This window comes from Meles meles, chromosome 18, assembly GCF_922984935.1.
Source record: "Meles meles chromosome 18, mMelMel3.1 paternal haplotype, whole genome shotgun sequence".
Lineage (NCBI taxonomy): Eukaryota > Metazoa > Chordata > Mammalia > Carnivora > Mustelidae > Meles > Meles meles.
The window spans coordinates 43387496-43458456 of record NC_060083.1 but is presented as its reverse complement, the minus strand read 5'-3'; the positions used below and the strand labels follow the sequence as shown (position 1 = coordinate 43458456).

Below are 70961 nucleotides of genomic sequence, written 5' to 3'. Positions count from 1 at the left end.
ATCAATGAAATAGAAACCAAAAAAACAATAGAACTAATCAAAGAAACTCGGAGTTTGTTCTTTGAAAGAATTAATAAGAATGTTAAACCCCTGGCCAGACTTATCAAAAAGAAAAGAGAAAGGATCCAAATAAATAAAATCACGAATGAAAGAGGAGAGATCACAACTAACACCACAGACATACAGACAATTATAAGAACATACTATGAGCAACTCTACGCCAACAAATTTGACAATCTGGAAGAAATGGATGCATTCCTAGAGACATATAAGCTACCACAACTGAACCAGGAAGAAATAGAAAACCTGAACAGGCCCCTAACCAGTAAGGAGATTGAAAGAGTCATCAAAAATCTCCAAACAAACAAAAGCCCAGGGCCGGACGGCTTCCCAGGGGAATTCTACCAAACATTTAAAGAGGAACTAATTCCTATTCTCCTGAAACTGTTCCAAAAAAATAGAAATGGAAGGAAAACTTCCAAACTCATTTTATGAGGCCAGCATCACCTTGATCCCAAAACCAGACAAGGATCCCATCAAAAAAAGAGAACTACATCCCCAGAAAAACTAAATTTGATATATAAGACAGAGAAATGCAAATGTGTATGATGAAAATTAAATGTGAAGGAAACTGCTTACTTGGAGAGACCACGGGTGACCCAGAAAGGATGTGCCGCTGTTGCCAAGCAGAGGGAGGGCAGTGGGTGCCTGCTGACGGGAGGGAAGGGGTCCTTCCGGGTGATGGGAATATTCTGAAATCAGACAGTGGTGATGGCCATGTGGCTCTGTGAGTCTGCTGGAACCCAGTGAATTGTGTGCTTTAAGATGCTTAAAATGGTGAATTTGATGTTATGTGAATTTTACCTCAATTAAAAAACAACAACAGGGAAAAAAAAAAAAAGAACTACAGACCAATATCCTTGATGAACACAGATGCAAAAATTCTCACCAAAATACTAGCAAATAGGATTCAGCAGTACATTAAAAGGATTATTCACCACGATCAAGTGGGATTTATTCCAGGGCTGCAAGGTTGGTTCAACATCTGCAAATCAATCAATGTGATAGAACACATTAATAAAAGAAAGAACAAGAACCATATTATACTCTCAATAGATGCTGAAAAAGCATTTGACAAAGTACAGCATCCCTTTCTGATCAAAACTCTTCAAAGTGTAGGGAAAGAGGGCACATAACTCAATATTATCAAAGCCATCTATGAAAAACCCACCACAAATATCATTCTCAATGGAGAAAAACTGAAAGCTTTTCCGTTAAGGTCAGGAACACGGCAGGGATGGCCATTATCACCACTGCTATTCAACATACTACTAGAAGTCCTAGTCTCAGCAATCAGACAACAAAAAGAAATTAAAGGCATCCAAATCGGCAAAGAAGAAGTCAAACTATCACTCTTCACAGATGATATGATACTATATGTGGAAAACCCAAAAGACTCCACTCCAAAACTGCGAGAACTTGTACAGGAATTCAGTAAAGTGTCAGGATATAAAATCAATGCACAGAAATCAGTTGCATTTCTGTACACCAACAACAATACAGAAGAAAGAGAAATTAAGGAGTCAATCCCATTTACAATTGCACCCAAAACTATAAGATACCTAGGAATAAACCTAACCAAAGAGCCTGAGAATCTATATACAGAAAACTATAAAGTACTCATGAAAGAAATTCAGGAAGACACAAAGAAATGGAAAAATGTTCCATGCTCCTGGATTGGAAGAATAAATACTGTGAAAATGTCTATGCTGCCTAAAGCAGTCTACACATTTAATGCAAGTCCTATCAAAATACCACTCATTTTTTTCAAAGAAATGGAACAAATAATCCTAAAATTTATATGGAACCAGAAAAGACCTCGAATAGCCAAAGGAATATTGAAAAAGAAAGCCAAAGTTGGTGGCATCACAATTCCGGACTTCAAGCTCTATTACAAAGCTGTCATCATCAAGACAGCGTGGTACTGGCACAAAAAAGACACATAGATCAATGGAACAGAATAGAGAGCCCAGAAATAGACCCTCAACTCTATGGTCAACTAATCTTCAACAAAGCAGGAAAGAACATCCAATGGAAAAAAGACAACCTCTTCAATAAAAGGTGTTGGGAAAATTGGACAGCCACATGCAGAAATATGAAATTGGACCACTTCCTTACACCACACACGAAAATAGACTCCAAATGGATGAAGGACTTCAATGTGAGAAAGGAATTCATCAAAATCCCTGAGGAGAACACAGGCAGCAGCCTCTTCGACCTCAGCTGCAGCAACATCTTCCTAGGAACATCGGCAAAGGCAAGGGAAGCAAGGGCAAAAATGAACTATTGGGATTTCATCAAGATCAAAAGCTTTTGCACAGCAAAGGAAACAGTTAACAAAACCAAAAGACAACTGACAGAATGGGAGAAGATATTTGCAAACGACATATCAGATAAAGGGCTAGTATCCAAAATCTATAAGGAACTTAGCAAACTCAACACCCAAAGAACAAATAATCCAATCAAGAAATGGGCAGAGGACATGAACAGACATTTCTGCAAGGAAGACATCCAGATGGACAACAGACACATGAAAAAGTTCTCCACATCACTGGGCATCAGGGAAATACAAATCAAAACCACAATGAGATATCACCTCACACCAGTCAGAATGGCTAAAATTAACAAGTCAGGAAATGACAGATGCTGGCGAGGATGTGGAGAAAGGGGAACCCTCCTCCACTGTTGGTGGGAATGCAAGCTGGTGCATCCCCTCTGGAAAACAGCATGGAGGTTCCTCAAAATGTTGAAAATAGAACTACCCTATGACCCAGCAATTGCACTACTGGGTATTTACCCTAAAGATACAAACGCAGTGATCTGAAGGGGCACATGTACCCGAATGTTTATAGCAGCAATGTCTACAATAGCCAAACTATGGAAAGAACCTAGATGTCCATCAACAGATGAATGGATAAAGAAGAGGTGGTATATATACACAATGGAATACTATGCAGCCATCAAAAGAAATGAAATCTTGCCATTTGCAACGACGAGGATGGAACTAGAGGGTATTGCACTTAGTGAAATAAGTCATTCAGAGAAAGACAACTATCATATGATCTCCCTGATATGTGGACGTGGAGATGCAACACGGGGGGTTAGGGGGATAGGAGAAGAAGAAATGAAACATGATGGGATTGGGAGGGAACAAACCATAAGTGACCCTTAATCTCACAAAATAAACTGGGGGTTGCTGGGGGGAGGTGGTGTTGGGAGAGGGGAAGGGGGTTATGGACATTGGGGAGGGTATGTGCTATGGTGAGTGCTGTGAAGTGTGTAAACCTGGTGATTCACAGACCTGTACCCCTGGGGATAAAAAACATTATATGTTTATAAAAACAAAAAAACAAAAAACCAAAATGTATCTTTCAATAATCACTCTCAATGTGAATGGACTAAATTTGCCCATAAAATGACACAGGGTTACAGATTGGATAAAACGACAGGACCCATCCATATGTTTTCTACTGGAGACCCATTTTGAACCTAAAGATACACCCAGACTGAAAGTGAAGGGATGGAGAAGCATCTTTCATGCCAATGGGCCTCAGAAGAAGGCCGGGGTAGTGATCCTCATATCAGCTAAATTAGATTTTAAACTAAAGACTGTAGTCAGAGATACAGAAGGACACTACATAATTCTTAAAGGGACTATCCACCAAGATGATCTAACAATTGTAAATATCTATGCCCCCAATATGGGACACCCAATTACATAAGAAAACTATTAATCAAGATAAAGAGTCATATTGATATGAATACATTAATAGTAGGAGGTCTTAACATGCCTCGCTCAGTAATAGACAGATCATTGAAGCAGAAAATCAATAAAGAAATAAGAGCATTGAATGAAACATTGGACCAGATGGACCTCATAGACACATACAGAACATTCCACCCTAAAACAACAGAATACTCATTCTTCTCAAGTGCACATGGAACCTTCTCCAGAATAGACCACATACTGGGTCACAAAGCAGTACTCAACCGATACCAAAAGACTGACATTATTCCCTGCATATTCTCAGATCACAATGCTTTGAAACTGGAACTCAGTCACAAGGAAAATTTCGGAAGGAACTCAAACACCTGGAAGCTAAAGACCACCTTGCTTAAGAATGCGTGGATCAACCAGTAGATCAAAGATGAACTTAAACAATTCATGGAAACCAATGAGAATGAAGACACTTCAGTCCAAAACCTATGGGATACAGCAAAGGCAGTTCTAAGGGGGAAATACATAGCCATCCAAGCCTCCCTCAAAAAAAAAAAAAATTGAAAAATCCAGAATACACCAGCTGTCTCTACACCTTAAAGAACTGAAGAACCAACAACAAATCAAACCAACTCCACATGCAAGAAGGGAAATAATCAAGATTAGAGAAGAGATCAATGAGGTAGAAACCAGAGATACAGTAGAACGTATCAATGAAACTAGAAGCTGGTTTTTTGAAAGAATCAATAAGATCGATAAACCATTGGCCACACTAATCCAAAAGAAAAGAGAGAAAGCCCAAATTAATAAAATTATGAATGAAAAGGGAGAGATCACAACTAACACCAAGGAAATAGAAACAATCATCAGAAGTTAATATGAACAGTTATATGCCAGTAAGTGAAGCAACCTAGATGAATCGGATGCATTCTTGGAAAACTATAAACTCCCAAAATAGAACCAGGAAGAAACTGACAACCTGAATAGACCGATATCTAGTAATGAGACTGAAGCAGTGATCAAAAACCTCCCAAAAAACAAGAGTCCAGGACCTGACGGATGCCCTGGGGAATTCTACCAAACTTTCAGAGAAGAAATAACACCAATTCTCCTGAAGCTGTTCCAAAAAATTGAAGCAGAAGGAAAACTTCCAGACTCTTTTTATGAAGCCAGCATTACCCTGATCCCCAAACCAGGCAAAGACCCTACCAAAAAGGAGAATTTCAGACCAATATCACTGATGAATATGGATGCTAAGATTCTCAACAAGATCCTAGCAAACAGGATCCAACAGCACATTAAAAAAGATTATCCACCATGACCAGGTGGGATTCATCCCTGGGTTACAAGGATGGTTCAACATTCGCAAATCAATCAATGTGATAGAGCAAATCAATAAGAGAAGAGAGAAGAACCACATGGTCTTCTCAATTGATGCAGAAAAAGCATTTGACAAAATCCAGCATCCGTTCCTGATGAAAACGTTTCAAAGTATAGGGATAGAGGGAACATTCCTGAACTTCATAAAATCTATCTATGAAAGACCCACAGCAAATATCATCCTCAATGGGAAAAAGCTTGCAGCCTTCCTGTTGAGATCAGGAACAAGACAAGGATGCCCACTCTCACCACTCTTATTCAACATAGTATTAGAAGTCCTAGCAACGGCAATCAGACAACAAAGAGAAATAAAAGGTATCCAAATTGGCAAGGAAGAAGTCAAACTCTCTCTCTTCACAGATGACATGATTCTTTATATGGAAAACCCCAAAGACTCCACCCCCAAACTACTAGAACTCATACAGCAATGCAGTAACGTGGCAGGATACAAAGTGAATGTACAGAAATCAGTGGCTTTCTTATACACTAACAGTGAAATTACAGAAAGGGAAATTAGAGAATCAATTCCATTTACTATAGCACCAAGAACCATAAGATACCTGGGAATAAACCCAACCAAAGAGGAAAAGGATCTGTATTTGTGGATATACAGGATACTCATGAAAGAAATTGAAGAAGACACAAAAAGATGGAAGACCGTTCCATGCTCTTGGATTGTAAGAATAAACATTTTAAAATGTCTATAGTGCCTAGAGCAATCTGTACTTTTAATGCCATTCCAATCAAAATTCCACCGGTATTTTTCAAAGAGCTGGAGCAAATAATCCTAAAATTTGTATGGAATCAGAAGAGACCCCAAATTTCTAAGGAAATGTTGAAAAACAAAAACAAAACTGGCGGCATCACGTTATCCGATTTCAAGCTTTACTACAAAGCTGTGATCACCAAGACAGCATGGTACTGGCATAAAAACAGACACATAGACCAGTGGAACAGAGTGGAGAGCCCAGATATGGACCCTCAACTCTATGGTGAAATAATCTTTGACAAAACAGGAAAAAATATACAATGGAAAAAAGACAGTCTCTTCAATAAATGGTGGTGGGAAAATTGGACAGTGATATGTAGAAGAATGAAACTCAACAATTCTCTTATACTGTACACAAAGATAAACTCGAAATTGATAAAAGACCTCAGTGTGAGACAGGAATCCATCAGAATCCTAGAGGAGAACATAGGCAGTAACCTCTTCGATATCAGCCACAGCAACTTCTTTCAAGATATGTCTCCAAAGGCCAAGGAAACAAAAGCAAAAATGAACTTTTGGGACTTCATCAAGATCAAAAGCTTCTGCATAGCAAAGGAAACAGTCAACAAAACAAAGAGGCAACCCACGGAATGGGAGAAGATATTTGCAAATGACAGTACAGACAAAAGGTTGATATCCAGGATCTATAAAGAACTCCTCAAACTCAACACACACAAAACAGATAATCATATCAAAAAATGGGCAGAAGATATGAACAGACACTTCTCCAACGAAGACATACAAATGGCTATCAGACACATGAAAAAATGTTCATCATCACTAGCCATCAGGGAGATTCAAATTAAAACTACATTGAAATACCACCTGACACCAGTTAGAATGGCCAAAATTAGCAAGACAGGAAACGTGTGTTGGAGAGGATGTGGAGAAAGGGGAACCCTCTTACACTGTTGGTGGGAATGCAAGTTGGTGCAGCCACTTTGGAGAACAGTGTGGAGATTCCTGAAGAAATTAAGAATAGAGCTTCCCTATGACCCTGCAATTGCACTGCTGGGTATTTATGCCAAAGATACAGATGTAGTGAAAAGAAGAGCCATCTGTACCCCAATGTTTATAGCAGCAATGGCCATGGTCACCAAACTGTGGAAAGAACCAAGATGCCCTTCAACGGATGAATGGATAAGGAAGATGTGGTCCATATACACAATGGAGTATTATGTCTCCATCAGAAAGGAGGCATCAGAAAGAATACCCAACTTTTGTAGCAACATGGACAGGACTGGAAGAGATTATGCTTAGTGAAATAAGTCAAGCAGAGAGAGTCAAGTATCATATGCCTTCACTTATTTGTGGAGCATAACAAAGAACATGGTAGACATGGGGAGATGGAGAGGAGAGGGAGTTGAGGAAAACTGGAAGGGGAGATGAACTATGAGAGACTATGGACTCTGAAACAACCTGAGGGTTTTGAAGGGGTGGTGGGGTGTGTGGGAGGTTGGGGGAAGCAGGTGGTGGGTAATAGGGAGGGCACGTATTGCATGGAGCACTGGGTGTGGTGCAAAAACAATGAATACTGTTACGTTGAAAAGAAATAAATTAAAAAAAAAAAAAGAATCATGGAGAGAAGGCCATGAATTCCATGCTTTGCTTTCCCCTCTTCTGGAATTCCTCTATTCTCCTTGATCAGTGAGGCTGGTTCTTCTTGCTGATCTTCTGGGGGAGGAGCCTGTTTTAGTGATTCTCAAGTGTCTTTGCCGGAGGTGTAATTGCACCACCCTTGCCAGTGACTCGGTTAAGTAATCTGCTTGGGTTCACTCTCGGGAGCGTTTGTTCCCTGAATGCTTTCCATAGAGCTCTGGAGGACAGGAATGAAAATGGTGGCCTCCCCATCTCTGGCCCAGAGGAGCCAAGACCTGGGGCCCCACACCTCAGTGCACCCTTGGAGAAAAGTGCTCAGTCACTCCCTTCTCCCTGGTCTCCAGCTGTGCTCCAAGCTCACCTGGCCTGTGACCTAGTGTTTCTGTCTCTGGCACAGAGCCCCATTTGGGGTCTCCAAACCCATCAGATTCCTGCCTCCACAGAAGGAAGGTGGTTTTCCCCAGATCTGCCGCTTGGGGGCTCCCCGCTCAAAGAGCAGTGGTCCGACTGAGGTGACTTGTGCACAGATCACAGATCACAATTTAAGGTAACTCCAAGCTGAGTGCTCACTCCTTGGCTCCATCTCTGTAGCCGGCTTTCCTGCTTAAAACCTGTAAACTCTGTTACACTCAGAGACCCCCTGATCCTTCTGTAACCCTGCAGACCTGAGACCACGCTGTTCCCATGAATGCTCCACCCCTGCTTAGCCTCTGGAATAATGTCCCTCAGTGGAGCAGACTTTTAAAATTTCTGATTTTGTGCTTTGTTATTCCACCACTTGCTGGGAACCAGCCCCAATCTCTCTGATGGTTAATGATGATGAACACTTTTTCATGTGTCAGTTAGCCATTTGTATGTCTTCTTTGGAGAAGTGTCTATTCATTTCTTTTGCCCAATTTTTTGACGTGATTATCTGTTTTTTGAGTGTTGCGTTTGAGGAGTTCTTTATAGATCTTGGATATCAGCCCTTCGTATTGTCATTTGCAGATATCTTCACCCATTCTGTGGGTTGCCTCTGTTTTGTTGACTGTTTCCTTTGCTGTGCAGAAACTTTTGATTTTGATGAAGTCCCAAAAGTTCATTTTCACTTTTGTTTCCTTTGTCTTTGGAGATGTGTCTTGAAAGAAGTTGCTGTGGCTGATGTCGAAGAGGTTACTGCCTATATTCTCCTCTAGGATTTTGATAGATTTCTGCTTCACGTTGAGGTCTTTTATCAATTTCGAGTTTATCTCTGTGTATGGTGTAAGAGAATGGTCAAGTTTCATTCTTCTGTACATAGCAGTCCAGTTTTCTCAGCACCATTTAGTGAAAAGACTGTCTATTCGACTGGAATTTTTTTCCTGCTTTGTCGAAGATTATGTGACCATAGAGTTGCAGTTCCAAATCTGCACTCTCTACTTTGTTCCACTGGTCTATGTGTCTGTTTTTGTGCCAGTACAATGCTGTCTTGGTGATCACAGCTTTGTAGCAAAGTTGAAGTCAGGCAATGTGATGCCTCCAGTTTTGTTTTTCTTTTTCAACATTGCCTTAGTAATTTGGGGTCTTTTCTGGTTCCATACAAATTTTAGGATTGTTTGTCCCAACACTTTGAAAAATCATGATGGAATTTTGATCAGGATGGCATCGAAAGTATAGATTTCTCTGGACAGTATAGACATTTTAAAAATGTTTATTCTTCTGATCCATGAGCATGGAAAACTCTTCCATCTTTTTGTGTCTTCTTCAATTTCTTTCATGAGTAGTTCATCGAGTACAGATCCTTTACCTCTTTGCAGTCAAATGCCCTACCACTGAGCTATACCCCCTCCCATCATTTACCTCTTTGGTGAGTTTTATTCCCAGGTATCTTATGACTCTTGGTGCTATTGTAAATGGGATTAGTTCTCAAATTTCCCTTTCTCTATTTTCATTGTTAGTGTATAACAATGAAATTGTTATTGAACAGTGATTTCTGTGCATTGATTTTGTATCCTGTCACATTACTGAATTACTGTATGAGTTTTAGTAGTTTGGGGGTGGAGTCTTTTGGGTTTTCCATATAAAGTACCATGTCATCTGCAAAGAGAGAGAATTTGACTTCTTCTTTGCCAATTTGAATACCTTTTATTTCTTTTTGTTTTATGATTGTTGTTGTTAGGACTTCTAGTACTATGCTGAACAACAGTGGCGAGATTGGGCATCCTTGTCGTGTTCCTGATCTCAAAGGGAAGGCCGTAAGCTTTTCCGCATTGAGAATGATATTCACTGTGGGTTTTTCATAGATAGATTTTATGAAGTTGAGGAATGTTCCCTCTATCCCTGTACTTTGAAAAGTTTTAATCAGGAACAGATTCTGTTTTTTGTCAAATGTTTTTTTCTGCATCAATTGAGAGGACCATGTAGTTCTTCTCTCTTCTCTTATTGATTTGTTCTATCACACTGATTGAGTTGTGAATGTTGAATCACCCTTGCATCCTAAGGATAAATCCCACCTGATGGTGGATATGGTGGATAATCTTTTTACTGTACTGTTGGATCCTGTTACCTAGGATCATGTTGAGAATCTTGGCATCCATATTCATCAGGGATATTGGTCTGAATTTCTCCTTTTTGATGGGATCTTTGCCTGGTTTGGGGATCAGGGTAATGCCGGCTTCATAGAAAGAGTCCAGAAGTTTTCCTTCTCTTTCTATTTTTTGAAACAGCTCCAATAGAATAGGTATTATTTCTCTTTGAATGTTTGGTAGAATTTCCCAGAGAATCCACCAGGTCCTGGGCTCTTGTTCTTTGGGAAGTTTTTGATCACTGCTTCAATCTCGTTACTAGATATTGGTCTATTCAGGTTGTCAATTTCTTCCTGTCTCAGTCTTGGAAGTTTATAGGTTTCTAGAAATGGATCCATTTCTTCTAGGATGCTTAACTTATTGGCATATAACTGTTGATAATAATTTCTGATGATTTCTATTTCTTTGATGTTGGTCGTGATCTCTACCCTTTCAGTAATAGTTTTATTATTTTGGGTACTTTCTCTTTTGGATTAGTTTGGCCAGTGGTTTATCAATCTTACTGATTCTTTCAAGGAACCAGCTTCTAGTCTCGCCAATGTGTTCTATTGTATCTCTAGTTTCTTACTCGCTGATCTTTGCTCTAATCTTGATTATTTCCCTTATTGTCCATGGGATTGGGTTAATTTGTTGTTGGTTTTCCAGTTCTTTAAGGTGTAAAGAGAGCTGGAGTATTTGGGATTTTTCAGGTTTTTTTTAAATGAGGCTTGGGTGGCTATGTATTTCCCTTTTAGGACCACCTTTGCCATATCCTATAGGTTTTGGACAGATGTGTCCTCATTCTCATTGGTTTCCATGAATTGTTTAAGTTCTTTGTTGATTTTCTGGTTGATCCAAACATTCTTGAGCACATCAGTCTTTAGCTTCCACGTGTTTGAATTCCTTCCAAACTTTTTCTTGTGGTTGAGTTCTAGTTTCAAAGCATTGTGGTCTGAGAATATGCAGGGAATAATCTCAATCTTTTGGTATCAGGTGAGCCCTGATTTGTGACCCAGTATGTGGTCTATTCTGGAGAAAGTTCCATGTGTGCTTGAGGAGAATGAATATTCTGTTGTTTTAGGGTGGAATGTTCTGTATATATCTATGAGGTCTATCTGGTCCAATGTGCCATTTAAAACTCTTGTTTTTTTTTTTTTCTTTTATTTAAAAAGATTTATTTATTTGAGAGAGAGAGAGATATCACAAGTAGGCAGAGCAGCAGGCAAAGAGAGAAGGGGAAGCAGGCTCCCTACTGAGCAGAGAGCCTGATGTGGGGCTTGATCCCAGGACCCTGTTTAGGCTGTTCACGTTGAAAGTGATTATTGAAAGATAAGTTTTTATTGACATCATGTTGCCTGTGATGTCCTTATTTCTATAGAATGTCTCTGTAAATTTCTGTTCAATGTCACTCTTGGGTTCTTTCTTCTTTTATAGAACCCCCCTTAATATTTCTTGTAGTGCCAGCTTGGTGGTCACATACTCTTAAACTTTGCCAGTCTTGGAAGCACTTTATCTCTACATCCATTTTGAATGTCAACCTTGCTGGAATACTTATCTTGGCTGCACGCTCTTCTCACTTTGTGCCCTGAATATGTCTTGCCAGCACTTTCTGGCTTGCCAGGTTTCTGTGGATGGGTCTGACATTATTCTGATGGACCTTCCTCTGTACATAAGGAATCTTCCCCCAGCTGCCCTTAGGACCGCTTGTCTAAAATTATGATTTGTGAATTTCACAATGATGTGTCTGGATGTCTTTCTAGATTCGTTGATCTTGGGGGTGTCCTTTCTACCTCTAGGACATGAACACTTGTTCCATTCCCCAGATTGGAGAAATTTTCATCCAGAATTTGTTCAGCTATATCTTCTACTCTTCTTTCTCCGATCCCAATAATTCTGACATTGAAATGTTTCGTGGCATCATTTATTTCCCTAATTCTGTTTTCATGGCTTCTAAGCTCCTTCTTCTCTATCAGTTTGTCCTCTAGATCACTAATTCTATCTTCTGCCCCAGTTACCCTAGCTGTTAGAGTATTTAGATTAGATTGTATCTCATTGATAGCATTTTTAACTTCTGCCAGGTTGGCTCTCACCTCTGCACTTAGAGATTCTATGTTGTCACTAATGATTTTCTCCAACCTAGCCATTCCCTGGATAATTGTTACCCTGAATTCCTTTTCCAACATATTATTTATGTCCATATCCAATAGATCTTTGGGAGAGGGCACAGTATCTGAATTTTTCCTCTGTTAGGTTCTTCCTCCTAGTCATTTTGGTGAGAGGTGGTTGAGGGGATTTATAGCTGAATATATCAACCATGATCCAGGCAAGGTGTACCCACAGTAGAGACTCTAGCAGAAATTACCATTGAAGGAGAACACATTGCATCCTATTTCTTTGAGAGATGGGTGGTGGTATGTCTGAATTCCTGGAAAATCTCAGGATATCTTCATCTTTATAACTTTAGTGTCTTGCAAAGTGTTTGGCATAAAATATGTGCCCTTGACTTCTGCTGCTTTCTTGCTGCCTCTGGAGATGGTGGAAAAGCCACTTCCAGGTTTTGGATCCTAGCACTGAAGCTTTTGCATTAGGAGCTTGGACTCCTAGTTTGGGCCTTCCCCGTTCTCCTTCCCCCGACTGGTTCCAGGAACTGGCCCAAATCAGACTGGGTCTGGGGTTGGAGTGGATCCAACTTAGAATCTCTACTGAACTGTAATCAGGTGGGTGTGACTTCAGAACCACACTGGGTCTGGGGTTAGCCTGGGTCCAAACTTAGGAATCAGATTGGGACCTGGATGGACTTGGTCCAAGGACTGACAGGATCTTGTTTAAAACTGGAGAAAATATTATTATTAATGTGTTTCTTTAATTTTGTTATTAACTAGTTTATATAATTGGCTCCCCCAAGTTGAGGACATAAATATTTACAATTGTTAGATATTATCGGATTGACCCTTTTACTATGATACAGTTTCTTATTCATTTATTATTCCAGTCTTTGATTTATAATCTCATTTGTCTGACATAAGGATTGCTACCCCAGTTTTCTTTTGATGTCTATTAGCATGATAAATGGTTCTACAGCCTCTCACTTTCAATCTGGAGGTGTTTTGGGGTCTAAAATGAGTCTTGTAGATAGCATGTTGATGGGTCTTGTGTTTTCTTTTTGTTTGTTTGTTTTGTTTTTTTAAATCCCAACTGGTATCTTCTGTCTTTTGACTGGAGTATTTAGCCCATTTGTATTCAGAGTAATTACTGAAGGATAAGAATTTAGTGCCATTGTATTACCTGTAAAGTCACTATTTCTGTATGTTGTCTCTGTTACTTTCTGGTCTTTGTTAGTTTTGGGCTGTCTCTTTGCTTAAAGGATTCCCTTTAATGTTTCTGCCAGGGATGATTAGTCATCACAAATTCTTTTAGCTTCTGTTTTTCCTGGAAGTTCTTTATCTCTCCTTCCATTCTGAATGACAATCTTGCTATTCTTGCATATTTTTCTCCTTTAGCACCTTGAATATAACATTCCAGTCCTTTCTGGACTGCCAGGTCTCTATGGACAAGTCTGTTGTCAGCCTTATGTTACTACCCTTGTAGGTCAAGGACCTCTTGTTCTGATCTGCTTTCAGGATTTTCTCTTTATCTCTGAAATTTTCAAGCTTCACTATTACATACTGAGGTGTTAGCCTATTTTTATTGCTTTTGAGGGGTTCTCCTGGACTTGAATGCCTGTTTCCTTCCCCATATTAGGGATGTTCTCAGCTATAATTTGTTCAAATAAACCTTCTGCCTCCCCTTTCCTGTTCCTCTTGGATCCCAGTTATTCTAATGTTGTTTAACTTTATGGTATCATTGATCTCTCAAATCCTCACTTTGTGATCCAGTAATTGCTTATCTCTTTTTTCTCACCCTCCTTACTCTCCATCATTTTGTCTTCTAAAACACTGACTCTCTCTTCTGCTTCATTTATCTTAGAAGTTAGAGCCTCTATCTTTGATTGCATCTCTAATAGCCTTTTGAATTTTGACCTGATTAGATTTTAGTTCTTTTATTTCTCCAGTAAGGGGTTCTCTAGTGTCTTCTATGCTTTTTTAAAGCCTAGCTAGTATCTTTATAATTGTTGTTTTGAATTCTAGTTTTGACATCTTGCTTATACCCATATTGATTACATCCCTGGCAGTGAATACTGCCTCTTGCTCTCTCTTTTTGAGTGAGTTCTTCTGTTCTGTCCTTATGTCCAGAAAAGAACAGACAAGAGAGCAAAAATATAAAAAACAGCAACAATGAAATCAGAAAAAATACACTAAACAAATCAGAAGAGAACAGAAACAAACGAACAAATAAGAGAATAAAATCGAACAAGAAGTTGAGCAGAACAGAACAATAAACTAGATTGTGGGTGTGTTTTGGTCTGTTTGTTATAAACCAAATTACAAAATAAGAAAGAAAGAAAAATATATATGTAGAAAAATAAAATTGACTATGATGAAAGGAAGCCAACAAATGAAATATATATATATACAGGTATATGTATATATAATATATAAATAATGTATCAAACTCAATACCCAAAAGACAAATCATCTAGTTAAGAAATGGGCAGAAGACATGAACAGATATTTCTTCAAAGAAGACATACAAATGGCTCTACATTATGTGCCATCAGGGAAATACAAATCAAAGCCACAATGAGATACTGCCTTACATGAGTTAGAATAGCTAAAGTTAACAAGACAGGGAACAACAAATGTTGATGAGGTTGTGGAGAAGGGGAACACTCTTATATTGTTGGTGGGAATGTAAGCTGGTATAGCCACTCTGGAAAACAGTATGGAGGTTCCTCAAGAAGTTAAAAATAGAGCTACCTTATGACCCAGCAATTGCAATACTGAGTATTTACCCCAAAGATACAGATGTAGTGAAAAGTATGGGTATCTGCACCCCAATACTCATAGCAGCAATATACACAATAGCCTAGCTGTGGAAGGAGGTGAGATGTCCTTCAACAGATAAATAGACAAAGAAAATGTGGGTCATATATACAATGGAATATTACTTAACCATCAGAAATGAGGAATACTTACCATTTACATCAGCATGGATGGAACTGAAGTAGATTATGCTAAGTGAAACAAGTCAGTCAGAGAAAGACAATTATCACAAGGCTTCACTTATATGTGGAATATAAAAAATAGTGCAGAGGATCATAGGGGAAGGGAGGGAAAACTGAAAGGGAAGAAATCAGAGAGGGAGAAAAATCATGAGAGACTGTTTACTCTGGGACAAATATTGAGGGTTGTGGAAAGGAAGGTGGGTGGGGAATGGGATAACTTGGTGTTGAGAATTAAGGAAGGCACGTGATGTGATGAACACTAGGTGTTATACACAACTAATGAATCACTGAATATTACATAAAAAACTAATGTGTACTATATGTTGGCTAATTGAATTTAAAAAGTAAAAACAAAGGAAAACAAACAAATGAAAGAGTAAAATGGGGAAAAAGTAATGTAAAAATGAAAATCAAAAAAGACTTAAAAAAGAATTGATGACACAAGAAAATAGCTGAAAAGGGGAAAAAAGTATAAAACTAAAAGACAAATATAATAATAAAATAAAACCCAACCAGGAATGGTAAATACAGCTTTCTGCAAGAGTTGGAGTTTATAGTTCTCTATGATCAGTAAACTTGGTATTAGCTGGAATTTCATGCTGATCTCTGGGGGAGAGGCCTGTGTGCAGACACTCAGGTGTCTTTCCTGGGGCAGAATTGCACCGCCCTTGGCAGGTGACCAGACTCGATATAAGTGGCTCCAGATTGCTCTCTCTGGTTGTTTTGCTGCCTGAAGCATTTCAGTGTTGCTGTGGGGGATGAAAATGGTGGCACCTGGATCTCTAGGCCCAAAGCTGAAAGTTTGCACCCCCAACTCTTCAATGAGCCCTCACAGAAAAGCAGTCAATTACTATTGTCTCCCCGGTTTCCATCCAAGCTCTGTGTTCACACAGCCTGTGACCAATCATTTTTTTTATCTCTGTCACATGACCCCATTTGAGTCTCCAAACTTTATAGACTCCTGCAGTGTTCACCTACACATTCCTCCCAGGGGAACAAGGGGGTCTCAATGAAGTTCTGTATCTTACTGGGATACCTGCAGAGAGCAGTTGCCCCATCCTGCAACATTCTTGGTTTATGGCAAACTGAGAAGAAAGCGGAACCTGGACCCACTGTTTGCAGCTGACTTCCCTGCTCAGATGCTTGGGAACTCTACGGCACTCAGGTGCCCCCATTATTTTTGTGACCCCAAGGATCCTGAAACCCTGCTCTTTCACCTGGGATTCTGCACTGCTTCACCATCTGAGCCTCTCAAGCAGTTTGGTCCCACCAGAGCAGACTTCTAAAAGTCCTGAATTTGTACTCTGCTGCTTATAACACTTTCCAGTACTGGCTTACAGAGGCTCCCTCCCTCTGAGGTTCATCTTCTGATATGTCACCTTGGATTCATGTCCCCACACACCCTAACTTGCAAAAAGTGGTCACTTTTCTATTTGTATAATTGTAACAATTCTTTCTCAGATCTCCAGTTGATCTTGTAGGTGTACAGAATCATTTGATAACTAACTAGCTGAATTCCAGGGAGCAGACTAAATTAAGGTCTCCTACTCGTCAGTCATCTTAACTCCTCCCTCCTTAAAAATTTTTAAGATGGGGCATTAAGCATTTTAATTTTGAAGTTTTTTTCTACTTTAATAGAAATTCTGGTAAACTGAAAAGAAATTTAAAAAATAAAAAATTATTTAAAAAAAGAAAAAAGAAATATTAAAACAAAAAAATTAGACTCAAAACACTGCTTTTGTTGCATCTCATGAATTTTTATGTCATGTTTTATTATTAAACTTTGTACATTTAGACAATTCCTCTGTAAGATTCCACTCTTGAGTTTCTATCATTTATCCATTTTCTGCATCCATTTTAGCTCTTGCTGAAATAAGTAGGAAGGGTAGCTATTGGCTTCTAGTAGGTAGAAGCCACAATTCTATGCTGTTAAAACATACTTCAGTGCCCAAAATAGTTCCCCTCCACCCTGTCAACCAACAATTATATGGCCCAAAGTATCAATAATACCAAAGTAGAACACTGATTTAGACCATCATGTAAATGTAATTGATAAATACTATTACCTTGATTTATCTCTGTCCCTATTATGAATCAGGCATCTCTTCAGAGAATCCCAGATAATATTCAGCATGATGCTTTGCAGAGATTGCCGATGGCTCAAAGATAAAATTTCCATTGTGTGGTTAGCTCAATTCCCAGTACTGTTTCCATACTTAATTTTCTTGATAATATTTTGTATAAGAGGGGGAAAAAAAGGCAGGAGGGTTGAAGATACGTAAAATATAGCTGAAGGTATGGGTTTACCTGATCTCTTCTATATGTTTCACACTCTATGTGGCCAGAAAAAAGACCATACCAGAATGCTATCAATTAACATCAAAAAACAGTATCTTTTCATTGGCTTTAGGCTTAAAAGTGTTGGCACACTGCCAGGAATACAAGGGTTGTTTAAACATGCTGGATTTCTCTTAAAATGTGACTACAGGTCTTACATGTACAAGTGCCCTTAGAGCTTTTGGGAATAGCTGGGAAATACATTTATGAACAGAAAGATAGGGTTCACTTTCAGTAATATACCTGCCACCCAAGGCAAACACCTTTCCAATGCACAGACCACTGGTTTTCTTTTTTTTTTTTTTAAGATTTATTTATTTATTTGACAGAGAGAGATCACAAGTAGACAGAGAGGCAGGCAGAGAGAGAGAGAGGGAAGCAGGCTCGCTGCTGAGCAGAGAGCCCGATGCGGGACTCGATCCCAGGACCCTGAGATCATGACCTGAGCCAAAGGCAGCAGCTTAACACACTGAGTCACCCAGGGGCCCACCACTGGTTTTCTTGATATGGAAATGTAAGACTTTGGGTTTAGAACCAGAGGCTGTAGTCCTGATCCAAATAACCTGTAGGTAGCTCAGTGGTCATTGTTCACCAGCAAAAGTGAAGTAATCATTCAAGTTACCCCAGTTTAGAGGACAGTGTTAGGTTAAGAAGAGAAAATACTTGTGAAGTGAACTATTAATATTAGGCAAGAAAGCATCTGGGGGTATAAAAGAAAAATAATTACTGTATGCTCTAGATGATAACAAAGATTATTAAAAGGAACCAGAAAGCCTATCTTACATCTGGAAAGGCAACACAGACTAATTATGATAGAAGAAAGTAAGAGAGAAGAATAATAAGTACGTTAAGAATACTTATAAGTAACAGTAAACAAAGAAGAAACAAAAAGCCATGAGAAATGTGCTTTACAATGCTGAATGGCAAAATGGTGATAATTTTTACAAGGCCACCACAATGAGTACAGCTCGAGGAAAGGGAAAACCTAAACTTGTCACAGATCAACAACAAAAAAGATGAAGAATGTAAGACTGAAGATTATTGCATCATGACACACATTGGTAGAGCCTTTGAGTCAAAAGTATGAATAAAACGATGGAAGAAACGTGGCAGGTGGAGGAGAAGTCTGGTGATAAACCTTGGGCAGGATTAAAAGAACTGAGGGCTGAGAGAACATTTGCCCTTGAAACATAAATATGTACCATGGGAATTGACAGAACAAGGGTAAGAAGAAAAGAAACCACATGAAGGAGGTACCAAGTACACCCAAAAGAGATGACAGAGCAGCAGTGTGGACAGGAGAAGAGACAGAACATTCAGTGAAATGCAGGATGAGCATCAGGAAGTCCTGTGGAAGGTGGTTTGCAGAAGAAAGGTGAGTACCTACAAAGGCAAGAGATGCAGCCTGGCATGTGAGTAGGTCTCAGTGAGCTTTATGACATGACGTCCCATGATTTCCTCATCTGCAAATGGAGACGTGAATTTGTGGGGGAGTGTAGGAGGCTCCAGATGGACAAGGCATGGGGTATGTGAGCTGTGTATCTACATCGTTACATCGCGAGTGCCGTACAAGGACAAGGACAAGGACAGCATATGGGATGCAGAACAGTACAGGGTTTATTAGGAAAGAGAGGGGAGGCAACCGCCCCTTGCCCCCCACCCCACCCCCCGCCCTCAGGGAAGCCTTCGAAGGGATCGTGCAAGGGAGAAAACAGGATGCAAGGACCGTGAGGGCATGGACAAAAGAAAACCCAGCGGGCCGGACTTTCGGTCGTGGCAGACACCTGTGCCCGAGGCATGAGCGCTGGTTTCTCGAAGTTACTGATAGGGAGAGGATGAAGATGTGGATGGTGGAGGAGTCAAGGCAGAGATGAGGAGTCCACATCAGGATGCGTGATGCGGGCACAGGACGCATGAGAAGGAGGAAGCAGAGACTCGGGGAGAAGTGGTCCAGGCTGCATTGGGCCGGTGCCCAAGCCTGTAGGGAGGCAGCTGTGTGGCAGAAGGCTCCATTGGGCCTGTGCCCAAGCCTGTCAGGAGGCAGTTGGCGGTGGCATGCCGGCTTTCATCAACGTTGGGCAGTGACTTGGTTTCCCAAATGGCAAATGAGTGCTGTGTGCACGTGGTGGTTCTGGGTGAGGCAGTCAGCAGCAGGAAGGCTGGCAGCAGCTGGACACGCAGCAAGGGTGGCAGGAGGTGGTCCTAGAGCAGGTGGTGCGGCAGCCAGTTGGGCAGCAGCAATAGCCGCAGCGGCAGCAAGGCTGTCAGCAGCAGGACCCGCAGCCGCTGGACCCGCAACCACCGCCGCACCTGCAGCAGCTGGGCCGGCAGCAGGTGGTCCTACAGCACGTGGTGTGACAGCAAGTTGGGCGGCAGCAGCAGCAGCAGGGCTGGCAGCAGCAAGACCCACAGCCGCTGGACCCGCAGCCGCCTTGTCCACAGCCGCCACCGCACCCGCACCCGCTGCAGCTGGGCCGGCAGCAGGTGGTCCTGCAGCAGGTGGTCTGACAGCACGTTGGGGGGCAGCAACAGGACCCGCAGCAGCTGGACCCGCAGCCGCCTTGTCCACAGCTGCCACCGCACCTGCAGCAGCTGGGCCGGCAGCAGGTGGTCCTGCAGCAGGTGGTTTGACAGCAAGTTGGGCGGCAGCAACAGGACCTGCAGCAGCTGGACCCGCAGCCGCCTTGTCCACAGCCGCCGCCGCACCCGCAGCAGGTGGTCCTGCAGCAGGTGGTCTGACAGCACATACGGCGGCAGCAACAGCAGGGCTGGCAGCAGCAGGACCCGCAGCCACTGGACCCGCAGCTGCCTTGTCCACAGCCGCCGCCGCACCCGCAGCAGCTGGGTCTGCAGCAGGTGGTCCTGCAGCAGGTGGTCTGACAGCACATAGGCTGGCAGCAAGGGGAGCAGCACGAGCCGCACATGGTGTCACGGATGGAGCGGGGGCTTCTGTTCACAGGTGAGTGTCTCAGATTCTGACTGCGGCCCACTTCTCTTCTGGGGCATTTATACACCGGAACCCCCGCGACCTTGGGACCAATGGGCAAGACTTTCCTTGTTGTTGTTTACATTGTTTCCCATAGTCTCTGGGCACTGGTCGAGGAGGAAGTTCCCGCCATGGTAGCCATCCGTAGAGAATGAGTGCTTCTTGTGTTTCCTCATTGAGAATCATCATGGAAACGTTTCCACATGAAAGCGAGGTGGTCACATCAGCAGTGTCCGCCTTGCTTCCCTGATCATCGGATCCCAGGATAGACTTCCCGTTGGCCTGAGGGGCTCACGTCTGAGCAGCGTTCCTTCCCTGGCCTGGCTGCCTAGCTTGTATGGAGATCGGGGGGTATTCCTGGGCCGGAGGGGCATGGGGTGGGACGGGGGCGGAAAATGACATCAGTAGGTTTCCAGAGACCACCAGAATCCATGCCTGAGCCCAAGTTGGCTTCCCTACAAAGCCCGTTTCCAGACTCCCACAGGCATCTGCCTCTCCCAGCACCCTAGGCCACCTGTGTATCCCAGTTCAGCCGAGGACCTCGGGTAGAGGCCGCGTGGCCTCCTGTCTTCCAAAGGGCAAGGCAGAACCAAAGGGCAGGTGGGCAGAGGCAGCACCAGTGTCCTGGGACGAGGCAAGCCTCAGTCCAGGTGCGTCCTGGTTGACCAGCACTCCCGCCTGATCTAGGCTTCAGCACTTGCCCAGCATCTGGGACGTTTCATGACAGACGCGGGCCAGCGATGGGCACGGCAGGATGACTCCGTGACTCTAGCCCTCACCTTGTGAACTAGCCCAGTCCGTGACGTGGTGCCGCTGCCCCCACCTTTATCGCGCTGGGTCCTTTGGAATCCTTGCTTCTTTGGTTTCCTTCCTTCCGCCTTCCCTCGCTTCCCATCTCCACCCCCCCCCCCCCACGCCTGCCCTCCTTCCCTGCCTCCCTCCTTCTTTCTGTCCCTTCCTTCCTTCCTGTTTCCTTGCCTTCTGGGCTGCATGTCTGTCTCTCTGTCTCTTTGTCTCTTTTGCTTTCCGTGCCTCTGGATTCTTGCCTCCTTCTTTCTGCCTTCGTGCTGTCCTGTCTCCCACCTTCCTTCTTTGCTTCCTCCCTTCCATCCTTCCTCCTTCCTTCTCGCCCGGGCTCCCTCCCAGCCAGGCAGCTCCTTTTGCTCGTCATCTCCTTTCTCCTCCATCTGAACTCCCAACCTGCTCGTGTGCCCGTCGCCCCATCTGCTCAACCCAGTAGGGGAAGGACTGGTGGAATCCAGACACTGGCCATGAGGTCTTGAATCCGTCAGCGCCACATCTCGGATCATAGCAGGGAGGGGGCAGTAGCTACCCAGCAGATCTGCGTCTCGATGCCTGAGGGCTGTTCTCATGCCTCAGCAGAACGTCACGCTGCCTGTACATGCCATACTGACTGAAACGCTCAACCAGTGCTCCTAGAGAGCTGGTGTATGTCAAGAGTCCAGAAAGCTCATTGCCGAATTCGCGGTATCCTGAAATGTGTGTTGGGTCACTGCTGATCCCTTCCTCAGCTTTAAGCTTCCCTCACAAGCTGGCAGACGGGCCTCCGAGTGCCTCTTCCCTGGGTCATGTCCCCACACTCCGACCGGTGGGATCTGCCCTCCCCAAAGGAACAACGTGCCTGGACGCTCTTCTTCACGGTAGCTTCCGCGAGAACCCACACTCCGACGTGACTTTTTACCCAGTCCCTGTCTTGAGTTCCACATCCCTACGACGGGAACCTCAGTCCCTATGTTGAAAATTGCTTCAAGACATCCAGACACTACTGGTTTAATGCCATCCCCTCCAGAACAACAAGGGCAGGTTCCTTCTTCTTGGACAGGATGAGAGTGACGCGTCGGCCCATGTGGACGGGGCCACAAAAGATCCCGAAGACACAGGGTTGTCTGGAAGGGGCAAAGCAGTGCTGGGGTTGTCCCCAATCCCGAAGACACTGCTGTCCTCGAAACAGGATGGGACACACGCCAAACTCGAACCACGGATCTGCGGCACAGAACCGAAAGCCCAGGTACAACCCAACTGTCCCTTGCTCGTCAGTCAGTTGAGGACCATAGAGGTCAGAAAAAGCTTGGCCCAAAGACAGATCCTATTCCACAAATTCTGCTGGGCGAACTGGACAACTACAGATAGCAGAATAAACCCAGACCTGTTTCTGTGCATTTTTTTTAATCCTGGCATATTAGTGAATTGCTGTATGAGTTCTATTAATTTGGGAGGGTGTCTTTTGGGTTTTCCAAATGAAGTATCATGCACCTTTGAATAGAGAGAGTTTGAAATCTTCTTTGCCACGTAAATACCTTTTATTTCTTTTTGTTGTCTGATTGATGTTTCTGGGACTTCTAATACTATGTTCAACAGTAGTGGCAAGAGTGGGTGTCCTTCCGTTCAACAGATGAATGGGCATGGAAGATATGGTCCATATGTGGACTATTATTAACCATCAGAAAGAATGAATATCCAACTTTTGTGTCAACATGGACAGGACTGGAGGAGATTATGGTGAGTGAAATACATGAAGCAGAGAAAGTCAATTATCATATGTTTTCACTTACTCGTGGAGCATAAGGAATAACATGGAGGACATTAGGAGAAGGAAGGGAAAAGTGAATTGGAGGATATCAGAGGGTGAGATGAACCATAAGAGAGTGTGGACTCTGAGAACTGAGGGTTTTGGAGGAGGGAGTAGTGGGGGGGATGGGTGAGAAGGTGGTGCTATTAAGGAAGGCACATTTGCATGGGGCACTGGGTGTGGAGCATAAACAATGAATCTTGGAACACTTAAAAAATTAGACTTTAAAATAATAGTGGTCTTCCTTGTCATGTTCCTGATCTTAAGGGAAAGGCTCTCCGCATTTCTCCATTGAGAATGATATTCACTGTGGGTTTTTCATACCCGATTTTATGAAATTGAGGAATGTTCCCTCTATCCCTATACTCTAAAGAGTTTTATTCAAGAAAGGATGCTGTATTTTGTGAAATGCTTTTTCTGCATCAATTGAGAGGACCACATGGTTCTACTCTGTCCTCTTATTAATGTGTTCTGATTGATTTGTGAATGTTGAACCATCCTTGCATCCCAGGGAAAAATTCCACCTGGTCGTGGTGAATAATCCTTTTTTTATTATTAATTAACTTATTTACAGCGTAACAGTATTGTTTCTGCATCACACCCAGTGCTCCATGCAATACATGCCCTCTCTATTACCCACCACCTGGTTCCCCAACCTCCCACCTCCCGCCCCTTCAAAATTCTCAGGTTGTTTTTCAGAGTCCATAATCTCTCATGGTTCATCTCCCCTTCCAATTTCCCACAACTCCCTTCTCCTCTCCATCTCCCCATGTCCTCCATGTTATTTGTTATGCTCCACAAATAAGTGAAACCATATGATAATTGACCATAGAGTTGAGGGTCCATATCTGGACTCTCCACTCTGTTCCACTGGTCTATGTGTCTATTTTTATGCCAGTACCACACTGTCTTGGTGATCACAGCTTTGTAGTAAAGCTTGAAATCAGGTAACGTGATGCCGCAAGTTTTGTTTTTGTTTTTCAACATTTCCTTAGCAATTTGGGGTTTCTTCTGATTCCATACAAATTTTAGGATTATTTGCTCCAGCTCTTTGAAAAATACTGGTGGAATTTTGATCGGAATGGCATTAAAAGTGTAGATTGCTCTAGGCAGTATAGACATTTTAACAATGTTTATTCTTCTGATCCAAGAGCATGGAATGGCCTTCCATCTTTTTGTGTCTTCTTCAATTTCTTTCATGAGAGTTCTGTAGATCCTCGAATACAGATCCTTTACCTCTTTGGTTAGGTTTATTCCCAGGTATCTTATGGTTCTTGGTGCTATAGTAAATGGAATCGATTCTCTAATTTCCCTTTCTGCTAGTGTATAAGAAAGCCACTGATTTCTGTACATTGACTTTGTATCCTGCCATGTTACTGCATTGCTGTATGAGTTCTAGTAGTTTGGGGGTGGAGTCTTTGGGGTTTTCCATATAAAGAATCATGTCATCTGCGAAGAGAGAGAGTTTGACTTCTTCCTTGCCAGTTTGGATACATTTTATTTTTCTTTGTTGTCTGATTGCTGTTGCTAGAACTTCTAATACTATGTTGAACAAGAGTGGTGAGAGTGGGCATCCTTGTCTTGTTCCTGATCTCAACGGGAAGGCTGCAAGCTTTTTCCCATTGAGGATGATATTTGCTGTGGGTCTTTCATAGATAGATTTTATGAAGTTCAGGAATGTTCCCTCTATCCCTATACTTTGAAGCGTTTTCATCAGGAACGGATGCTGGATTTTGTCAAATGCTTTTTCTGCATCAATTGAGAGGACCATGTGGTTCTTCTCTCTTCTCTTATTGATTTGTTCTATCACATTGATTGATTTGCGAATGTTGAACCATCCTTGTAACCCAGGGATGAATCCCACATGGTCATGGTGGATAATCTTTTTAATGTGCTGCTGGATCCTGTTTGCTAGGATCTTGTTGAGAATCTTAGCATCCATATTCATCAGTGATATTGGTCTGAAATTCTCCTTTTTGGTAGGGTCTTTGCCTGGTTTGGGGATCAGGGTAATGCTGGCTTCATAAAAAGAGTCTGGAAGTTTTCCTTCTGCTTCAATTTTTTGGAACAGCTTCAGGAGAATTGGTGTTATTTCTTCTTTGAAAGTTTGGTAGAATTCCCCAGGGCATCCATCAGGTCCTGGGCTCTTGTTTTTTGGGAGGTTTTTGATCACTGCTTCAATCTCGTTACTAGATATTGGTCTACTCAGGTTGTCAATTTCTTCCTGGTTCAATTTTGGGAGTTTGTAGTTTTCCAGGAATGCATCCATTTCATCGAGGTTGCTTAGCTTATGTCCCTTTACGAACGATGTAGTGTCCTTTTGTATCTCTGACTACAGTCTTTCACTTAAAATCTAATTCATCCAATATGAGGATCACTACCCTGGCCTTCTTTTGAGGCCCATTGGCATGAAAGATGCTTCTCCATCCCTTCACTTTCAGTCTGGGTGTATCTTTAGGTTCAAAATGGGTCTCTTGTAGACAACATATGGATGGGTCCTGTCGTTTTATCCAATTTGCAACCCTGTGTCATTTTATGTGCACATTTAGACCATTCACATTGAGAGTGATTATTGAGAGATACGTTTTGATTGACATCGTGTTACCTTTAAAGTCTTTCTGTCTGTAGATTGTTTCTATATTTCTGTTCAATGATATTCTTAGGATTTTTTTCTCTTTTATAGGACCCCCCTTAATATTTCCTGCAGTGTTAGCTTGGTGTTTGCATAGTCTTTTAAGTATTGCCGGTCTTGGAAACTCTTTATCTCTCCATCCATTTTGAATGTCAGTCTTACTGGATAAAGTATTCTTGGCTGCATGTTCTTCTCATTTAGTACTCTGAATATATTTTGCCAGCCCTTCCTGGCTTGCCAGGTCTCTGTGGACAGGTCTGACGTTATTCTAATGGGCTTTCCTCTGTATGTACATAGCTTCTTTGTCCGAGCTGCTTTTAGAGGGTCTGTCTAGAATTATAATTCTTCATTTTAACTATCAGGTGTTGTGAGGACTTTCGAGAATCTAAAATCTTGGGGGGAACTGCTCTGCCTCTAGTACATGAACGCTGTTTCCATTCGTGAGATTGGGAAAATTTTCATAGACAACTTGTTCCACTATATCTTCTAGACTTCTTTTTTTTCCTCCCCTTCAGTGATTCCAATAATTCTGATGTTGGAACGTTTCATGGCATCATTTATTTCCCCGATTCTGTTTTCGTGGCTTCTGAGCTGTTTGTTCCAGGCTTCCTCCTGATCCTCTCTCTCTGTTTGTCCTCCAGATCACTAATTCTATCTTCTGTCTCAGTTACCCTAGCTTTTAGAGAATTTAGATTAGATTGGAATTCATTGAGAGCATTGTGAACATCATCCCTGGTGGCTTTCAGTTCTGCCCTAATCAATTCTGTTTTGTCGTCCATGGCTTTCTCCAACCTAGCTATTGCCTGGATAGTTGTTAGCCTGAATTCCTTTTCCGACGTATTGTCTATGTTGATAGCCATTAGCTCTGCTGCAGAAGGTCCATCCTCTGTATTTTTCTTCTGTTGGGCATTCCTCCTCCTAGTCATTTTGGTAAGAGATGACTGAATGGATGTAGCTGGATGTATTGATTGTGGTGCAGTCAAGGTGCACCCTGGAATTCTTCTGTGCAATCAGGATTCCCCTCCCAAATGAGAGAAAAAAATAGAGAAGGAAAAAAAAAGAAAAGAAAAGAGAGAGAGAGAGAGAGAAAGACAGGAAAAAAAGGGAAGATAAAAGAGAAGGTTCAGCCCAAATGGGCCACAAGGTAAGATTTATGAAGTATACAAACAAAAACAGACAAACAAAAAGACTGATAAAAGTATATGACAAGAGAAAAAATATATATATAAAAGCAAAAAAGGGAAGAACCTCATCAGAAAGAACCCCAAGTATAAGATTTATATACTATCAGGACAAGCACAAATACACAGAAACACTGGCAGAAGGAAAAGATGGGCGAGTGGTTATAAATTCTTAGTGTGGGCGAGGAAGGTTATTTTGATTCTTCCTGGATGTATCTTGATGTTTTTGTTAAGGGACTCAACTTTCGTAAGATACAGGGGGATTAAAAATTGGTTTGCCTATAGGGGTAGCATTGATTGGGGAAAAGGGATTACCTTGAAGTTTAACTCTATATGTATATTAGAAAATAAAAATTAAAAAAGAATAATCTAGACTAAACTAAATTAAAATTAAAAAATAGAAAAGCAAAAGAAAAACACAGGTGTATGTATCAAAAAGTTCAGGTTAGAAGGTTATTAAGGAATTTGATGTACTGGACATCTCACTGTGATGGTAAATAGGTTAAAAAATTATCTATATGCATAAAAACAAAGAACCAGAATATTGGTAAACAGTTAAAAATAAAAGTTGTATTTATGAGGTAGTGTTGGTTGTTCTGTCATCTTTTTTTTTTCCCCTTCCTGGTTGGTTTTCTGGGGGAGGGGCCTGCCACGTGGGTTTTCAGACAATGATGTTCCCGGAGTTAGGTCCTCTCGCCCCCCCTCAAGGGGGTGGGTTCTGAGGAAACCGTTTTTTTCAGGCTTTTGTTCTTCTGGAGGTTTTTATGTTCTTTCATCTGTTTTCTCTTGCCTTGACAGCTTTTGATGGTTTTTGGAGGCTTAGAGGAGAGCAAACTGCACCCAGACCTCCCTCTCAGAGAGAAGCCTCAGAATGCTCTGCAGAGCTGCTGGCAGAGTAGGTTCTGTGTCACGGTCCCTAAGGATGCAGGATCTCCTCCTTGTACTGATACCATGGCAGCAGTGGCTGTCTGGGCAGCTCCAGACCGCCAGAGAGGTTCCAAGCAGTGATCGCACACTGAGATTTTCCCACTGGCCAGGGCTGGGGATGCCAGAGCTCCAGGCTAGCACCTGTGAGCACTTCTACCAGGGGAGCGTGTGGGATGTGCGCGTTTCAGGAATGCCATCTGGCCAGGATCCCAGCCCCTTACAGGAGCTGAACCCCACGCGTTCTCGGGTGCGCTGGCGGCTTGGGCGCACTGGCGGCACAGGGACCAAGACCTGGTTTCTCCGCCGCACTCTCTCTGGCTCAGCGCCAGGGGAGGCTGTCCTGGTTCTGGGGACTTAAGCCCTTGTCCCTAACCGCCCTGATTCCCACAATTTCCCCCCGCGATCCTTTGCTCTTTTTTTTTTTTTTTTTTTTGAGTGTTTTCAACCAGACTCCAAGCTAATGCTGGTTCTCAGACGCAGGGCACTCTCGTATTGGGGTATTACTTTCCAATCGGTCTCCTCTGGTGCTTCCCTCCCCCTTTTGTTTATCTTCTGATGTCAGTCTTACATTCCCACTCTGCTTTACCTGCCACTGGCGTCTTCTGCTCCTGTAGAGATCCAGACGTGTATAATTCTGATCTCAGGCTGATTTCATGGGTGATCGGAGTTCTTTGGTAGGTAATCAGCTCACTTTAGGGGACAGGTTGAAACGGCGCCTCCTTCTACTTCTCCGCCATCTTGACTCTGTGAATAATCCTTTTAATGTACTGTTGAATCTTATTATCTATAATCTTGTTGAGAATTTTGGCACCATATTCTTCAGAGATACAGGTCTGAAATTCTTGTTTTTAATGGGATCTTTGCCTCACTTTGGGATCAAGGTAATGCTTGCCTCATAAAACAGTCTGAAAGTTTTCCTTCTGTTTCTATTTCTTGAAACAGCTTCAGGAGAATAGGTATTATTTCTTCTTTGAATGTTTGGTAGAATTCCCCCAGGGCATCCATCAGGTCCCGGACTCATTTTTGGGGAGGTTTTTGATCACTGCCTCAATGTCATTACTGGTTATTGGTCTATTCAGGTTGTCAATTTCTTCCTGTTTTAGTCTTGGCAGTTTATGTTTCCAGGAATGCATTCATTTCTTCTAGGCTGCTTAATTTATTTGTAAATAGTTGTTGATAATAATTTCTGATGATTGTTTCTATTTCCTTGGTGTTAAGTCAAAATATCTCCCCTTACATTCATAATTTTATTAATTTGGGTCCTTTCTCTTTTCTTTTGGATAAGTCTGTCCAGTGGTTTATCAAGCTTATCAATTCTTTAAAAGAAATAGCTTCTATTTTTATTGATCTACTTCTATTGATCTACTGTATTTCTGGTTTCTAATTCATTGATCTGTGCTCTAATCGTAATTATTTCCCTTCTTGTGCATGGATTAGGCTTAATTTGTTGTTGATTTTCCAGTTCTTTAAGGTGTAAAAAGAGCTGGAGTATTCAGGATTTTTCAATTTTTTTGAGTAAGGCTTGGATGGCTATTTATTTCCCCCTTAGGACTGCCATTGTTGTATCCCATAGGTTTTGGACTGATGTGTTTTCATGTTCATTGGTTTCCAAGAATTGGTTAAGTTCTTTGATTTCCTGGTTAACACAAACATACTTGAGCAGGATGGTCTTTACCTTCCAAGTGTTTGAATTTCTTCCAAACTTTTTCTTGTGATTGAGTCCCAGTTTCAAAGCACTGTGGTCTCAGAATATGCAGGGAATAATCTCAATCTTTTGGTATTGGTTGAGACCTGATTTGTGACCCAGTATGTGGTTTATTCTGGAGAAATTTCCATGTGTACTCGAGAAGAATAGTATTCTGTTCTTTCGGGGTGGTATGTTCTATATATGAGGTTCATGTGGTCCAGTGTGTTATTCAAAGCTCTTGTTTCTTTATTGACTTTCTGCTTAGATGAGCTGTCTATTGCTGAGTGTGGAGTGTTGAGGTCTCTTACTATTAACATATTATTAGCAATATGTTTCTTTATTTTGTTTAACAGTTGGGTTATGTAGTTGGCTGCTCCCATATTGGGAGCATAGATATTTACAATTGTTAGGTCTTCTTGTTAAGAATGACATAGTGTCCGTCTGTATCTCTAACTACAGTCTTTAGCTTAAAATCTAGTATGTCTGGTATGAAAATTGCTACCCCATCTTTCTTTTGAGGTCCATTGGCACGAAAGATTTTTCTACATACCTTAACTTTCAGTCTGGATGTATCTTTAGGTTCAAAATTAGTCTCTTACAGACAGCATATGGATGGATCCTGTCTTTTTATGCAATCTGCAACCCTGTGCCATTTTATTGAAGCATTTAGGCCAATCATGTTGAGACTCATTATTGAAAGGTATGATTCTATTGTCATCATGTTGCCTGTGAAGTCCTTGTTTCTATAGATTGTGTCTGTAAATTTCTGTTCTGTATCACTCCTGAGTCTTTCTCCTTTTATAGACTCTCCCCCCCCACTTTAATATTTCTTGCAGGGCCAGCTTAGTGGTCACATATTCTTTCAGTTTTTGCTGGTCTTGGAAGTGCTTTATTTCTCCATCCATTCTAAATGACAGCCTTGCCAGATAAAGTATTCTTGGCTGCATGTTCTTTTCATTTAGTACCCTGAATATGTCTTGCCAGCCCTTTCTGTCTTTCCAGGTCTCTGTGGAGAGGGCTGACTTTATTCTGATGTTCTTCCATCTATATGTAAGGAATCTCTTGCCCCAACTGACCTTGGTCTGTTCTCTTAGATCTTGGGAGGGGGTCTTCGCTCCTTCTAGGACACGAATGCTCGTTTCATTTTCCAAATTAGGGAAGTTCTCAGTATGATTTGCTCAAACATATCTCTATCCCCACCCCCACCCCCTCGGGGATCCCAATCATTTTGACATTGGAGTGTTTCATGGCATCATTTATTTCTCCAATTCTGTTTTCATGGATTTTAAGCTGTTTCTTACAGGCCTCCTTCTGTTCCTTCTTTTCTATCAGTTTATCTTCTAGATCAGTAATTTGTTCCTCTACCCCATTTAACCTAGCTGTTAGAATATCTAGATTAGATTGGATCTCGCTGATAGCATTTTTAAGTTCTGCCAGATCAGTTTTGATTTCTGCCCTTAGAGAATCTATCTTGCAATTAATGGTTCTCTCCATCCTAGCTATTGTCTTCATTACTGTTACAGTGATGCCTATTTCCACCACCTTACTTATATCCATATTCATTAATTCTGTGGCATAGGTCATAGTCTCTGAATCTTTCCTATTTTAAGGGTTCTTCCTCTTAGTCATTCTGTTAAGGGTTGGTTGACAGAATGTACAGAGTCCAAATTATTGACCACAACTGAAGCAGGATGCACCAGTTTTGTTTTTTTTTTTGTTTTGTTTTTTAATTTTTATTTATTTTTTCAGCGTAACAGTATTTATTGTTTTTGCACAACACCCAGTGCTCCATGCAATACGTGCCCTCCCTATTACCCACTACCTGGTTCCTCCAATCTCCCACCCCCTGCCCCTTCAAAACCCTCAGGTTCTTTTTCAGAGTCCACAGTCTCTCATGGTTCACCTCCCCTTCCAATTTCCCTCAACTTCCTTCTCCACCAGTTTTAAAAGCAACTTAGGGTTGTCAGCCTCATGTTCTTCCAGCCTGTCTTCTGGGGGAGGATCCTGCTGCACTGTTATTCAGGCAACCTCGTTTGGGCAGAGTTGCCCTACTCCCTGTTGGGGAGGTGGGGATTGGCTCAGTGTAAACAGTTTTTTTTTTTTCTTTTTTTTTGGGCGGGGGTGGGGGGGTTGTTCTCTGGTGGCTTTCCCTGGCAGTTTTCCATGTCTCTTCTGAGAGAGCAGAAGTAATCATATCCAATCTCTGTCTCAGAATAGGGAGATAGCAGTCTGTTCTTCAATGAGCTCTCCAGGCCACACTGTCTGTTTTTGACTATGTGCTAATAACTGCAGCATCCTGGGTTGGGAAACCCACAGTGGCACTCCCAGCCCTCACTTCCAGGTCCAGACGTGTCTCTGAACTTTGTGCTTCTAAAACTGTCAGCTGCAAATCTGTTAAAAAAAAAAAGTGCCTAGGTAGCTCAGTCGGTTAAGCAACTGCCTTCAGCTCAGGTCATGATCCTGGAGTCCTAGGATCAAGTCCAGCAACGGGTTCCCAAGTCCACAGGGAGTCTGCTTCTCCCTCTGACCTTCTACCCTCTCATGCTCTCTCTTACTCGCTCTCTTAAAAAAATCCATAAAATCTTTTAAAAAGGTAAAAAAAAAACAAAAACCAATCAGCTGCCCCCAGTTTGCACATGTGGCCACGCAGCTCCAGGTTTCAATCCACTGGGCTGCCCTCAAGTCCTTACTCCACTGCTACCAGTCTGCAAGTCTGAGGCAGGTCCCCAGTGCAGGAGGCTTTGCAATCTGTCAGCTCAGAATCCCAGAGGATCCCTTCCCCTTCCATTTATCTTCCAATATCTGCCCACAGATTCACAGCTTCCCACTTCATACTTCAAAACAAATGTCCAGAGATATTCTTGTTTGTAGAGATCCGAATATGTCTTCTTACATTTCAGACTGATTCCGTGGTGGGAATCACCATTTTCAGAGTGGTCTGATGGGTATCCAGCTCAATTCAGGGGACTGGTTGAAATAGGGTCCCCTACTTCTCTATCTTTCCCCCTTCTGTTGTACAAGTCTTTTGAGAAATATTTATTTATTTATTTAGGAAACCCCATAAGGTAGACTTCATGTTATTTCTCTGTGAGAATATGTTGTAGGAACACCTAAATATATAACGTGATTAATAAATATCTAAAGGGAGCAATATATAACAATAAAATAATAGTAAGGATCTTCAATACTCTACTGTCACCAATGGATAAATCATCCAGAGAGAAAAATCAGTACAGAAATATGAGCTTTAAATAATATGTTACAATAGAGACATACACCAAACATTCCATTCAAAAGCAATAGAATACACATTCTTCTCCTAGGCACCTGTTACACTTTCCAGGATAGATCACAGGTTAGGCCACAAAACAAGTCTCAATAAATTCACAAGTTAAAGTCATATCTAGCATCTTTTGTGACCATAATAGTATGAAACTATAAATCAATTAGGAAAAAAAACTGCAAAAATTCACAAATATGTGGAAATTAAACAACATGTAATGGACAACCAAAAAAGGATTCCAAAGGGGGGAAAATACATTGAGACAAATTGAAATGGAAATAGAACATACCAGAAGTTATATGATATAGCAAAAGCAGTGTTAGAGGAAACTTAATAGTGATAAATGTCTACCTCAGGAAATAAGAAAAATCTCAAATAAACAGCTAATTTTTCACCTCAAGGAACTTGAAAAATGAACAAGAAAAGCCCAAAGTTATGATAAGGAAGGAAATAACAAAGATCAGAAGAGAAAAAAAGGCACTTCCCTAACTAATTATGCTCAAGGGAATGGCAGACCAGGGACAATTGTTCTGACCTTTGCCAAGCCAGCAGAAAACACCACACGATTAGATGATGTCAAATAACCAGAAACGTAGCTGGTGATGATTCCTGACTTTCCCATTTCTGGAAAAACTTCTTATCTAGTATTCTCAATTTTAAAAATGATCAAACAGTACATTAAAAAAGCCTCAAAATACTAAGGGAACAACTTCCTCATTGACGATTCTCTAGTTACTACAAAAAAAAAATTAAAAATGCATAAACAAAACCAAGAAGGTCCCGCCCATTAGTCCAAACTTTGGGGAGTTAAGTGCATAAAAGACCCAGAACAGAAAGACACATCAGAATCTGAGAAACTTACCTCTGAACAGGGGCCCACCCTAGACACCTGACACCATCACCAACTTGTACTGCTCCCCTTGCTGCCAGACTATCTACTGCAGGGACATCTGCTGCCAGTCCAGCTGATGTGGGTCTAGCTGCAGCCAGCCCAGCTGCTATGGGTCTAGCGGCTGTGGGCGGACCTGCACTGGGTCCAGCTACTGTGGGTCCAGCTGCTGCCAGCCTTGCTGCCACCCAACTTGCTATCAAACTACCTGCTATAGGACCACTTGTTGCCAGCCCACATACTGTGTGTCCAGCTGCTGCCAGCCCAGCTGCTGTGGGTCCAGTGGCTTTGGATAAACGTGCTGTGGGTCTGATTGCTGCTAGCCTTGCTGCTGCCCCAGTTGTTGCACACCCCGCTGCCAGTCAGTTTGCTGTACCCCTGTGTATTGCAGGAGGACCTGCTGCCACCCCACCTGTTGCTGCCTGCCTGGATGCCTAGCCAAGGGCTGTGGATCCAGCTGCTGCTTGCCTTCCTGCTATTCATCCCCTCACCAAAGAAACACCATCTGCACAAAACACCTTCCTGCTAACCGACTTGCCATTTGGAGGGCAAATTTCCTTGCTTGATTTTGCTGAAAGTCAGCATGCAACCATCAAAACTTTTCTCATGTCTTTTTATAAGCCTGTGAATCAGCTTGATGCTGTGCAGAGCATCCTCCAATTCTCTTCCTCCTATGTATGTGGATCATGTGCCAGTTTCATAAATTCTTTTTCTTTTTTACTCTGGTACTTTCTTTCTTTTTTTATTATATTATGTTAGTCACCATATAGTACATTGTCAGTTTTTAATGTAGTGTTCCATGATTCATTATTTGTGTATAACACCCAGTGCTTACAATATGTGCCCTCCTGCCAGTTTCATAAATTCTTGATACCAAGTTATGGTCTTGGCTTCTGAAATCAGGATCACCTGCTCCCTCTAAGTAACTTAGGAAAACAAGTCTTCAAAACTTTTTCATGGGTTCCTGCAATTGATTAATATTTTATAATCATATTTTGTTTTTTAGTATGCTTATGGCTCTTTCTCCTGCTTTCATCTTTTTATGATCATTTGAGTTGTGTCCTGAGTAAAATCTATATCATAATTCACCTCATATTGTCTTTTATTGTATGATATTCCTGATATAGGAGCTTATATACATATTGGGTACCATACACATCATCCAACGTGAGGTACAGAACAGCCTGTCATGAATTATATTCCACATTTTCACGTGAGAATATTTCACTGTGTAATTTCATGTAGCTAATAATGGAAGACTCGGATCTAGGACTGATAATTTCTTCTTGCTCAAGGCAACTACATTTACATGCCAACAACGTAACAATGATATATAGTACTGAGCACTACTAAGCTGTGCAAATGTATTTATCCTTTAAAATGGAAGAAATAATCCCTCATATATGCAGATAACATCTATTCAAAAATCAGTTTCTTAGAACTCAGCAAGCAGCAGATCAGATACATGTGAGGGCAGGTGGGACTGCATTTTGGAGCTCTCAAGAAAGCAGGTACACTTTCCTGTTTCCACTTGTTCAGCCACACATGAAATTCATCCCCATGAAATACTGTTAGCACCCACTTTGACCTCACAAAACAGACCCTCATCTAAACTATCTCTGTATTGTGCAAATCCAATTCTGAATAGCCTCCATCTATTAAACATATCTCAACATAGTAAGAAAATAAATAGTTCCCTGAAATAAAAACTGGATCATATATTGTATTCCCCTAAAGTTATGGAAATTCGTTATCCTGACCAAAATACTATTAAAAAATTTAAGTTCAAACAAAGTTGAAGACTCAGAGACTGTGCAATGTGCATGTACGACTTTGGGTAACATGTGGCCTATGAACCATTCAAGAAACTAAACAACCTCCTGTATTTTCTGAGGAAATTATAAAGGATTTGAGATAAATCAAGAGCATGTTCCAGGGGAGTGAGAAGAATGTGAGGGAGAAGAAAGAAAAGAACATGGGTATTCATAGGAGTCATGATAGGTAAGATGGATCTTCTGGTCCCAAACTAGTTAATGATGCTGCCTTGTCACTCAGGAATATGAGGCAGGATTAAGTCTCTGAGAGGAAAAGTACACTTAGTCATCTCCCAGGAGCAGTGGAGGGACCTCTGAGGAGCTAGGAAGGCTCCTATCTGGGGTACATGCCAACATGGAAGATGAGCTATTTGGGAGACAGACTGCCGAGACCAAACATGCCTCTTGCTGGTCCTTAAGAGCTGGGTGTTTGCATGCCAAGATACATGCCAAGATGATGAATGGCCATGGCCGGGTTGTTTCCTACTTGCTAGGTATTTACCAAATGCTTCATTGCATAAACTTTAATTCTCAAGAAATTTTCAAGGAAGTATAAAATTCCCATTTTAGAAAAGAAGAAATTAGGCCAAAAGAGGCAATTAAAGTCAGTTTGTTTCCTAAGAGAAAATATCCTGAGAAAAAGAATCAAGTGGACATTGTTTAGGATGTGCATAGCACACAGGCAGGAAATTGAAGAAATGGGATGGATAAGGGTGTATATGAATCTAGTATTACTGTCTGCAAGTGAAGCTTAAACCTCAAAGAAAATGATCAGAAATGGTGTAAAATACACACTTCAGAATTATCCTACTTGACGAAATGAAACTGGAATCTTTATAGAAAACTCTCCAGAATCATTGGTTGTGTGTTTTTCTCAGCATGGCATGCACAGACTAAATGACTTTCTGCTGTTTCATGAAGAGAACCCTTGGACACAGAGATGTGCATGTGGTATGAAGTTGGCCTGAGCACACTGAGATCAAAGATATGTGAATGGTTGTGTCAGTCAGTTTGGGGTGCTATAATGTACTTCCATAGACTGGGTGGCTCACATAACAAAATTTATATGTCACAGTTCTGGAAGGTGGAAAGTCAAAGATTAAGGTGATTGGCAGATTAAATGTCTCCTTGGACCTTCTTCCGGTTTGGGGATGGCAGCTTTATGGCTGTATCTTCAAATAGCAGAGAGTGAGCGAGCTTTGGTCTCTGTCTCTTATTACGAGAGTAGCAATCCTATTATGGGGGCATCATCCTCATACCCTCATCCAAATATAAATATTTCTCAAAGATCTTACCTCTAAATGTCATCTGATTGGGGATTAAGGCTTCAGCACATGAATTTGAAAGGACACAAATATTCAGTCCATAGAAGTAAGGTATTGAATACTCATCTATAATCTACCCTTTGTTCCTCTCAGACCAATCTCTGTTCCTTCAAGGTGGTGGAAAATCCACAATTTCTAGAAAGAGATAAATAAGGAAAATAAGGAAGAGGAAGGAGAAAAAGAAGAGAACTACAGAGAAGAAGAAGAAATCATAGGATGGATGGATTGACGGATGGATGGATAGATGGATGGAAGGAAGGAAATAAGAGAGGGAGAAAGGGAAGGAGGAAAATAAGGGGATGTATAACAGGAAGTCTAACTGAACAAGCTGCAGTTACTGCCACTGTATTAGTGTGCAACTAGTAGTCATATTCCCCATCTTATTCTACCAGTCCTATATTTGCTTTACCTTAGCCAATGCTTCTATTGTTTTGGATAATAGCCCAATGGAGTAACCCAGATAATCCTGCCTAATGGGTCTAGATGTCTGATTACTGATACAGGATAAAAAGAACCATATAGATATTTCAGTAAAATCTCTTGAGTTCCAGATACCTTTCTCTTTGCACTCTACCTCTCCCTGATAATTATCCATCACCAAACAGCAACACTTTTCTCTATCTGTTGGTCTACTGACATGAGAAATCCAAAATGACCAGGTGACAGTTTTAACATTAGATCATGACAATTACATTATATCATGATGACTAGATCTTGATGATTACAGCTTTGTAATAGAGCTTGAAGTCTAGAATTGTGACCAACTTTGGTTTTCTATTTCAACATTCCTTGGCTATTTGGGTCTTTTCTGGTTTTTAGGATTACTTGTTCTAGCCCTGTGAAAATGTTGATGGTATTTTGACAGGGACTACAATGAATGTGTAGATTGCTCTGGGTATCATGAACATTTTAACTATATTTGTTCTCCCAGTCTATGAGCATGGAATATTTTCCCCATATCTTTGTGTCTTCCTTAATTTCTTTCATAAGTGTTCTACAGTTTTCAGAGTATAGATCCTTTACCTCTCTGGTTAGGTTTATTCTTAGGTATCTTGTGTTTTTTGGTGCAATTGTAAATGGAATTTATTTTTAAATTTCTCTTTTTTCTGTCTCGTTGTTTGTGTATAGAAATGCAACTGATTTCTGTGCATTGATTTTATATCCTGCCATGTTGCTGAATTCCTGTATGAGTTCTAACAATTTTGGGGAGGAGTCTTTGGGTTTTCCACATAAAGTATCATGTCATCTGAGAAGAGTAGGTGTTTGACCATTTCTTTGCCAATTGGAATGCCTTTTACTTCTTTTTGATGTCTGATTGCTGAGGCTAGGACTTCTAGTACTATGTTAAAGTGCAGTGGTGAGAGTAGACATCCCTGCTTCCTGACCTTAGGGAAAAAGCTCTGTTTGTTGGGAAGTTTTTGATTACTGCTTGAATTTTCTTGCTGGTTATGGGTCTGGTCAAGTTTTCTATTTTTTCCTGTTTCAGTTTTGGTCGTTTATATGTCTCTAGGAATGCATGCATTTTTTTCCAGATTGTCTAATTTGTCGGCATATAGTTGCTCAGAATATGTTCTTATAATTGCATTTCTTGGATGTTGGTTGTGATCTTTCCTCTTTCATTTGTGATTTTATTAATTTGGTCCTTTTCTTTTTGATAAGTCTGGCTAGGAGTTTATCGATCTTATTCTTTCAAAGAATCAGCTCCTACTTTCGTTGGTCTGCTCTGCTGTTCTTTTATTTTCCATTTCATTCATTTCTTGTCTAATCTTATTTACTTATCTTCTTATGCAAAGTTTGGGCTTTTTTTTCTGTTCTTTTTCCAGTTCCTTTAGGTGTAAGGTTATCTTGTATATTTAAGACTTGTTTTATTTCTTGAGAAAGGCCTATATTGATATATACTTCCCTCTTAGGACTCCCTCTTAGGTTCAGCACTGTTGTGTTTTCATTTTCTTTTTTCTTTTTTTTTATTTCTTTAAAGCGTAACAGTATTCATTGTTTTTGCACCACACCCAGTGCTCCATGCAATACGTGCTGTGTTTTCATTTTCATTCGCTTCCATTAATTTTAAGTTCTTCTTTAATTTCCTGGTTGACCCGTTCATTTTTTAGTAGGATGCTCTTTAACTTCCAATTATTTGAGTTCCTTCCAAATTTCCTCCTGTGATTGAGTTCAAGTTTCAAAACAATGTAGTCTGAAAATATGCAGGGAATAAACCCAATCTTTTGGTACTGATTGAGACTTGACTTGTGACCCAGTATGTGATCTATTTTGGAGAATTCTGCATGTGTACTTGAAAGAATGTGTAATCTGTTGCTTTAGGACAGAATAGGCCACTTTTTTTTACAAAATGGCTCATGGTTATGCTCACTGGGGGTATTGCTTATTTCCATAGCCTTTAAACTCAGAAGGTACAAAAATGTAGCAAAAAATAACTGCTAACAGGTTTATCAATTGATTTAAGCTTAAGATATTTCATAATTACATACCATGATCCACTAGATTTTTGCACAGTCCAGCCTGGCAATCAAATAAAGTTGTGCTGGAAACCACCATCTCTGCATTCTTTCAGTCTTTGAAAGAGCACTAAACTCTGCTGTTCTCCATGGATGGCTATTGCTTCTGGTTAATACATTGGTCAGGAGGAGAGGAATTTTTAGGGGCTCTTATTTGACCTTTGTTTCTATTACGGCTCTCACCTCACATGTCTGGAGATGCACTTCCACTGCAAAGAGTGCCAACTGTTAGCAACTTTAGGATCTGCATCAGCTTTAGAGCTAAGGTCATGTTCCTCATGTAAACCTCAGGCTCATAATTGCACACCATGAATGTACTAGGGCCTAGCATTTTCTTCCAACATGGGAACTTATTAATGGCTATCTTTGCTCTGAATATCTCCATTGGGTGGACCAATGTTTTGTCAGACCTGCATGGCAGGCTTATATCTTCCTTGCCTAATGCTGCTTATTTCAAACTTTTTTTTTGGGGGGGGGTAATGTCACACCTACATCACAATCTGTAGTTTTTTGCTGCTAAATACCCCTGTCCTTTCCCCCTTTTAAAAACCTTTCATTGGCATTACTTCCCAGTAAACATCTTACATTCTTAATACTGTTTCAGTGTCTGATTCCCAGAGGACCCAACTGACACACAATGGAAGGACTCTACCACTCACTACTTACATAAGTAGCCAGAAATGAGTATAAAGTAGACCTTAATGCCAATTAGACACACATGAGAGGGACATGAACCACGACTCCATTTACTACTTGGCCTCTATAGGCATACACTCTAATAGAAGGACTCCTGGCATCTGTCAGCATAAGCTCCACATACAAAACCTTTAGAAATACCTGGGTTTTCACCTTTCCCTAGTGTACAGTTACTCTGGCATATGACTGAAAATCCTCTGTGGAAAATATGCTACACACGCACACACACACACTTCATTGTTGCAGGATATTTCTCAAGGAGACTAAACCTCTCCCTTATTTGAAGGGTTCTAGGTTTGAGAAATTACTCAGGTAAGGAAACTGAATGGGAGGTTATAATTTTCTATTTAAGTGGCTGACATCAGCCTCTGATTCACTGTTCTTGAACCTTTTCCAATGTTTATGGCAGTGCCACAGTAATAAATTTGTTGGATGCACAATTACCTCAGCCTTAAGGAAGCTATAGTCTATTGGTCAGATCTTGTGAGTGAAGGCCCCTGGTTGACATTTCTTCCTATTTTGGTAATTATATCTACCTTGACTCTGTTTTCCTTTGATCCCCCATTTCCCAGTTCTCTATCATAATTTACCATCAACCCTGGCCACAGAGGACTACCACCATTGTCCTTTTTAGTGATGTACATGCTTTACTGCTTTTGTGAGTAATGTTCTTTAGGACCTCTCAGGGAATATGATCAGTTTGCAGGCTCTGTGACAAAAAAGAAATTCATTCTACCATGTACATTTCTCTGAACCTTCTGACTCTATTCTCAGTAGTCTACCAGGGCAGTTCTAGAACCGTAAGTTCATGTTTTGTAGGCCATTGCAAAACATTACATTGCTAGAAGACTCCCTATCTAGTGAGATAAACCTTGGTACTTGCTTACCGATAATGGCACCAAAAAGACCAGAGGGTGGGGGAGGGGCCGGGAATTTTATGGTCAACCACATATTGATAACTGTTGTTTTCACATATTGTTACCCTTTCTCAACTTTGGGAGGAAGAATGAAAACTTGTAGGCTTATTTCACTTAGCATAAAACTGAATGGGAAGAAATCAGAGAGGGAGATTAACCATATAAGACTCTTTTGACTCTGGAAACAAACTGAGGGATGGGGAAAGGGAGGTGGGGGATGGGGGAACTGGGTGACGAGCATTAAAGAGGGCATGTGATATGATGAGCACTGGGTGATATCTCCATTAATGAATCACTGAATATTGTATCAAAAACTAATGGTGTACTATACCTTGGCTAATTGAATTTAAATTAAAAAAATTTTTTTAAAAAGTAGGCTTATAATTTCTAAGTTTGAAGTAAAGTATATGTTGAGTCAGGGACACAGAATTAAACAAAACAGACAAAATACCAGATCATCACAGGAAGAAGAAAGGGAGAAGAAACTAATCTCTATTGAAAATAAGTATAATTGATTCAATGTGTTTTGTGGTAAAAGTTGAAATTATGACAATTGCGGTCTCTTAGAGAAAGGACCTGTCTTCAACTTGTCCCATCCACAATGGGAGGGAAATAAGAAAAATTTCCAGAATATTCCAAGGGTTGACCTGAATGTGAGATAGAAATGAGATAAATATTTTCACCAAGCAATTTTGCAAGCAATCTACACCTAGACGTACGTCCAAACTCTTAATGTGTGTTTACTAAACAACCTGTAAAACAACATTCATAAAAGCACTATTTTAAAGGTCTCAAGCTTCAAAACACCTACATATTTATCAAGAGGAGTGCCAAGAAATAAACTGTGTCCTACTCATTCAGGGAGAGAATTAAACAGCAATGACAATGAATAAACAACAAATATTTCTACTAGTGATCTCTCAATAATTGCATAAATAGAACCAATTCTATATTCTTTCATTTATATGAGGGCTTTAAAAAGCCAAATTAACCTACAGGTTACAAATCAACAGAGTGATCAGGAACCTTTGGAAATAGTGAATTTTACTTCTATTCCTTATCTGGTTATATTAACATGGATGCACTCATTTTGTAATAAGCGATCAAGTTTGAAATAATTGGCACACTTTTCAAATGAGTGATAAACCTAAAAATATTTTGAAATGTTAGTTCCAAAACATAAATCAGATATCACCTTAACTATCCAATTCCCATGTTAAATGGAAGGAAATAAAAAGAAATACAAAACAAAACAAATATTAAACTATAAATGTGTTATCAATGACATGATGTCACATACTCTGCTGATTAACAAGGTTAGGTCTAAAGTCACCAAATCATCCTGGTTTGCCAACTATAACACTATTATCAAAAAAGATACATAGCAAGAGAAAACACTTATTTCAGGATAAATTAAGATTACTCTTCACAAAAGAAACATAATACTGATTACTGCTTAGTACCTATATACTTCTGGGCTTCTAAACATTGACAGATATGGCACTGCCATATGGAAGAGATGATACCAGACATTCACAATCCAAGGGTCTGACACAGAACGCAGAAACACAGGTGGGATATGGTGCTAAGAGAAGAAGATGCCAGTGAGACACTGAAACCAGGCTTCATAAGGAAATAGAATTCAATTCAGCCATGGATTCAACTATTCCTCTAAAAATAACACCATGACACTGTAACCGTAGGGAAGTCCCCAATATACCAGTGTCAGAGTAAAAAAGCAAGTGAGGTAACACAACTCTAACCCTCGAACACAACCAAGGTGAGGAGGAACTACATTACATAATAACAAAATTTTGAAGCAGGAAAAATCCACCGATATGAAAAAATCACATTTGATGTTTCCACGAGGCATTCTCAATTAAGAAACACATTAAGCACTTATTTGTTACAGATTCGTAACAGGAGGGAAAACAAACTTCCTCTTCTTCCATTCCCGCATCATCAGGAAAACAATGTCAACAACGGCAAGGAAGCCATGCCCATTGGTCCAGATTTGGGGACCCAGTGCATAAAATGCCCACAAGAGGATGAGACAAAAGAACCTGAGAAACTCACCTCTGAAGAGAAGCTCCCCCTCCACCTGTGACACCATGACCGAGTCGTGCTGCTCCCCTTGCTGCCAGCCTACGTGCTGCAGGACCACCTGCTGCAGGACCACCTGCTGCCGGCCCAGCTGCTGCGGGTGCGGCGGCGGCTGTGGACAAGGCGGCTGCGGGTCCAGCGGCTGTGGGTCCTGCTGCTGCCAGCCTTGCTGCTGCCGCCCAACTTGCTGCCAGACCACCTGCTGCCGGACCACCTGCTGCCGGCCCAGCTGCTGTGTGTCCAGCTGCTGTCAGCCCAGCTGCTGTGGGTCCAGCGGCTGTGGACAAACTTGCTGTGGCTCCAGCTGCTGTCAGCCAGCCTGCTGTACCCCTGTGTACTGCACGAGGACCTGCTACCAGCCCACCTGTTGCTGCTTGCCTGGATGCCTCGCCCAGGGCTGTGGATCCAGCTGCTGCTAGCCTGCTTGCCAGCCAAACCGCTGCCATAACGCCTGCTGGAGGACCACCACACACCCAGGCCGGCCGCGGCCCCCCTTGCGGCGTGTCCAGCTGCTGCCAGACTTCCCACTGACAACGGCCTCACCACGAACCCACAACACACAACGCACACAGCACTGATGGGCCATCGGGGAAACGGACACTGCCAAACGTTGCTGAAAGCCAGCACGCAGTCCCCAAGATTTCTGCTCCTCATTTCTGCCTGTTCAAAACCTGGGGAATCGGCTTGACGAAGTGTGGACCCCTTCCCCTGATTCTCTTCCTCCTCGGGTCATGGGAGTCCCCTGCCTGCTTCATGCAAGCAGACGTGGAGTCAAGATCTCGGCCTTGACTCCGCAGTCAAGACCGTCATCCCGCCTGACGCCCCTGGAGAAATAAACCCCCTCACCTGATCGAAATGTATTCTTCTGCCACCTTTACTGTCTGCGCAAGGAGGGTTTCCTTCTCAGCGCATTCGTGGTCCTCGTATGCGGATTTCTTCCTGTCAGGATCCTTCTGCACGTCTCCCTAGACACAGGGACTCTCACATGAGTGTCTTAATAAACCCAGTACCGATCTGCATACCGTATGCTCTCCGTGTCCTCGTCCGGCATGCGCGACCTAACGGTTTCTGTACAGGTCACAGGCCACATACATTAATGATCCTTTTGGAGACTCCTAGCCTGCCCCCACAAATTCCTATCTCCATTTGAGGATGAGGGAATCTAGGGACGTTATGTCCCAGAGCTGGCAGGGAAGCACTCAGACGCCAGGCCGCGTCTCCTGCCCTTGCTCAAGGGCGCTCACATACCCACGAGCAGGCGAGTCAGGCAACAGCCTGGGCCAGGGCACCAGCAAGATGCTGGTCCGAGTGTCTTCGCGGCCCGCAGACGTCCTCTTGTCCTGTAGATGCGGGTGATCTCTGGGACAAAGTGGTAGACAGCCGAGTCCCACCACGCACGGACCTCCGGCCCAGTGTGAGGGCAGCGGCCTTGCCCTTTAGAGCTCTTGGGGACACGAGGACCCTTGCGCCGAAGTCGGCGCCATCCTGCCCAACATGCACTCCTCCTGCTCAGAGACAGGGGAGCCTGTGGAGGCCTTGCGCCCGTGGGCCGCGTCTGCACACGCACACCTTCCGGGGTCGTGGAAGGCCCATTCGGGTTGGGCCTCCTGGTCCTCGGGACCTCTGGGGGTGTACAGTTTTGTGCCAAACACGTCATGCTCCCCTACTGGCGGGCGATACGGCGTCGGGATCTACAGGGCACCGAGAAGAGGAAGGACGGGTGACGTCACGGACCGAGAGCCCCTGCGCTGGGCGTGTGTGTTGACTTGGAGTCATCCGTGACCTCGGAAGCACGGAAGGGAAGCAAACAGCCTCCGGCTTCGGGGGAAGCAACTGTGAAGCGCTGGAGGGAAACCGACGGGCCTCTTCTGGGGACGGGTGGTGATGATAATGAGACCCATGTGAGGAAGAAGAAAGAGAAAAGAGCCCGGGGGCCTTCACCGGAGTCCCCACAGGGGCAAGGCAGGCGCCTCTGGTCCCACACTGATGCCTGGTGCTGCCTCGGCGCTCAGGGACGTGAGGCTGCCTCCAGGCTCTGACGGGGAGGGCAGATGAAGGCCCCGGGTCACTTCCCGGGAGCAGCGGAGGGACCTCTGAGGAGCTAGGAAGGCTTCTGTCCGGGGCACCCACCAGCCCTGCAGACCAGCTATCCAGGAGGCTCTGAACAGACTGCCAACACCACACTTGCCTCTGGCTGGTTCTTAGGGCTTGCGGGATTGGGAGCTGTGCTGAGAAACGGACAGGACCCGGCTTGCTCCCTCCTTGCTAAGTACCGGCCAAATGCTTCACGTACGTTTTCTTGAATTCTTGAAGTACTTTTCAACTTGGGCCTCAAGGTTCCCACTGCAGGGCTCAGGAAACCAAGACTGAGATGCGGATAGTCACGTCAGAGGACGGTACCCCCCAGACGCGACACTGAAGAACAGCGACCAGGCACGTAGCTTCTTTGGGGAGGGCAGATCCCACTGGCTGGAGTGCGGGAAAGCGACGCAGGGAAGAGGCACTGTGAGTCCAGGGTCCCGGCTTGCACGGGAAGCTGATACCCGAGAGCGAGATCAGAAAGGATGCAATGCACTCTTTGGGATTCCCTTAATTCAGCAAGAAGGGAGCTGGCATCTCTACCAACCGACTCTCCAGAAGCACTGGTTGAGCATTTCCCTCAGCGTGGCATGCACTGGCAGCGTGACATTCTGCTGTGCCATGAAAACAGCCAGTAGGCCTAGAGATGCGGATCTGCCGGGTAGAAGTTGTCCCGAACACAGGAAGAAGCGAGAACCACGGCCGGCGTATTGAAGGCGCCATCCAGAGTCTAGGGTCTTCTGCGCTCAGAGCCGGTATTTCCTTCTTCACGATGGTGGACAGGCACCATTTGTATAAGAGGAAGACACGGGAGGAAGAAGGAGGAAAAGAGGAGGAGGGGGGAGGCAGGGAGAGAGGGAGGTAGACGGACGGAGGGAAGAAGGGAGGAAGAGAAAACAAGAACTGTATACCCAGTGACACTGAGTGACTTGCTTGGCTGGCTAACAAGGTGAGGACGAGAGTCTCCAAGTCATCCTGTTATCCCCCGAACTGGCCCACTTAGATCACGGCAAGTCCCACATCCTGGAAAAGCCCTCGTTTCTGCGTGACTCGGGACTGCTGTCTCTCAAAAGTTCGGCGACTGCTGCTTGCTTTGTCTGGATGTGCTGCTGCTGTTTCTATCGCCGGGCTTGATTCTGCCTTCACAGACGGAAGAGATGAACTCGGGACATCCCGCAGCCGAGATTCTTTGATTGAACTGGGATATGCGGGTGGGTGGGGTGGGGGGGGAGGGGGGAGGGCGGGGCGCTCCAAGACACAGATGCCTGTGGGAGCCTGGAATCAGGATTTGTGGGGAAACCGAGTTGGGCTCAGGCATGATTTCGGTTCATCGCTAGGCATATTGCCAGTTCCTCACGAGGCATGTTGCCAGTCTACATGTAACCCAGGGACCAGCGCTGGGGAAGCACCGCTAAACTGACTCGCCAACCTCCTCCCAGGCCAGTGGGACTGATAACACACGATGAAATTCATAGAGCAGGAATGCAGATGGCGATGTGACCACCTTGTTTTCATCTGAAATGTGTCCACGAGGTATTCTCAATTAAGAAACACATTAAGCACTTATTTGCTACAGATTCGTAACAGGAGGGAAAACAAACTTCCTCTTCTTCCATTCCCGCATCATCAGGAAAACAATGTCAACAACGGCAAGGAAGCCATGCCCATTGGTCCAGATTTGGGGACCCAGTGCATAAAATGCCCACAAGAGGACGAGACAAAAGAACCTGAGAAACTCACCTCTGAAGAGAAGCTCCCCCTCCACCTGTGACACCATGACCGAGTCGTGCTGCTCCCCTTGCTGCCAGCCTACGTGCTGCAGGACCACCTGCTGCAGGACCACCTGCTGCCGGCCCAGCTGCTGCGGGTGCGGCGGCGGCTGTGGACAAGGCGGCTGCGGGTCCAGCGGCTGTGGGTCCTGCTGCTGCCAGCCTTGCTGCTGCCGCCCAACTTGCTGCCAGACCACCTGCTGCCGGACCACCTGCTGCCGGCCCAGCTGCTGTGTGTCCAGCTGCTGTCAGCCCAGCTGCTGTGGGTCCAGCGGCTGTGGACAAACTTGCTGTGGCTCCAGCTGCTGTCAGCCAGCCTGCTGTACCCCTGTGTACTGCACGAGGACCTGCTACCAGCCCACCTGTTGCTGCTTGCCTGGATGCCTCGCCCAGGGCTGTGGATCCAGCTGCTGCTAGCCTGCTTGCCAGCCAAACCGCTGCCATAACGCCTGCTGGAGGACCACCACACACCCAGGCCGGCCGCGGCCCCCCTTGCGGCGTGTCCAGCTGCTGCCAGACTTCCCACTGACAACGGCCTCACCACGAACCCACAACACACAACGCACACAGCACTGATGGGCCATCGGGGAAACGGACACTGCCAAACGTTGCTGAAAGCCAGCACGCAGTCCCCAAGATTTCTGCTCCTCATTTCTGCCTGTTCAAAACCTGGGGAATCGGCTTGACGAAGTGTGGACCCCTTCCCCTGATTCTCTTCCTCCTCGGGTCATGGGAGTCCCCTGCCTGCTTCATGCAAGCAGACGTGGAGTCAAGATCTCGGCCTTGACTCCGCAGTCAAGACCGTCATCCCGCCTGACGCCCCTGGAGAAATAAACCCCCTCACCTGATCGAAATGTATTCTTCTGCCACCTTTACTGTCTGCGCAAGGAGGGTTTCCTTCTCAGCGCATTCGTGGTCCTCGTATGCGGATTTCTTCCTGTCAGGATCCTTCTGCACGTCTCCCTAGACACAGGGACTCTCACATGAGTGTCTTAATAAACCCAGTACCGATCTGCATACCGTATGCTCTCCGTGTCCTCGTCCGGCATGCGCGACCTAACGGTTTCTGTACAGGTCACAGGCCACATACATTAATGATCCTTTTGGAGACTCCTAGCCTGCCCCCACAAATTCCTATCTCCATTTGAGGATGAGGGAATCTAGGGACGTTATGTCCCAGAGCTGGCAGGGAAGCACTCAGACGCCAGGCCGCGTCTCCTGCCCTTGCTCAAGGGCGCTCACATACCCACGAGCAGGCGAGTCAGGCAACAGCCTGGGCCAGGGCACCAGCAAGATGCTGGTCCGAGTGTCTTCGCGGCCCGCAGACGTCCTCTTGTCCTGTAGATGCGGGTGATCTCTGGGACAAAGTGGTAGACAGCCGAGTCCCACCACGCACGGACCTCCGGCCCAGTGTGAGGGCAGCGGCCTTGCCCTTTAGAGCTCTTGGGGACACGGGGACCCTTGCGCCGAAGTCGGCGCCATCCTGCCCAACATGCACTCCTCCTGCTCAGAGACAGGGGAGCCTGTGGAGGCCTTGCGCCCGTGGGCCGCGTCTGCACACGCACACCTTCCGGGGTCGTGGAAGGCCCATTCGGGTTGGGCCTCCTGGTCCTCGGGACCTCTGGGGGTGTACAGTTTTGTGCCAAACACGTCATGCTCCCCTACTGGCGGGCGATACGGCGTCGGGATCTACAGGGCACCGAGAAGAGGAAGGACGGGTGACGTCACGGACCGAGAGCCCCTGCGCTGGGCGTGTGTGTTGACTTGGAGTCATCCGTGACCTCGGAAGCACGGAAGGGAAGCAAACAGCCTCCGGCTTCGGGGGAAGCAACTGTGAAGCGCTGGAGGGAAACCGACGGGCCTCTTCTGGGGACGGGTGGTGATGATAATGAGACCCATGTGAGGAAGAAGAAAGAGAAAAGAGCCCGGGGGCCTTCACCGGAGTCCCCACAGGGGCAAGGCAGGCGCCTCTGGTCCCACACTGATGCCTGGTGCTGCCTCGGCGCTCAGGGACGTGAGGCTGCCTCCAGGCTCTGACGGGGAGGGCAGATGAAGGCCCCGGGTCACTTCCCGGGAGCAGCGGAGGGACCTCTGAGGAGCTAGGAAGGCTTCTGTCCGGGGCACCCACCAGCCCTGCAGACCAGCTATCCAGGAGGCTCTGAACAGACTGCCAACACCACACTTGCCTCTGGCTGGTTCTTAGGGCTTGCGGGATTGGGAGCTGTGCTGAGAAACGGACAGGACCCGGCTTGCTCCCTCCTTGCTAAGTACCGGCCAAATGCTTCACGTACGTTTTCTTGAATTCTTGAAGTACTTTCCAACTTGGGCCTCAAGGTTCCCACTGCAGGGCTCAGGAAACCAAGACTGAGATGCGGATAGTCACGTCAGAGGACGGTACCCCCCAGACGCGACACTGAAGAACAGCGACCAGGCACGTAGCTTCTTTGGGGAGGGCAGATCCCACTGGCTGGAGTGCGGGAAAGCGACGCAGGGAAGAGGCACTGTGAGTCCAGGGTCCCGGCTTGCACGGGAAGCTGATACCCGAGAGCGAGATCAGAAAGGATGCAATGCACTCTTTGGGATTCCCTTAATTCAGCAAGAAGGGAGCTGGCATCTCTACCAACCGACTCTCCAGAAGCACTGGTTGAGCATTTCCCTCAGCGTGGCATGCACTGGCAGCGTGACATTCTGCTGTGCCATGAAAACAGCCAGTAGGCCTAGAGATGCGGATCTGCCGGGTAGAAGTTGTCCCGAACACAGGAAGAAGCGAGAACCACGGCCGGCGTATTGAAGGCGCCATCCAGAGTCTAGGGTCTTCTGCGCTCAGAGCCGGTATTTCCTTCTTCACGATGGTGGACAGGCACCATTTGTATAAGAGGAAGACACGGGAGGAAGAAGGAGGAAAAGAGGAGGAGGGGGGAGGCAGGGAGAGAGGGAGGTAGACGGACGGAGGGAAGAAGGGAGGAAGAGAAAACAAGAACTGTATACCCAGTGACACTGAGTGACTTGCTTGGCTGGCTAACAAGGTGAGGACGAGAGTCTCCAAGTCATCCTGTTATCCCCCGAACTGGCCCACTTAGATCACGGCAAGTCCCACATCCTGGAAAAGCCCTCGTTTCTGCGTGACTCGGGACTGCTGTCTCTCAAAAGTTCGGCGACTGCTGCTTGCTTTGTCTGGATGTGCTGCTGCTGTTTCTATCGCCGGGCTTGATTCTGCCTTCACAGACGGAAGAGATGAACTCGGACATCCCGCAGCCGAGATTCTTTGATTGAACTGGGATATGCGGGTGGGTGGCGGTGAGGCACGGGGGGTGGGGTGGGGTGGGGGGGGGAGGGGGGGAGGGCGGGGTGCTCCAAGACACAGATGCCTGTGGGAGCCTGGAATCAGGATTTGTGGGGAAACCGAGTTGGGCTCAGGCATGATTTCGGTTCATCGCTAGGCATATTGCCAGTTCCTCACGAGGCATGTTGCCAGTCTACATGTAACCCAGGGACCAGCGCTGGGGAAGCACCGCTAAACTGACTCGCCAACCTCCTCCCAGGCCAGTGGGACTGATAACACACGATGAAATTCATAGAGCAGGAATGCAGATGGCGATGTGACCACCTTGTTTTCATCTGAAATGTGTCCACGAGGTATTCTCAATTAAGAAACACATTAAGCACTTATTTGCTACAGATTCGTAACAGGAGGGAAAACAAACTTCCTCTTCTTCCATTCCCGCATCATCAGGAAAACAATGTCAACAACGGCAAGGAAGCCATGCCCATTGGTCCAGATTTGGGGACCCAGTGCATAAAATGCCCACAAGAGGACGAGACAAAAGAACCTGAGAAACTCACCTCTGAAGAGAAGCTCCCCCTCCACCTGTGACACCATGACCGAGTCGTGCTGCTCCCCTTGCTGCCAGCCTACGTGCTGCAGGACCACCTGCTGCAGGACCACCTGCTGCCGGCCCAGCTGCTGCGGGTGCGGCGGCGGCTGTGGACAAGGCGGCTGCGGGTCCAGCGGCTGTGGGTCCTGCTGCTGCCAGCCTTGCTGCTGCCGCCCAACTTGCTGCCAGACCACCTGCTGCCGGACCACCTGCTGCCGGCCCAGCTGCTGTGTGTCCAGCTGCTGTCAGCCCAGCTGCTGTGGGTCCAGCGGCTGTGGACAAACTTGCTGTGGCTCCAGCTGCTGTCAGCCAGCCTGCTGTACCCCTGTGTACTGCACGAGGACCTGCTACCAGCCCACCTGTTGCTGCTTGCCTGGATGCCTCGCCCAGGGCTGTGGATCCAGCTGCTGCTAGCCTGCTTGCCAGCCAAACCGCTGCCATAACGCCTGCTGGAGGACCACCACACACCCAGGCCGGCCGCGGCCCCCCTTGCGGCGTGTCCAGCTGCTGCCAGACTTCCCACTGACAACGGCCTCACCACGAACCCACAACACACAACGCACACAGCACTGATGGGCCATCGGGGAAACGGACACTGCCAAACGTTGCTGAAAGCCAGCACGCAGTCCCCAAGATTTCTGCTCCTCATTTCTGCCTGTTCAAAACCTGGGGAATCGGCTTGACGAAGTGTGGACCCCTTCCCCTGATTCTCTTCCTCCTCGGGTCATGGGAGTCCCCTGCCTGCTTCATGCAAGCAGACGTGGAGTCAAGATCTCGGCCTTGACTCCGCAGTCAAGACCGTCATCCCGCCTGACGCCCCTGGAGAAATAAACCCCCTCACCTGATCGAAATGTATTCTTCTGCCACCTTTACTGTCTGCGCAAGGAGGGTTTCCTTCTCAGCGCATTCGTGGTCCTCGTATGCGGATTTCTTCCTGTCAGGATCCTTCTGCACGTCTCCCTAGACACAGGGACTCTCACATGAGTGTCTTAATAAACCCAGTACCGATCTGCATACCGTATGCTCTCCGTGTCCTCGTCCGGCATGCGCGACCTAACGGTTTCTGTACAGGTCACAGGCCACATACATTAATGATCCTTTTGGAGACTCCTAGCCTGCCCCCACAAATTCCTATCTCCATTTGAGGATGAGGGAATCTAGGGACGTTATGTCCCAGAGCTGGCAGGGAAGCACTCAGACGCCAGGCCGCGTCTCCTGCCCTTGCTCAAGGGCGCTCACATACCCACGAGCAGGCGAGTCAGGCAACAGCCTGGGCCAGGGCACCAGCAAGATGCTGGTCCGAGTGTCTTCGCGGCCCGCAGACGTCCTCTTGTCCTGTAGATGCGGGTGATCTCTGGGACAAAGTGGTAGACAGCCGAGTCCCACCACGCACGGACCTCCGGCCCAGTGTGAGGGCAGCGGCCTTGCCCTTTAGAGCTCTTGGGGACACGGGGACCCTTGCGCCGAAGTCGGCGCCATCCTGCCCAACATGCACTCCTCCTGCTCAGAGACAGGGGAGCCTGTGGAGGCCTTGCGCCCGTGGGCCGCGTCTGCACACGCACACCTTCCGGGGTCGTGGAAGGCCCATTCGGGTTGGGCCTCCTGGTCCTCGGGACCTCTGGGGGTGTACAGTTTTGTGCCAAACACGTCATGCTCCCCTACTGGCGGGCGATACGGCGTCGGGATCTACAGGGCACCGAGAAGAGGAAGGACGGGTGACGTCACGGACCGAGAGCCCCTGCGCTGGGCGTGTGTGTTGACTTGGAGTCATCCGTGACCTCGGAAGCACGGAAGGGAAGCAAACAGCCTCCGGCTTCGGGGGAAGCAACTGTGAAGCGCTGGAGGGAAACCGACGGGCCTCTTCTGGGGACGGGTGGTGATGATAATGAGACCCATGTGAGGAAGAAGAAAGAGAAAAGAGCCCGGGGGCCTTCACCGGAGTCCCCACAGGGGCAAGGCAGGCGCCTCTGGTCCCACACTGATGCCTGGTGCTGCCTCGGCGCTCAGGGACGTGAGGCTGCCTCCAGGCTCTGACGGGGAGGGCAGATGAAGGCCCCGGGTCACTTCCCGGGAGCAGCGGAGGGACCTCTGAGGAGCTAGGAAGGCTTCTGTCCGGGGCACCCACCAGCCCTGCAGACCAGCTATCCAGGAGGCTCTGAACAGACTGCCAACACCACACTTGCCTCTGGCTGGTTCTTAGGGCTTGCGGGATTGGGAGCTGTGCTGAGAAACGGACAGGACCCGGCTTGCTCCCTCCTTGCTAAGTACCGGCCAAATGCTTCACGTACGTTTTCTTGAATTCTTGAAGTACTTTCCAACTTGGGCCTCAAGGTTCCCACTGCAGGGCTCAGGAAACCAAGACTGAGATGCGGATAGTCACGTCAGAGGACGGTACCCCCCAGACGCGACACTGAAGAACAGCGACCAGGCACGTAGCTTCTTTGGGGAGGGCAGATCCCACTGGCTGGAGTGCGGGAAAGCGACGCAGGGAAGAGGCACTGTGAGTCCAGGGTCCCGGCTTGCACGGGAAGCTGATACCCGAGAGCGAGATCAGAAAGGATGCAATGCACTCTTTGGGATTCCCTTAATTCAGCAAGAAGGGAGCTGGCATCTCTACCAACCGACTCTCCAGAAGCACTGGTTGAGCATTTCCCTCAGCGTGGCATGCACTGGCAGCGTGACATTCTGCTGTGCCATGAAAACAGCCAGTAGGCCTAGAGATGCGGATCTGCCGGGTAGAAGTTGTCCCGAACACAGGAAGAAGCGAGAACCACGGCCGGCGTATTGAAGGCGCCATCCAGAGTCTAGGGTCTTCTGCGCTCAGAGCCGGTATTTCCTTCTTCACGATGGTGGACAGGCACCATTTGTATAAGAGGAAGACACGGGAGGAAGAAGGAGGAAAAGAGGAGGAGGGGGGAGGCAGGGAGAGAGGGAGGTAGACGGACGGAGGGAAGAAGGGAGGAAGAGAAAACAAGAACTGTATACCCAGTGACACTGAGTGACTTGCTTGGCTGGCTAACAAGGTGAGGACGAGAGTCTCCAAGTCATCCTGTTATCCCCCGAACTGGCCCACTTAGATCACGGCAAGTCCCACATCCTGGAAAAGCCCTCGTTTCTGCGTGACTCGGGACTGCTGTCTCTCAAAACTTCGGCGACTGCTGCTTGCTTTGTCTGGATGTGCTGCTGCTGTTTCTATCGCCGGGCTTGATTCTGCCTTCACAGACGGAAGAGATGAACTCGGACATCCCGCAGCCGAGATTCTTTGATTGAACTGGGATATGCGGGTGGGTGGCGGTGAGGCACGGGGGGGGGGGGGGGTGGGGGGGTGGGGGGGGGAGGGGGGGAGGGCGGGGCGCTCCAAGACACAGATGCCTGTGGGAGCCTGGAATCAGGATTTGTGGGGAAACCGAGTTGGGCTCAGGCATGATTTCGGTTCATCGCTAGGCATATTGCCAGTTCCTCACGAGGCATGTTGCCAGTCTACATGTAACCCAGGGACCAGCGCTGGGGAAGCACCGCTAAACTGACTCGCCAACCTCCTCCCAGGCCAGTGGGACTGATAACACACGATGAAATTCATAGAGCAGGAATGCAGATGGCGATGTGACCACCTTGTTTTCATCTGAAATGTGTCCACGAGGTATTCTCAATTAAGAAACACATTAAGCACTTATTTGCTACAGATTCGTAACAGGAGGGAAAACAAACTTCCTCTTCTTCCATTCCCGCATCATCAGGAAAACAATGTCAACAACGGCAAGGAAGCCATGCCCATTGGTCCAGATTTGGGGACCCAGTGCATAAAATGCCCACAAGAGGACGAGACAAAAGAACCTGAGAAACTCACCTCTGAAGAGAAGCTCCCCCTCCACCTGTGACACCATGACCGAGTCGTGCTGCTCCCCTTGCTGCCAGCCTACGTGCTGCAGGACCACCTGCTGCAGGACCACCTGCTGCCGGCCCAGCTGCTGCGGGTGCGGCGGCGGCTGTGGACAAGGCGGCTGCGGGTCCAGCGGCTGTGGGTCCTGCTGCTGCCAGCCTTGCTGCTGCCGCCCAACTTGCTGCCAGACCACCTGCTGCCGGACCACCTGCTGCCGGCCCAGCTGCTGTGTGTCCAGCTGCTGTCAGCCCAGCTGCTGTGGGTCCAGCGGCTGTGGACAAACTTGCTGTGGCTCCAGCTGCTGTCAGCCAGCCTGCTGTACCCCTGTGTACTGCACGAGGACCTGCTACCAGCCCACCTGTTGCTGCTTGCCTGGATGCCTCGCCCAGGGCTGTGGATCCAGCTGCTGCTAGCCTGCTTGCCAGCCAAACCGCTGCCATAACGCCTGCTGGAGGACCACCACACACCCAGGCCGGCCGCGGCCCCCCTTGCGGCGTGTCCAGCTGCTGCCAGACTTCCCACTGACAACGGCCTCACCACGAACCCACAACACACAACGCACACAGCACTGATGGGCCATCGGGGAAACGGACACTGCCAAACGTTGCTGAAAGCCAGCACGCAGTCCCCAAGATTTCTGCTCCTCATTTCTGCCTGTTCAAAACCTGGGGAATCGGCTTGACGAAGTGTGGACCCCTTCCCCTGATTCTCTTCCTCCTCGGGTCATGGGAGTCCCCTGCCTGCTTCATGCAAGCAGACGTGGAGTCAAGATCTCGGCCTTGACTCCGCAGTCAAGACCGTCATCCCGCCTGACGCCCCTGGAGAAATAAACCCCCTCACCTGATCGAAATGTATTCTTCTGCCACCTTTACTGTCTGCGCAAGGAGGGTTTCCTTCTCAGCGCATTCGTGGTCCTCGTATGCGGATTTCTTCCTGTCAGGATCCTTCTGCACGTCTCCCTAGACACAGGGACTCTCACATGAGTGTCTTAATAAACCCAGTACCGATCTGCATACCGTATGCTCTCCGTGTCCTCGTCCGGCATGCGCGACCTAACGGTTTCTGTACAGGTCACAGGCCACATACATTAATGATCCTTTTGGAGACTCCTAGCCTGCCCCCACAAATTCCTATCTCCATTTGAGGATGAGGGAATCTAGGGACGTTATGTCCCAGAGCTGGCAGGGAAGCACTCAGACGCCAGGCCGCGTCTCCTGCCCTTGCTCAAGGGCGCTCACATACCCACGAGCAGGCGAGTCAGGCAACAGCCTGGGCCAGGGCACCAGCAAGATGCTGGTCCGAGTGTCTTCGCGGCCCGCAGACGTCCTCTTGTCCTGTAGATGCGGGTGATCTCTGGGACAAAGTGGTAGACAGCCGAGTCCCACCACGCACGGACCTCCGGCCCAGTGTGAGGGCAGCGGCCTTGCCCTTTAGAGCTCTTGGGGACACGGGGACCCTTGCGCCGAAGTCGGCGCCATCCTGCCCAACATGCACTCCTCCTGCTCAGAGACAGGGGAGCCTGTGGAGGCCTTGCGCCCGTGGGCCGCGTCTGCACACGCACACCTTCCGGGGTCGTGGAAGGCCCATTCGGGTTGGGCCTCCTGGTCCTCGGGACCTCTGGGGGTGTACAGTTTTGTGCCAAACACGTCATGCTCCCCTACTGGCGGGCGATACGGCGTCGGGATCTACAGGGCACCGAGAAGAGGAAGGACGGGTGACGTCACGGACCGAGAGCCCCTGCGCTGGGCGTGTGTGTTGACTTGGAGTCATCCGTGACCTCGGAAGCACGGAAGGGAAGCAAACAGCCTCCGGCTTCGGGGGAAGCAACTGTGAAGCGCTGGAGGGAAACCGACGGGCCTCTTCTGGGGACGGGTGGTGATGATAATGAGACCCATGTGAGGAAGAAGAAAGAGAAAAGAGCCCGGGGGCCTTCACCGGAGTCCCCACAGGGGCAAGGCAGGCGCCTCTGGTCCCACACTGATGCCTGGTGCTGCCTCGGCGCTCAGGGACGTGAGGCTGCCTCCAGGCTCTGACGGGGAGGGCAGATGAAGGCCCCGGGTCACTTCCCGGGAGCAGCGGAGGGACCTCTGAGGAGCTAGGAAGGCTTCTGTCCGGGGCACCCACCAGCCCTGCAGACCAGCTATCCAGGAGGCTCTGAACAGACTGCCAACACCACACTTGCCTCTGGCTGGTTCTTAGGGCTTGCGGGATTGGGAGCTGTGCTGAGAAACGGACAGGACCCGGCTTGCTCCCTCCTTGCTAAGTACCGGCCAAATGCTTCACGTACGTTTTCTTGAATTCTTGAAGTACTTTCCAACTTGGGCCTCAAGGTTCCCACTGCAGGGCTCAGGAAACCAAGACTGAGATGCGGATAGTCACGTCAGAGGACGGTACCCCCCAGACGCGACACTGAAGAACAGCGACCAGGCACGTAGCTTCTTTGGGGAGGGCAGATCCCACTGGCTGGAGTGCGGGAAAGCGACGCAGGGAAGAGGCACTGTGAGTCCAGGGTCCCGGCTTGCACGGGAAGCTGATACCCGAGAGCGAGATCAGAAAGGATGCAATGCACTCTTTGGGATTCCCTTAATTCAGCAAGAAGGGAGCTGGCATCTCTACCAACCGACTCTCCAGAAGCACTGGTTGAGCATTTCCCTCAGCGTGGCATGCACTGGCAGCGTGACATTCTGCTGTGCCATGAAAACAGCCAGTAGGCCTAGAGATGCGGATCTGCCGGGTAGAAGTTGTCCCGAACACAGGAAGAAGCGAGAACCACGGCCGGCGTATTGAAGGCGCCATCCAGAGTCTAGGGTCTTCTGCGCTCAGAGCCGGTATTTCCTTCTTCACGATGGTGGACAGGCACCATTTGTATAAGAGGAAGACACGGGAGGAAGAAGGAGGAAAAGAGGAGGAGGGGGGAGGCAGGGAGAGAGGGAGGTAGACGGACGGAGGGAAGAAGGGAGGAAGAGAAAACAAGAACTGTATACCCAGTGACACTGAGTGACTTGCTTGGCTGGCTAACAAGGTGAGGACGAGAGTCTCCAAGTCATCCTGTTATCCCCCGAACTGGCCCACTTAGATCACGGCAAGTCCCACATCCTGGAAAAGCCCTCGTTTCTGCGTGACTCGGGACTGCTGTCTCTCAAAACTTCGGCGACTGCTGCTTGCTTTGTCTGGATGTGCTGCTGCTGTTTCTATCGCCGGGCTTGATTCTGCCTTCACAGACGGAAGAGATGAACTCGGGACATCCCGCAGCCGAGATTCTTTGATTGAACTGGGATATGCGGGTGGGTGGCGGTGAGGCACGGGGGGTGGGGTGGGGTGGGGGGGGGAGGGGGGGAGGGCGGGGCGCTCCAAGACACAGATGCCTGTGGGAGCCTGGAATCAGGATTTGTGGGGAAACCGAGTTGGGCTCAGGCATGATTTCGGTTCATCGCTAGGCATATTGCCAGTTCCTCACGAGGCATGTTGCCAGTCTACATGTAACCCAGGGACCAGCGCTGGGGAAGCACCGCTAAACTGACTCGCCAACCTCCTCCCAGGCCAGTGGGACTGATAACACACGATGAAATTCATAGAGCAGGAATGCAGATGGCGATGTGACCACCTTGTTTTCATCTGAAATGTGTCCACGAGGTATTCTCAATTAAGAAACACATTAAGCACTTATTTGCTACAGATTCGTAACAGGAGGGAAAACAAACTTCCTCTTCTTCCATTCCCGCATCATCAGGAAAACAATGTCAACAACGGCAAGGAAGCCATGCCCATTGGTCCAGATTTGGGGACCCAGTGCATAAAATGCCCACAAGAGGACGAGACAAAAGAACCTGAGAAACTCACCTCTGAAGAGAAGCTCCCCCTCCACCTGTGACACCATGACCGAGTCGTGCTGCTCCCCTTGCTGCCAGCCTACGTGCTGCAGGACCACCTGCTGCAGGACCACCTGCTGCCGGCCCAGCTGCTGCGGGTGCGGCGGCGGCTGTGGACAAGGCGGCTGCGGGTCCAGCGGCTGTGGGTCCTGCTGCTGCCAGCCTTGCTGCTGCCGCCCAACTTGCTGCCAGACCACCTGCTGCCGGACCACCTGCTGCCGGCCCAGCTGCTGTGTGTCCAGCTGCTGTCAGCCCAGCTGCTGTGGGTCCAGCGGCTGTGGACAAACTTGCTGTGGCTCCAGCTGCTGTCAGCCAGCCTGCTGTACCCCTGTGTACTGCACGAGGACCTGCTACCAGCCCACCTGTTGCTGCTTGCCTGGATGCCTCGCCCAGGGCTGTGGATCCAGCTGCTGCTAGCCTGCTTGCCAGCCAAACCGCTGCCATAACGCCTGCTGGAGGACCACCACACACCCAGGCCGGCCGCGGCCCCCCTTGCGGCGTGTCCAGCTGCTGCCAGACTTCCCACTGACAACGGCCTCACCACGAACCCACAACACACAACGCACACAGCACTGATGGGCCATCGGGGAAACGGACACTGCCAAACGTTGCTGAAAGCCAGCACGCAGTCCCCAAGATTTCTGCTCCTCATTTCTGCCTGTTCAAAACCTGGGGAATCGGCTTGACGAAGTGTGGACCCCTTCCCCTGATTCTCTTCCTCCTCGGGTCATGGGAGTCCCCTGCCTGCTTCATGCAAGCAGACGTGGAGTCAAGATCTCGGCCTTGACTCCGCAGTCAAGACCGTCATCCCGCCTGACGCCCCTGGAGAAATAAACCCCCTCACCTGATCGAAATGTATTCTTCTGCCACCTTTACTGTCTGCGCAAGGAGGGTTTCCTTCTCAGCGCATTCGTGGTCCTCGTATGCGGATTTCTTCCTGTCAGGATCCTTCTGCACGTCTCCCTAGACACAGGGACTCTCACATGAGTGTCTTAATAAACCCAGTACCGATCTGCATACCGTATGCTCTCCGTGTCCTCGTCCGGCATGCGCGACCTAACGGTTTCTGTACAGGTCACAGGCCACATACATTAATGATCCTTTTGGAGACTCCTAGCCTGCCCCCACAAATTCCTATCTCCATTTGAGGATGAGGGAATCTAGGGACGTTATGTCCCAGAGCTGGCAGGGAAGCACTCAGACGCCAGGCCGCGTCTCCTGCCCTTGCTCAAGGGCGCTCACATACCCACGAGCAGGCGAGTCAGGCAACAGCCTGGGCCAGGGCACCAGCAAGATGCTGGTCCGAGTGTCTTCGCGGCCCGCAGACGTCCTCTTGTCCTGTAGATGCGGGTGATCTCTGGGACAAAGTGGTAGACAGCCGAGTCCCACCACGCACGGACCTCCGGCCCAGTGTGAGGGCAGCGGCCTTGCCCTTTAGAGCTCTTGGGGACACGGGGACCCTTGCGCCGAAGTCGGCGCCATCCTGCCCAACATGCACTCCTCCTGCTCAGAGACAGGGGAGCCTGTGGAGGCCTTGCGCCCGTGGGCCGCGTCTGCACACGCACACCTTCCGGGGTCGTGGAAGGCCCATTCGGGTTGGGCCTCCTGGTCCTCGGGACCTCTGGGGGTGTACAGTTTTGTGCCAAACACGTCATGCTCCCCTACTGGCGGGCGATACGGCGTCGGGATCTACAGGGCACCGAGAAGAGGAAGGACGGGTGACGTCACGGACCGAGAGCCCCTGCGCTGGGCGTGTGTGTTGACTTGGAGTCATCCGTGACCTCGGAAGCACGGAAGGGAAGCAAACAGCCTCCGGCTTCGGGGGAAGCAACTGTGAAGCGCTGGAGGGAAACCGACGGGCCTCTTCTGGGGACGGGTGGTGATGATAATGAGACCCATGTGAGGAAGAAGAAAGAGAAAAGAGCCCGGGGGCCTTCACCGGAGTCCCCACAGGGGCAAGGCAGGCGCCTCTGGTCCCACACTGATGCCTGGTGCTGCCTCGGCGCTCAGGGACGTGAGGCTGCCTCCAGGCTCTGACGGGGAGGGCAGATGAAGGCCCCGGGTCACTTCCCGGGAGCAGCGGAGGGACCTCTGAGGAGCTAGGAAGGCTTCTGTCCGGGGCACCCACCAGCCCTGCAGACCAGCTATCCAGGAGGCTCTGAACAGACTGCCAACACCACACTTGCCTCTGGCTGGTTCTTAGGGCTTGCGGGATTGGGAGCTGTGCTGAGAAACGGACAGGACCCGGCTTGCTCCCTCCTTGCTAAGTACCGGCCAAATGCTTCACGTACGTTTTCTTGAATTCTTGAAGTACTTTCCAACTTGGGCCTCAAGGTTCCCACTGCAGGGCTCAGGAAACCAAGACTGAGATGCGGATAGTCACGTCAGAGGACGGTACCCCCCAGACGCGACACTGAAGAACAGCGACCAGGCACGTAGCTTCTTTGGGGAGGGCAGATCCCACTGGCTGGAGTGCGGGAAAGCGACGCAGGGAAGAGGCACTGTGAGTCCAGGGTCCCGGCTTGCACGGGAAGCTGATACCCGAGAGCGAGATCAGAAAGGATGCAATGCACTCTTTGGGATTCCCTTAATTCAGCAAGAAGGGAGCTGGCATCTCTACCAACCGACTCTCCAGAAGCACTGGTTGAGCATTTCCCTCAGCGTGGCATGCACTGGCAGCGTGACATTCTGCTGTGCCATGAAAACAGCCAGTAGGCCTAGAGATGCGGATCTGCCGGGTAGAAGTTGTCCCGAACACAGGAAGAAGCGAGAACCACGGCCGGCGTATTGAAGGCGCCATCCAGAGTCTAGGGTCTTCTGCGCTCAGAGCCGGTATTTCCTTCTTCACGATGGTGGACAGGCACCATTTGTATAAGAGGAAGACACGGGAGGAAGAAGGAGGAAAAGAGGAGGAGGGGGGAGGCAGGGAGAGAGGGAGGTAGACGGACGGAGGGAAGAAGGGAGGAAGAGAAAACAAGAACTGTATACCCAGTGACACTGAGTGACTTGCTTGGCTGGCTAACAAGGTGAGGACGAGAGTCTCCAAGTCATCCTGTTATCCCCCGAACTGGCCCACTTAGATCACGGCAAGTCCCACATCCTGGAAAAGCCCTCGTTTCTGCGTGACTCGGGACTGCTGTCTCTCAAAACTTCGGCGACTGCTGCTTGCTTTGTCTGGATGTGCTGCTGCTGTTTCTATCGCCGGGCTTGATTCTGCCTTCACAGACGGAAGAGATGAACTCGGACATCCCGCAGCCGAGATTCTTTGATTGAACTGGGATATGCGGGTGGGTGGCGGTGAGGCACGGGGGGGGGGGGGGGGGGTGGGGGGGTGGGGGGGGGAGGGGGGGGAGGGCGGGGCGCTCCAAGACACAGATGCCTGTGGGAGCCTGGAATCAGGATTTGTGGGGAAACCGAGTTGGGCTCAGGCATGATTTCGGTTCATCGCTAGGCATATTGCCAGTTCCTCACGAGGCATGTTGCCAGTCTACATGTAACCCAGGGACCAGCGCTGGGGAAGCACCGCTAAACTGACTCGCCAACCTCCTCCCAGGCCAGTGGGACTGATAACACACGATGAAATTCATAGAGCAGGAATGCAGATGGCGATGTGACCACCTTGTTTTCATCTGAAATGTGTCCACGAGGTATTCTCAATTAAGAAACACATTAAGCACTTATTTGCTACAGATTCGTAACAGGAGGGAAAACAAACTTCCTCTTCTTCCATTCCCGCATCATCAGGAAAACAATGTCAACAACGGCAAGGAAGCCATGCCCATTGGTCCAGATTTGGGGACCCAGTGCATAAAATGCCCACAAGAGGACGAGACAAAAGAACCTGAGAAACTCACCTCTGAAGAGAAGCTCCCCCTCCACCTGTGACACCATGACCGAGTCGTGCTGCTCCCCTTGCTGCCAGCCTACGTGCTGCAGGACCACCTGCTGCAGGACCACCTGCTGCCGGCCCAGCTGCTGCGGGTGCGGCGGCGGCTGTGGACAAGGCGGCTGCGGGTCCAGCGGCTGTGGGTCCTGCTGCTGCCAGCCTTGCTGCTGCCGCCCAACTTGCTGCCAGACCACCTGCTGCCGGACCACCTGCTGCCGGCCCAGCTGCTGTGTGTCCAGCTGCTGTCAGCCCAGCTGCTGTGGGTCCAGCGGCTGTGGACAAACTTGCTGTGGCTCCAGCTGCTGTCAGCCAGCCTGCTGTACCCCTGTGTACTGCACGAGGACCTGCTACCAGCCCACCTGTTGCTGCTTGCCTGGATGCCTCGCCCAGGGCTGTGGATCCAGCTGCTGCTAGCCTGCTTGCCAGCCAAACCGCTGCCATAACGCCTGCTGGAGGACCACCACACACCCAGGCCGGCCGCGGCCCCCCTTGCGGCGTGTCCAGCTGCTGCCAGACTTCCCACTGACAACGGCCTCACCACGAACCCACAACACACAACGCACACAGCACTGATGGGCCATCGGGGAAACGGACACTGCCAAACGTTGCTGAAAGCCAGCACGCAGTCCCCAAGATTTCTGCTCCTCATTTCTGCCTGTTCAAAACCTGGGGAATCGGCTTGACGAAGTGTGGACCCCTTCCCCTGATTCTCTTCCTCCTCGGGTCATGGGAGTCCCCTGCCTGCTTCATGCAAGCAGACGTGGAGTCAAGATCTCGGCCTTGACTCCGCAGTCAAGACCGTCATCCCGCCTGACGCCCCTGGAGAAATAAACCCCCTCACCTGATCGAAATGTATTCTTCTGCCACCTTTACTGTCTGCGCAAGGAGGGTTTCCTTCTCAGCGCATTCGTGGTCCTCGTATGCGGATTTCTTCCTGTCAGGATCCTTCTGCACGTCTCCCTAGACACAGGGACTCTCACATGAGTGTCTTAATAAACCCAGTACCGATCTGCATACCGTATGCTCTCCGTGTCCTCGTCCGGCATGCGCGACCTAACGGTTTCTGTACAGGTCACAGGCCACATACATTAATGATCCTTTTGGAGACTCCTAGCCTGCCCCCACAAATTCCTATCTCCATTTGAGGATGAGGGAATCTAGGGACGTTATGTCCCAGAGCTGGCAGGGAAGCACTCAGACGCCAGGCCGCGTCTCCTGCCCTTGCTCAAGGGCGCTCACATACCCACGAGCAGGCGAGTCAGGCAACAGCCTGGGCCAGGGCACCAGCAAGATGCTGGTCCGAGTGTCTTCGCGGCCCGCAGACGTCCTCTTGTCCTGTAGATGCGGGTGATCTCTGGGACAAAGTGGTAGACAGCCGAGTCCCACCACGCACGGACCTCCGGCCCAGTGTGAGGGCAGCGGCCTTGCCCTTTAGAGCTCTTGGGGACACGGGGACCCTTGCGCCGAAGTCGGCGCCATCCTGCCCAACATGCACTCCTCCTGCTCAGAGACAGGGGAGCCTGTGGAGGCCTTGCGCCCGTGGGCCGCGTCTGCACACGCACACCTTCCGGGGTCGTGGAAGGCCCATTCGGGTTGGGCCTCCTGGTCCTCGGGACCTCTGGGGGTGTACAGTTTTGTGCCAAACACGTCATGCTCCCCTACTGGCGGGCGATACGGCGTCGGGATCTACAGGGCACCGAGAAGAGGAAGGACGGGTGACGTCACGGACCGAGAGCCCCTGCGCTGGGCGTGTGTGTTGACTTGGAGTCATCCGTGACCTCGGAAGCACGGAAGGGAAGCAAACAGCCTCCGGCTTCGGGGGAAGCAACTGTGAAGCGCTGGAGGGAAACCGACGGGCCTCTTCTGGGGACGGGTGGTGATGATAATGAGACCCATGTGAGGAAGAAGAAAGAGAAAAGAGCCCGGGGGCCTTCACCGGAGTCCCCACAGGGGCAAGGCAGGCGCCTCTGGTCCCACACTGATGCCTGGTGCTGCCTCGGCGCTCAGGGACGTGAGGCTGCCTCCAGGCTCTGACGGGGAGGGCAGATGAAGGCCCCGGGTCACTTCCCGGGAGCAGCGGAGGGACCTCTGAGGAGCTAGGAAGGCTTCTGTCCGGGGCACCCACCAGCCCTGCAGACCAGCTATCCAGGAGGCTCTGAACAGACTGCCAACACCACACTTGCCTCTGGCTGGTTCTTAGGGCTTGCGGGATTGGGAGCTGTGCTGAGAAACGGACAGGACCCGGCTTGCTCCCTCCTTGCTAAGTACCGGCCAAATGCTTCACGTACGTTTTCTTGAATTCTTGAAGTACTTTCCAACTTGGGCCTCAAGGTTCCCACTGCAGGGCTCAGGAAACCAAGACTGAGATGCGGATAGTCACGTCAGAGGACGGTACCCCCCAGACGCGACACTGAAGAACAGCGACCAGGCACGTAGCTTCTTTGGGGAGGGCAGATCCCACTGGCTGGAGTGCGGGAAAGCGACGCAGGGAAGAGGCACTGTGAGTCCAGGGTCCCGGCTTGCACGGGAAGCTGATACCCGAGAGCGAGATCAGAAAGGATGCAATGCACTCTTTGGGATTCCCTTAATTCAGCAAGAAGGGAGCTGGCATCTCTACCAACCGACTCTCCAGAAGCACTGGTTGAGCATTTCCCTCAGCGTGGCATGCACTGGCAGCGTGACATTCTGCTGTGCCATGAAAACAGCCAGTAGGCCTAGAGATGCGGATCTGCCGGGTAGAAGTTGTCCCGAACACAGGAAGAAGCGAGAACCACGGCCGGCGTATTGAAGGCGCCATCCAGAGTCTAGGGTCTTCTGCGCTCAGAGCCGGTATTTCCTTCTTCACGATGGTGGACAGGCACCATTTGTATAAGAGGAAGACACGGGAGGAAGAAGGAGGAAAAGAGGAGGAGGGGGGAGGCAGGGAGAGAGGGAGGTAGACGGACGGAGGGAAGAAGGGAGGAAGAGAAAACAAGAACTGTATACCCAGTGACACTGAGTGACTTGCTTGGCTGGCTAACAAGGTGAGGACGAGAGTCTCCAAGTCATCCTGTTATCCCCCGAACTGGCCCACTTAGATCACGGCAAGTCCCACATCCTGGAAAAGCCCTCGTTTCTGCGTGACTCGGGACTGCTGTCTCTCAAAAGTTCGGCGACTGCTGCTTGCTTTGTCTGGATGTGCTGCTGCTGTTTCTATCGCCGGGCTTGATTCTGCCTTCACAGACGGAAGAGATGAACTCGGGACATCCCGCAGCCGAGATTCTTTGATTGAACTGGGATATGCGGGTGGGTGGCGGTGAGGCACGGGGGGTGGGGTGGGGTGGGGGGGGGAGGGGGGAGGGCGGGGCGCTCCAAGACACAGATGCCTGTGGGAGCCTGGAATCAGGATTTGTGGGGAAACCGAGTTGGGCTCAGGCATGATTTCGGTTCATCGCTAGGCATATTGCCAGTTCCTCACGAGGCATGTTGCCAGTCTACATGTAACCCAGGGACCAGCGCTGGGGAAGCACCGCTAAACTGACTCGCCAACCTCCTCCCAGGCCAGTGGGACTGATAACACACGATGAAATTCATAGAGCAGGAATGCAGATGGCGATGTGACCACCTTGTTTTCATCTGAAATGTGTCCACGAGGTATTCTCAATTAAGAAACACATTAAGCACTTATTTGCTACAGATTCGTAACAGGAGGGAAAACAAACTTCCTCTTCTTCCATTCCCGCATCATCAGGAAAACAATGTCAACAACGGCAAGGAAGCCATGCCCATTGGTCCAGATTTGGGGACCCAGTGCATAAAATGCCCACAAGAGGACGAGACAAAAGAACCTGAGAAACTCACCTCTGAAGAGAAGCTCCCCCTCCACCTGTGACACCATGACCGAGTCGTGCTGCTCCCCTTGCTGCCAGCCTACGTGCTGCAGGACCACCTGCTGCAGGACCACCTGCTGCCGGCCCAGCTGCTGCGGGTGCGGCGGCGGCTGTGGACAAGGCGGCTGCGGGTCCGGCGGCTGTGGGTCCTGCTGCTGCCAGCCTTGCTGCTGCCGCCCAACTTGCTGCCAGACCACCTGCTGCCGGACCACCTGCTGCCGGCCCAGCTGCTGTGTGTCCAGCTGCTGTCAGCCCAGCTGCTGTGGGTCCAGCGGCTGTGGACAAACTTGCTGTGGCTCCAGCTGCTGTCAGCCAGCCTGCTGTACCCCTGTGTACTGCACGAGGACCTGCTACCAGCCCACCTGTTGCTGCTTGCCTGGATGCCTCGCCCAGGGCTGTGGATCCAGCTGCTGCTAGCCTGCTTGCCAGCCAAACCGCTGCCATAACGCCTGCTGGAGGACCACCACACACCCAGGCCGGCCGCGGCCCCCCTTGCGGCGTGTCCAGCTGCTGCCAGACTTCCCACTGACAACGGCCTCACCACGAACCCACAACACACAACGCACACAGCACTGATGGGCCATCGGGGAAACGGACACTGCCAAACGTTGCTGAAAGCCAGCACGCAGTCCCCAAGATTTCTGCTCCTCATTTCTGCCTGTTCAAAACCTGGGGAATCGGCTTGACGAAGTGTGGACCCCTTCCCCTGATTCTCTTCCTCCTCGGGTCATGGGAGTCCCCTGCCTGCTTCATGCAAGCAGACGTGGAGTCAAGATCTCGGCCTTGACTCCGCAGTCAAGACCGTCATCCCGCCTGACGCCCCTGGAGAAATAAACCCCCTCACCTGATCGAAATGTATTCTTCTGCCACCTTTACTGTCTGCGCAAGGAGGGTTTCCTTCTCAGCGCATTCGTGGTCCTCGTATGCGGATTTCTTCCTGTCAGGATCCTTCTGCACGTCTCCCTAGACACAGGGACTCTCACATGAGTGTCTTAATAAACCCAGTACCGATCTGCATACCGTATGCTCTCCGTGTCCTCGTCCGGCATGCGCGACCTAACGGTTTCTGTACAGGTCACAGGCCACATACATTAATGATCCTTTTGGAGACTCCTAGCCTGCCCCACAAATTCCTATCTCCATTTGAGGATGAGGGAATCTAGGGACGTTATGTCCCAGAGCTGGCAGGGAAGCACTCAGACGCCAGGCCGCGTCTCCTGCCCTTGCTCAAGGGCGCTCACATACCCACGAGCAGGCGAGTCAGGCAACAGCCTGGGCCAGGGCACCAGCAAGATGCTGGTCCGAGTGTCTTCGCGGCCCGCAGACGTCCTCTTGTCCTGTAGATGCGGGTGATCTCTGGGACAAAGTGGTAGACAGCCGAGTCCCACCACGCACGGACCTCCGGCCCAGTGTGAGGGCAGCGGCCTTGCCCTTTAGAGCTCTTGGGGACACGGGGACCCTTGCGCCGAAGTCGGCGCCATCCTGCCCAACATGCACTCCTCCTGCTCAGAGACAGGGGAGCCTGTGGAGGCCTTGCGCCCGTGGGCCGCGTCTGCACACGCACACCTTCCGGGGTCGTGGAAGGCCCATTCGGGTTGGGCCTCCTGGTCCTCGGGACCTCTGGGGGTGTACAGTTTTGTGCCAAACACGTCATGCTCCCCTACTGGCGGGCGATACGGCGTCGGGATCTACAGGGCACCGAGAAGAGGAAGGACGGGTGACGTCACGGACCGAGAGCCCCTGCGCTGGGCGTGTGTGTTGACTTGGAGTCATCCGTGACCTCGGAAGCACGGAAGGGAAGCAAACAGCCTCCGGCTTCGGGGGAAGCAACTGTGAAGCGCTGGAGGGAAACCGACGGGCCTCTTCTGGGGACGGGTGGTGATGATAATGAGACCCATGTGAGGAAGAAGAAAGAGAAAAGAGCCCGGGGGCCTTCACCGGAGTCCCCACAGGGGCAAGGCAGGCGCCTCTGGTCCCACACTGATGCCTGGTGCTGCCTCGGCGCTCAGGGACGTGAGGCTGCCTCCAGGCTCTGACGGGGAGGGCAGATGAAGGCCCCGGGTCACTTCCCGGGAGCAGCGGAGGGACCTCTGAGGAGCTAGGAAGGCTTCTGTCCGGGGCACCCACCAGCCCTGCAGACCAGCTATCCAGGAGGCTCTGAACAGACTGCCAACACCACACTTGCCTCTGGCTGGTTCTTAGGGCTTGCGGGATTGGGAGCTGTGCTGAGAAACGGACAGGACCCGGCTTGCTCCCTCCTTGCTAAGTACCGGCCAAATGCTTCACGTACGTTTTCTTGAATTCTTGAAGTACTTTCCAACTTGGGCCTCAAGGTTCCCACTGCAGGGCTCAGGAAACCAAGACTGAGATGCGGATAGTCACGTCAGAGGACGGTACCCCCCAGACGCGACACTGAAGAACAGCGACCAGGCACGTAGCTTCTTTGGGGAGGGCAGATCCCACTGGCTGGAGTGCGGGAAAGCGACGCAGGGAAGAGGCACTGTGAGTCCAGGGTCCCGGCTTGCACGGGAAGCTGATACCCGAGAGCGAGATCAGAAAGGATGCAATGCACTCTTTGGGATTCCCTTAATTCAGCAAGAAGGGAGCTGGCATCTCTACCAACCGACTCTCCAGAAGCACTGGTTGAGCATTTCCCTCAGCGTGGCATGCACTGGCAGCGTGACATTCTGCTGTGCCATGAAAACAGCCAGTAGGCCTAGAGATGCGGATCTGCCGGGTAGAAGTTGTCCCGAACACAGGAAGAAGCGAGAACCACGGCCGGCGTATTGAAGGCGCCATCCAGAGTCTAGGGTCTTCTGCCCTCAGAGCCGGTATTTCCTTCTTCACGATGGTGGACAGGCACCATTTGTATAAGAGGAAGACACGGGAGGAAGAAGGAGGAAAAGAGGAGGAGGGGGGAGGCAGGGAGAGAGGGAGGTAGACGGACGGAGGGAAGAAGGGAGGAAGAGAAAACAAGAACTGTATACCCAGTGACACTGAGTGACTTGCTTGGCTGGCTAACAAGGTGAGGACGAGAGTCTCCAAGTCATCCTGTTATCCCCCGAACTGGCCCACTTAGATCACGGCAAGTCCCACATCCTGGAAAAGCCCTCGTTTCTGCGTGACTCGGGACTGCTGTCTCTCAAAAGTTCGGCGACTGCTGCTTGCTTTGTCTGGATGTGCTGCTGCTGTTTCTATCGCCGGGCTTGATTCTGCCTTCACAGACGGAAGAGATGAACTCGGGACATCCCGCAGCCGAGATTCTTTGATTGAACTGGGATATGCGGGTGGGTGGGGTGGGGGGGGGAGGGGGGAGGGCGGGGCGCTCCAAGACACAGATGCCTGTGGGAGCCTGGAATCAGGATTTGTGGGGAAACCGAGTTGGGCTCAGGCATGATTTCGGTTCATCGCTAGGCATATTGCCAGTTCCTCACGAGGCATGTTGCCAGTCTACATGTAACCCAGGGACCAGCGCTGGGGAAGCACCGCTAAACTGACTCGCCAACCTCCTCCCAGGCCAGTGGGACTGATAACACACGATGAAATTCATAGAGCAGGAATGCAGATGGCGATGTGACCACCTTGTTTTCATCTGAAATGTGTCCACGAGGTATTCTCAATTAAGAAACACATTAAGCACTTATTTGCTACAGATTCGTAACAGGAGGGAAAACAAACTTCCTCTTCTTCCATTCCCGCATCATCAGGAAAACAATGTCAACAACGGCAAGGAAGCCATGCCCATTGGTCCAGATTTGGGGACCCAGTGCATAAAATGCCCACAAGAGGACGAGACAAAAGAACCTGAGAAACTCACCTCTGAAGAGAAGCTCCCCCTCCACCTGTGACACCATGACCGAGTCGTGCTGCTCCCCTTGCTGCCAGCCTACGTGCTGCAGGACCACCTGCTGCAGGACCACCTGCTGCCGGCCCAGCTGCTGCGGGTGCGGCGGCGGCTGTGGACAAGGCGGCTGCGGGTCCAGCGGCTGTGGGTCCTGCTGCTGCCAGCCTTGCTGCTGCCGCCCAACTTGCTGCCAGACCACCTGCTGCCGGACCACCTGCTGCCGGCCCAGCTGCTGTGTGTCCAGCTGCTGTCAGCCCAGCTGCTGTGGGTCCAGCGGCTGTGGACAAACTTGCTGTGGCTCCAGCTGCTGTCAGCCAGCCTGCTGTACCCCTGTGTACTGCACGAGGACCTGCTACCAGCCCACCTGTTGCTGCTTGCCTGGATGCCTCGCCCAGGGCTGTGGATCCAGCTGCTGCTAGCCTGCTTGCCAGCCAAACCGCTGCCATAACGCCTGCTGGAGGACCACCACACACCCAGGCCGGCCGCGGCCCCCCTTGCGGCGTGTCCAGCTGCTGCCAGACTTCCCACTGACAACGGCCTCACCACGAACCCACAACACACAACGCACACAGCACTGATGGGCCATCGGGGAAACGGACACTGCCAAACGTTGCTGAAAGCCAGCACGCAGTCCCCAAGATTTCTGCTCCTCATTTCTGCCTGTTCAAAACCTGGGGAATCGGCTTGACGAAGTGTGGACCCCTTCCCCTGATTCTCTTCCTCCTCGGGTCATGGGAGTCCCCTGCCTGCTTCATGCAAGCAGACGTGGAGTCAAGATCTCGGCCTTGACTCCGCAGTCAAGACCGTCATCCCGCCTGACGCCCCTGGAGAAATAAACCCCCTCACCTGATCGAAATG

At 48.1% G+C, this 70961-nt stretch overlaps 4 protein-coding genes across 4 annotated transcripts in view; 3 read left to right on the top strand and 1 right to left on the bottom strand.

Moving 5' to 3' along the window:
• Positions 1–19633: 19633 nt before the first annotated feature.
• LOC123930051 (keratin-associated protein 4-6-like) lies at positions 19634–21848 on the bottom strand. The gene is made up of 4 exons (XM_045986259.1): positions 21559–21848; positions 20196–20438; positions 19800–20147; positions 19634–19658 (listed from the first exon to the last, which is right to left on the bottom strand). The coding sequence occupies exons 1-4, from the start codon at positions 21846–21848 to the stop codon at positions 19634–19636; spliced, it is 906 nt and encodes a 301-aa protein (XP_045842215.1).
• Positions 21849–43040: 21192 nt separating this feature from the next.
• Positions 43041–51169, top strand: LOC123930049 (keratin-associated protein 9-2-like). Its single transcript, XM_045986258.1, has 3 exons — positions 43041–43300; positions 46934–47151; positions 50781–51169. The coding sequence occupies exons 1-3, from the start codon at positions 43041–43043 to the stop codon at positions 51167–51169; spliced, it is 867 nt and encodes a 288-aa protein (XP_045842214.1).
• Positions 51170–62393: 11224 nt separating this feature from the next.
• On the top strand, positions 62394–66676 carry LOC123930048 (keratin-associated protein 4-2-like). Its single transcript, XM_045986257.1, has 2 exons — positions 62394–62717; positions 66275–66676. The coding sequence occupies exons 1-2, from the start codon at positions 62394–62396 to the stop codon at positions 66674–66676; spliced, it is 726 nt and encodes a 241-aa protein (XP_045842213.1).
• Positions 66677–70111: 3435 nt separating this feature from the next.
• The window catches only part of LOC123930047 (keratin-associated protein 9-3-like), a 4257-nt gene continuing 3407 nt past the window's right edge, over positions 70112–70961 (top strand). The window contains exon 1 of the mRNA XM_045986256.1: positions 70112–70435. Coding sequence (XP_045842212.1) covers positions 70112–70435 — 324 coding nt within the window. The remainder of the gene's footprint in view (positions 70436–70961) is intronic.

Excerpts from the sequence above, each read along its gene's own strand:
- LOC123930048 (XM_045986257.1), top strand. The coding sequence starts at position 62,394 with ATGACCGAGTCGTGCTGCTCCCCTTGCTGCCAGCCTACGTGCTGCAGG. Across the intron at positions 62,718-66,274 it reads AGCCAGCCTGCTGTACCCCT|TCGTGCTGCTCCCCTTGCTG; the intron begins GTGTACTGCACG and ends ACCATGACCGAG.
- LOC123930049 (XM_045986258.1), top strand. The coding sequence starts at position 43,041 with ATGACCGAGTCGTGCTGCTCCCCTTGCTGCCAGCCTACGTGCTGCAGG. Across the intron at positions 43,301-46,933 it reads TGTCAGCCCAGCTGCTGTGG|GACCACCTGCTGCAGGACCA; the intron begins GTCCAGCGGCTG and ends TACGTGCTGCAG. Across the intron at positions 47,152-50,780 it reads GCCCAGCTGCTGTGGGTCCA|CTTGCTGCCAGCCTACGTGC; the intron begins GCGGCTGTGGAC and ends CGTGCTGCTCCC.
- LOC123930051 (XM_045986259.1), bottom strand. The coding sequence starts at position 21,848 with ATGAGAACAGCCCTCAGGCATCGAGACGCAGATCTGCTGGGTAGCTAC. Across the intron at positions 20,148-20,195 it reads TGCAGGACCACCTGCTGCGG|GTCCTGTTGCTGCCGCCCAA; the intron begins GTGCGGCGGCGG and ends CAGCTGCTGCAG. Across the intron at positions 19,659-19,799 it reads TGCCGGCCCAGCTGCTGCAG|CTGCTGCCAGCCTTCCTGCT; the intron begins GTGCGGCGGTGG and ends CTGCGTGTCCAG.